Source organism: Dendrobates tinctorius, unplaced genomic scaffold (assembly GCF_039654945.1).
Source record: "Dendrobates tinctorius isolate UK_male_01 unplaced genomic scaffold, ASM3965494v1 ptg000164l, whole genome shotgun sequence".
NCBI lineage: Eukaryota > Metazoa > Chordata > Amphibia > Anura > Dendrobatidae > Dendrobates > Dendrobates tinctorius.
Window position 1 is genome coordinate 6,960,459 of NW_027361831.1, and position 72,089 is coordinate 7,032,547.

Sequence of the window (72,089 nt, forward strand, 5' to 3'; positions counted from 1 at the left end):
GCAGCTTTAGCACTACGACAATAACAACGCCGTGCTAATGAGACTCCTGAGGAAAAACACCATCGCCTTGAGAAGATTAAGGCTTATAAACGCCGTCGCCTCACACACGAATCCCCTAACTCTAAATCCATAAGATTGGCTGAAGAAGCCTCTGCACGCCGTCACCGCCGACAACAGACGGCCTCTTCCTCATCATTATTATTAGACTCACAACAGGATGCTTCCACATCAGCATGTGGAACAATTTACTGCTACACTTCATCCCATATGCCGTTCACTGACATAACTAATCAGCAATCTGTTTCTGCCCTATCAATACCACCATTCAATACCGATGCACAGTATGCCAATGCCAGTGAAAGGAAAGCAGCTTTAGCACTACGACAAAAACAACGCCGTGCTAATGAGACTCCTGAGGAAAAACAGCATCGACTTGACAAGATTAAGGCTTAAAAAACGCCGTCGTCTCACACACGAATCCCCTAACTCTAAATCTATTACATTGGCTGAAGAAGCCTCTACACGCCATCACCGCCAACAACAGACGGTTTCTTCCTCTTCATTATTAGTAGACTCACAACAGGATGCTTCCACATCAGCATGTGGAACAAGTTACTACCACACTTCATCCTATATGCCGTTCACTGACATAACTAATCAGCAATCTGTTTCTGCCCTATCAATACCACCATTCAATACCTACGCACAGTTTCTTCACATACAAGCTGCAGTTAGCCCGCAGAAAGTGCAACCAAGACAAATATACGTTGGTCTCAAAACTAGGCGCACCCCATCGGTTGGACATGCACTTCTACTACAACCTCACATTTTCACTAATGATGAAAATAGTATTACCGAACACAGCTGTGGTGACATGACCCATGTATGTGAGCATTGCGAAGCTTTGCATTTTGTAGCAGAGATACCTTCTGATAACAACTTTACGCTCTGCTGTCAGAAGGGTAAAGTCCATGTACCCATACTACAATATCCTGATGTCTTTACATGTTTGCTGAAAGGGCAAAGTGAATTTAGCAAAAATTTCATGGATAATATTCGAAGTATTAACAGTTCCTTTGCTTTTGCCTCCATGGGTGCAAATATTTCACCACCTCCTGGATATGGCCCATACTGTTTCCGCATACATGGCCAGATCTATCATAGAACTGGAACACTACATCCCTCAGATGACCAGCAACGCGCATTTGCCCAACTTTACATTCTCGATACCACTACCGCAAACGAACAACGCTTACGATGTAAAGAAAATCAAAAATGTCATCCTACATTGATGAACATTATTGCCCTTCAAATCCAAACTATTAATCCTTTTGTGGAAGCTTATCAAATGTTACGTGATGTGGAAGAACAAGAAAAAATTAAATCTCTACAAAACGGAACTGTCATGCCAAACATCACTATGGCAATTAAACAAGATCGTACTCAAGACCCTCGACGCTACAATAATCCCACTGTCAGTGAAGTAGCAGTCGTGTTTCAAAATGACCATGGTGAGCCACCTTTCAATAGAGACATATTAATTCATTTAAAACCTGATCCCCATAACCCTTTAGCTCCAAAAACACAACAAATTAGTATTCTCCATAGCAATTTGGATGCCCTCCTCTATTCAATATTTTTCCCTTATGGAGACCAAGGATGGCATGATGGACTCAAACAACAAGGCAAAAGTTCGAGGAGGATCACTCAACTCCAATACTATTGCTATATGTTATCTGTCAGAAATTACTTTAATCCACTCCTCAATGGTGGTAAGCTAACACAGCAATATTTAGTAGATGCTTATGTCAAAATCGAAGCTAATCGCCTACATTACATCCGCAAACACCAAAAAGATTTAAAAGTGGAGGATTACTGCCTCCTTCAAGAACATCTACTCAAAAAATCGGTTCAAAAGGGCATCCCTATTGGGAAAACCGTCATTTTACCATCTTCTTTTGAAGGCAGTCCAAGAAACATGCAGCAGCGCTACCAGGATGCTATGGCTATTGTTACAAAGTATGGTCGACCAGATCTATTTATCACCATGACATGTAATCCTAAGTGGAATGAGATTACTACACATTTAGAACCGTGGCAGCGTGTTGAACACAGACCAGACTTGGTTGCACGTGTCTTTAAAATTAAACTGGAATCCCTCTTAAAAGACATTAGCAGTGGATTATTTGGAAACGTCACTGCAATGGTCCATGTCATTGAATTTCAGAAGCGTGGTCTCCCACACGCTCATATTTTAATTATTCTCGACAGCCTGTCTAAATTACGGACTGAGGCGGACATAGACAATATAGTCTGGGCTGAAATACCTGATGAAACAATCTACCCTCAGCTCCATAACATTGTTCTTCAACAGATGATTCATGGTCCCTGTGGAGAACACAATCCTAATTCTCCCTGTATGGATCTTGGAAAGTGTAGCAAAGGTTTCCAAAAACAAAACCAACCATATACCATCAAAGAAAAGGATGGCTATCCCACTTACCGCAGACCCATTGGCAAAACATATGAACACCATTCTAAGACGATTGACAATTCATGGGTAGTTCCATATAACCCATTTTTACTCACCAAATACAAGTGCCATATTAATGTAGAAATATGTGCTTCCATTCAAAGTGTAAAATATTTATTTAAATACGTTTACAAAGGACATGACAAAGCCAACCTTGAAATTTCCCAAAATAACATCCAACATGATGAAACACACCAATTTACGGATACCAGATATGTTAGTGCACCTGAGGCTGCATGGCGGATATTTGCTTTTCCTATGCATAAACAATCTCATGCCATCATTCGCCTAGCCGTACATCTGCCTAATTCTCAACCACTCTATTTTCATGAGAATGACTCTGCAGACAACATCCATCAAAAGCTCAATTCCAATTCTACACTTATGGCGTATTTCAACCTTAATAAGATCGACCACAATGCACATAACTATTTCTACCGCGAAATTCCAGAACACTACGTTTGGAAACAAGGCACATGGGAACAAAGAAAACGAGGGGGTCTCACAGTTATTGGAAGAATGTATACTGTTAGTGTGAAAGACCAAGAACGCTATTATTTACGTTTGTTGTTACTGCATGTAAAAGCTGCTACCAGTTTTGACAGCATTAAAACCGTCAATGGAGTTATGCATGAAACCTTTAAGGATGCTGCGTTAGCACTTGGATTATTATTCGATGATAGCATCTGGAGACATACTTTAACAGATGCTTGCATTCTTAACATGCCTTCCCAACTTAGAGACATGTTTGCTTATATCTGTATTTTTGGCCCCCCCAGTAATCCACTTGAATTTTGGAATGAATTTAAGGACCATTTTTTACAAGACTATTGTCATACATACCACAGCAACACTGAAGAGTGTATCGATTGTGAAGGATATGCTATGAAAGATGTCCAAGATGTCCTCATAGTCCATGGAAAAACTTTTGCTGATTATAATTTACCACGCCCAGCAAAAAATATTAAACAACTCCTTAAACAATATGATAAGGATTATGAGTTAAAAAAAGCTGCAGAGATGAAAGAAACTCTTAATCAGGAGCAACTTTTTGCCTATGATGTCATTACTGAAGCTTTACAAAATAGCAGTTTAATACCAAAGTGCTTTTTTCTCGATGGACCTGGTGGCAGTGGAAAGACCTACCTATACCATCTACTTACACATCATTTAAGAGGACAAGGAGAAATTGTGTCACCTGCAGCAACTACAGGAATAGCATCTAACTTGATACAAGGAGGCCGAACAATCCACTCTCTATATGGCATACCTATTCCGATCAACGAAACATCTGTTTCCAGGATTAAAAACGATACAAATGCAGGAAAACATTTACAGAGTACAAAACTTTTTATTATTGATGAGTGCACTATGGTCCAAAAACATGCATTGAATGTGATAGATAGACTTCTACGTGACATCATGACAACAAATGTTGCTGAAAAAAATAAAACACCATTTGGAGGTAAAGTTATTGTTCTTGGAGGAGACTTCAGACAATGTCTTCCCGTCATCGCTCATGGAACAAGAATAGACATTGTAGATTCCTGCATTAAATATTCAGAACATTGGCAACATTTTACCAGACTACCGCTAATTAACAACATGCGCTCCACTGATCCTGAATACAGCACTTGGTTGCTTAAACTTGGAAATGGTGAGCTGTCTAATGAACATAACCTTGGAGAGAATGTCATTGAAATTCCTCCAGACATGCTTTGCACTGGCTCTATAGTAACCGAGATCTTTGGAGACCATATTTGCATTGATGTTAAAGACCAACAAAGCCTCGACACTGCTGCATCACATGCTATACTATGTCCGAAAAATGATGACGTCGATTTTCTGAACTGTAAAGTAATGGATCGCATTAGTGGTGATTATACTGTATATACAAGTGATGATTCTGTCGATGCTGATGAGGCAGAGGAATGTGAAAACTACCCAGTTGAATTTTTAAACTCTCTGACACCATCAGGAATGCCATCACATCTCTTAAAACTTAAAATTGGCACCATTGTGATGCTATTAAGAAACCTAAACACCAAGAAAGGTCTCTGCAATAGCACTCGCCTCATTGTCATTGCCTTACTCCGCAACATCATACAGGCTAAAGTGATTACTGGCTCAGCTGAAGGAGACATTGTGTTTATTCCACGCATCGATTTGTGTCCTTCAGAAACTGGGTTACCTTTTAAATTAAAACGTCGACAGTTTCCTCTAAAACCTGCTTTTGCTATGACCATTAACAAATCCCAAGGACAGACCCTCAATCGAGTTGGAATTTTTTTGCCCGAACCTGTATTTGCCCATGGACAATTGTATGTTGCATTCTCCCGAGTAAAGCAACGCAGCAACGTTAGGGTCAAAGTGGTGGATACACCACTTCAAGGACAATTGCTACCTAATAGCCCAAAAATCTTCACTAGAAATGTCGTTTACAAAAATGTCTTACTTTAAACTATTTAAGTTGGTCCTGGAATTGATAGATATATAGATATATAAATAATAGTTACATTCTAAATAGATATAGATAATAGACTTCTAAGACTTCTATACATAGCTTGATATATGTTATATATATAAATATTTTAAGCAGATAGATATATCTTACACTAATTATCTCTTTCACATATATGTCATAGACATATTTAAATCCATAAAAATATACATAGGTATAGGTATATATAGATTAAAAAAAAAAAGGCAAAAACAAAAAAAATTTAGGCAAACATACGTAGATTTCAACTACATAGCTAACACATACCTACATAACTTAGGTAATAATAATTAATTTTTTATTTATTAATAGAGTACTATTATTTCAATAGCACTTTACATACATCAGTAATACTGTCCTTCTTGAGGCTCACTATGTAAATATCTTATCCACATAAAAACATAGGTGTGATACATCTATCTACTATAATAAATGCGCTAAGCAGCTTCCGGGTTGTAACAACTTCCGTCCAGTTGTAACTGGTGATGTCACAGCACACCTCTTGCCATGTTAACCCTCAACACACCACTCCTCCTCAACACACACTCCTGTCACCTTTCACTATCTCCACTAACGTCCAGTCGCAGGATTTTAGAATACTCAAGATGGCGTGGCCGCAAGAACATGTCGCCGGCGTGGACAACGTCGGGATTTAGGATGGTGCCGGTGGAAGAAGATGTCGGGGATCGTGGAGCAGCGATGATGACGGTGTGAGTATGAGAGACGGAGTGAGAGAAAGGGTCGTATGTGGAGTGAAAGAGTGAGTGGAGATGGTGAAAGGTGAGAGGAGTGTGTGTTGAGGCGGTGTGGTGTGTTCAGGAGGAGTGTGTGTTGAGGGTTCACATGGCAAGAGATGTGTCACAATCCTCCCGATGCGATAGCATCGGGCCTTAATCTACTATAATAAATGCGCTAAGCAGCTTCCAGGTTGTAACAACTTCCGTCCAGTTGTAACTGGTGACGTCACAGCACACCTCTTGCCATGTTAACCCTCAACACACCACTCCTCAACACACACTCCTCTCACCTTTCACTATCTCCACTAATGTCCACTCGCAGGATTTGAGAATACTCAAGATGGCGTGGCCGCAAGAACATGTCGCCGGCGTGGACAACGTCGGGATCAAGGATGGCGCCGGTGGAAGAAGATGTCAGGGAACGTGGAGCAGCGATGATGACGGTGTGAGTATGAGAGACGGAGTGAGAGAAAGGGTCGTATGTGGAGTGAAAGAGTGAGTGGACGTGAGTGGAGATGGTGAAAGGTGAGAGGAGTGTGTGTTGAGGCGGTGTGGTGTGTTCAGGAGGAGTATGTATGAGGGTTCACATGGCAAGAGGTGTGTCACTATCCTCCCGATGCGATAGCATCGGGCCTTAATCTACTATAATAAATGCGCTAATCAGCTTCCAGGTTGTAACAACTTCCGTCCAGTTGTAACTGGTGACGTCACAGCACACCTGTTGCCATGTTAACCCTCAACACACCACTCCTCAACACACACTCCTCTCACCTTTCACTATCTCCACTAATGTCCACTCGCAGGATTTCAGAATACTCAAGATGGCATGGCCGCAAGAACATGTTGCCGGCGTGGACAATGTCGGGATCCAGGATGGTGCCGGCGGAAGAAGATGTCGGGGATCGTGGAGCAGCGACGATGACGTTGTGAGTATGAGAGACGGAATGAGAGAAAGGGTCGTATGTGGAGTGAAAGAGTAAGTGGACGTGAGTGGAGATGGTGAAAGGTGAGAGGAGTGTGTGTTGAGGTGGTGTGGTGTGTTGAGGAGGACTGTGTGTTGAGGGTTCACATGGCAAGAGGTGTGTCACTATCCTCCTGATGCGATAGCATCGGGCCTTAATCTACTATAATAAATGCGCTAAGCAGCTTCCGGGTTGTAACAACTTCCGTCCAGTTGTAACTGGTGACGTCACAGCACACCTCTTGCCATGTTAACCCTCAACACACCACTCCTGAACACACACTCCTCTCACCTTTCACTATCTCCACTAATGTCCACTCGCAGGATTTCAGAATACTCAAGATGGCATGGCCGCAAGAACATGTCGCCGGCGTGGACAACGTCGGGATCCAGGATGGCGCCGGCGGAAGATGTCGGGGATCATGGAGCAGCGACGATGACAGTGTGAGTATGAGAGACGGAGTGAGAGAAAGGGTCGTATGTGGAGTGAAAGAGTGAGTGGATGTGAGTGGAGATGGTGAAAGGTGAGAGGAGTGTATGTTGAGGAGGTGTGTGTGTATTGAGGGTTATCATGGCAAGAGGTGTGTCACTATCCTCTCGATGCGATAGCATCGGGCCTTAATCTAGTATGTATATATATATATATGTCACTGACATCTATGTATCCTGTGTGTATATATGTTCTAACGTGTCACGCTTTGATATTACTGTACGCGGCACATGAACTGCCAGCTTTTATTCTATTATATGTGTAATTTGACGACTATTTCCTTTGAAAACGATGTGTAAATGATACAGCTCTATGTAAAAGCTCATGTTGAGATTGCATTGCAATTGGATTGTACTCGCATTAAACTCGCGTGACTCGGCAGGGAGTCTCGGACCGATTTTTCATGTGTATAGTGTGATTCCAGCCTATGTAAGAAGTCGGGAGAGACTTCTACCAAGGTGCACAAAATCTGTAAGGTAGAGAGCGACAGACTCCCCGGGACTAAGCTCAGTAGTGATGTGTCGTTCATGAACGATCCGATTCAAAGAGCCGGCTCCCCGCTGAGAACGAAATGAGCCGGCTCTGCACTGTGTACGAGCCGGTTCTTTTTTTTTTTTTTTCTTTTTCTGGCGCCAGGCAGTGGCAGTGATTTATCTGGGAGGAGGCGGAGCTGTCAGGAGACAGAGAGAAATGTGTGCTGTCTGTGCTGGAGTGAGTGGAAATATTGAAAGTGATACACTCCTCCTAGCTTCAGACATGCATGCATGGCATACAGTATATGGCATGTGACTGTAGAGGGGTTAAACTCAAGTGACTCAGCAAATTGGTCTCATGTAGACTCTCACGTATACTATTAGTTAAAAGTCCCCCGACTCAGCAGTGCAGCACTGAGTGAGGCCGGTTTCACATTTGCGCTTTATGGTGCAGCGACGGCCTGCGCACGGCCGCCGCTAAGCCTCGCCCCCTGCCGGCTCCCTGCCCGCCCCTTCCGGTCATTGCCGCCTACTAGCACACATGGACGCTTGCGATCTGCACACCCTATCTTTAGCATAGGGTGCGCAGATCGCGCGCTAGCAGGATTTTGCCGTGCGCTGCGCACTCTTGAAGGTGCGCCGTGCGCCGAAATGCAACATGCTGCGTTCGGCGCACACGGGCACACCTTCAAAAGTGCGCAGCGCACGCCACAATCCTGCTAGCGCACGGCCAGCGCACGATCTGCGCACCCTATGCTAAATTTAGGGTGCGCAGATCGCAAGCGTCCATGTGCGCTAGTAGGCGGCAATGACCGGAAGGGGCGGGCAGGGAGCTGGCAGGGGGCGGGGCTTAGCGGCGGCCGTGCGCAGGCCGTCGCTGCGCCATAAAGCGCAAATGTGAAACCGGCCTGAGTGAGGAGGATTCAGGACAGTCACACAGGACAGGAACCCTAAAGGGAGAAGCGTCAGTTTTTGCTGAGGGTAAGGGTAAGCAATATAATAAAGTGATTTCAGGTAAGACTGTGCAGAGATTTAGGTCCAGCCCCAATAATTAGGCCATGTGCACACATAATTTTTGGTGCTGCGGATTTGGAAAAATCCGCAGGTAAAAAAGACCTGCGGATCAGCCTGCGGTTTAGCCCTGCGGTTTCACACCTCTACAATGGAGGTTTGAAACCGCAGCGGATTCCGCACAAAGAATTGACATGCTGTGGATTTGAACCTGCAGCAAATCCGCGCGGAAAAATCTGCAGCATGTGCACAGCGTTTTTCAGTTTACCATTGAAAACAATGGCTATGTACAACGCAGCTAAAGCTGCTGCAGAGCCTGAAACGCTGCAGATCCGTGCACATGGCCTTATAGGGTTAAGCTGGTTTCACACTTGCATATTTTGGCTGCACACGGATCCGTTTTCGTCTCCATTGACTTTCAGTGGTGACGGATGGGACTTGCGTGTGCATCCAGCTGTCACCGTTTCCCACGGATCGCTGTGTCTGCATATTTTATCAGATGCACAAAAATGCAACTTATTGCAGTTTTGTGTCATCTGAAAAACACGCAGGCACAGGGAGATGCACGGATCCGCGGCTACACGTCGGGAATTAACATGGAGCACGGATCCGGGACAACACGGGTCCATGTGCTTCCATGTGCAGGGATCCGTGTTGCGGCACTGATGCTCGGCATTGAGGGATGTGCTGTATGGGAAAGTGATGACACTGTATGGGACCAGACTGCAGACATAATATAGACTATGTCCGGATGCTGCTCTGTCATACAGGGATCTTTCCGCCTCACTAGAAGGGCTTGTGCCCTGTGTTACAGAGTGGTAAAGATAATAAAATGTATTGGGAGCATGTATATAACATGGGGGCTCCTGGTTAGGGGCTGCACGAGTGGGGCTGCGTTCAGACTAGCGTTGTGGTACGGTGCGTTGTGAAGTGTAGCAATCCTGATCCAGATTACATCACTATACTTAACATAGGGAGGCACGGAGCTGCGTTTGCATCAGGAGGCATCATGTGCACCGACACATATCACAGCACTTACTAATTCACAAAGGATATGAACAAAAAATGCCACAATACATGGTAAGACTACAACCGAGGAGGAGCCGGGGCCTGATCACAAGAGCTGATAATCTGAGGAAACAGCAATGCTGAATAGCAGTCTACACTGTGTCACTAGATCCTTATACAGGGGTATATTGAGGCCTCCCTGTACAGGAGAGACCGGAGCGAGGAGCAGAGGCCTGATCACAAGAGCTGACAATCTGAGGAAACAGCAATGCTGAATAACAGTCTACACTGCGTCACTAGATCCTTATACAGGTGTATAATGTGGCCTCACTGTACAGGAGAGACCGGAGCGAGGAGCAAGGGCCTGATCACTAGAGCTGACAATCTGAGGAAACAACAATGCTGAATTACAGTCTACACTGCGTCACTAGATCCTTATACAGGGGTATAATGTGGCCTCACTGTACAGGAGAGACCGGAGCGAGGAGCAGGGGCCTGATCACAAGAGCTGACAATCTGAGGAAACAGCAATGCTGAATAACAGTCTACACTGCGTCACTAGATCCTTATATAGGTGGAGAATGAGGCCTCACTGTACAGGAGAGACCGGAGCGAGGAGCAGGAGCCTGATCACAAGAGCTGACAATCTGAGGACACAGCAATGCTGAATAACAGTCTACACTGCGTCACTAGATCCTTATACAGGGATATAATGAGGCCTCACTGTACAGGAGAGACCGGAGCGAGGAGCAGGGGCCTGATCACAAGAGCTGACAATCTGAGGAAACAGCAATGCTGAATAACAGTCTACACTGCGTCACTAGATCCTTATACAGGGGTATAATGAGGCCCTCACTGTACAGGAGAGAGCGGAGCGAGGAGCAGGGGCCTGATCACAAGAGCTGACAATCTGAGGAAACAGCAATGCTGAATAACAGTCTACACTGCGTCACTAGATCCTTATACAGGGGTATAATGAGGCCCTCACTGTACAGGAGAGAGCGGAGCGAGGAGCAGGGGCCTGATCACAAGAGCTGACAATCTGAGGAAACAGCAATGCTGAATAACAGTCTACACTGCGTCACTAGATCCTTATACAGGGGTATAATGAGACCTCACTGTACAGGAGAGACCGGAGCGAGGAACAGGGGCCTGATCACAAGAGCTGACAATCTGAGGAAACAGCAATGCTGAATAACAGTCTACACTGCGTCACTAGATCCTTATACAGGGGTATAATGAGGCCTCACTGTACAGGAGAGAGCGGAGCGAGGAGCAGGGGCCTGATCACAAGAGCTGACAATCTGAGGACACAGCAATGCTGAATAACAGTCTACACTGCGTCACTAGATCCTTATACAGGGGTATAATGAGGCCTCACTGTACAGGAGAGACTGGAGCGAGGAACAGGGGCCTGATCACAAGAGCTGACAATCTGAGGAAACAGCAATGCTGAATAACAGTCTACACTGCGTCACTAGATCCTTATACAGTGGTATAATGAGGCCTCACTGTACAGGAGAGACCGGAGCGAGGAGCAGGGGCCTGATCACAAGAGCTCACAATCTGAGGAAACAGCAATGCTGAATAACAGTCTACACTGCGTCACTAGATCCTTATACAGGGGTATAATGAGACCTCACTGTACAGGAGAGACCGGAGCAAGGAGCAGGGGCCTGATCACAAGAGCTGACAATCTGAGGAAACAGCAATGCTGAATAACAGTCTACACTGCGTCACTAGATCCTTATACAGGGGTATAATGAGGCCCTCACTGTACAGGAGAGAGCGGAGCGAGGAGCAGGGGCCTGATCACAAGAGCTGACAATCTGAGGAAACAGCAATGCTGAATAACAGTCTACACTGCGTCACTAGATCCTTATACAGGGGTATAATGAGGCCCTCACTGTACAGGAGAGAGCGGAGCGAGGAGCAGGGGCCTGATCACAAGAGCTGACAATCTGAGGAAACAGCAATGCTGAATAACAGTCTACACTGCGTCACTAGATCCTTATACAGGGGTATAATGAGGCCCTCACTGTACAGGAGAGAGCGGAGCGAGGAGCAGGGGCCTGATCACAAGAGCTGACAATCTGAGGAAACAGCAATGCTGAATAACAGTCTACACTGCGTCACTAGATCCTTATACAGGGGTATAATGAGGCCTCACTGTACAGGAGAGACCGGAGCGAGGAACAGGGGCCTGATCACAAGAGCTGACAATCTGAGGAAACAGCAATGCTGAATAACAGTCTACACTGCGTCACTAGATCCTTATACAGGGGTATAATGAGGCCTCACTATACAGGAGAGACCGGAGCAAGGAACAGGGGCCTGATCACAAGAGCTGACAATCTGAGGAAACAGCAATGCTGAATAACAGTCTACACTGCGTCACTAGATCCTTATACAGGGGTATAATGAGGCCTCACTGTACAGGAGAGAGCGGAGCGAGGAGCAGGGGCCTGATCACAAGAGCTGACAATCTGAGGACACAGCAATGCTGAATAACAGTCTACACTGCGTCACTAGATCCTTATACAGTGGTATAATGAGGCCTCACTGTACAGGAGAGACCGGAGCGAGGAGCAGGGGCCTGATCACAAGAGCTCACAATCTGAGGAAACAGCAATGCTGAATAACAGTCTACACTGCGTCACTAGATCCTTATACAGGTGTATAATGAGACCTCACTGTACAGGAGAGACCGGAGCAAGGAGCAGGGGCCTGATCACAAGAGCTCACAATCTGAGGAAACAGCAATGCTGAATAACAGTCTACACTGCGTCACTAGATCCTTATACAGTGGTATAATGAGGCCTCACTGTACAGGAGAGACCGGAGCGAGGAGCAGGGGCCTGATCACAAGAGCTCACAATCTGAGGAAACAGCAATGCTGAATAACAGTCTACACTGCGTCACTAGATCCTTATACAGGTGTATAATGAGACCTCACTGTACAGGAGAGACCGGAGCAAGGAGCAGGGGCCTGATCACAAGAGCTCACAATCTGAGGAAACAGCAATGCTGAATAACAGTCTACACTGCGTCACTAGATCCTTATACAGGGGTATAATGAGGCCTCACTGTACAGGAGAGACCGGAGCGAGGAGCAGGGGCCTGATCACAAGAGCTCACAATCTGAGGAAACAGCAATGCTGAATAACAGTCTACACTGCGTCACTAGATCCTTATACAGGGTTATAATGAGGCCTCACTGTACAGGAGAGACCGGAGCAAGGAGCAGGGGCCTGATCACAAGAGCTCACAATCTGAGGAAACAGCAATGCTGAATAACAGTCTACACTGCGTCTCTAGATCCTTATACAGGGGTATAATGAGGCCTCACTGTACAGGAGAGACCGGAGCGAGGAGCAGAGGCCTGATCACAAGAGCTGACAATCTGAGGAAACAGCAATGCTGAATAACAGTCTACACTGCGTCACTAGATCCTTATATAGGTGGAGAATGAGGCCTCACTGTACAGGAGAGACCGGAGCGAGGAGCAGGAGCCTGATCACAAGAGCTGACAATCTGAGGAAGCAGCAATGCTGAATAACAGTCTACACTGTGTTACTAGATCCTTATACAGGGATATAATGAGGCCTCACTGTACAGGAGAGACCGGAGCGAGGAGCAGGGGCCTGATCACAAGAGCTGACAATCTGAGGAAGCAGCAATGCTGAATAACAGTCTACACTGCGTCACTAGATCCTTATACAGGTGTATACACACACGGCTCCGCTCCGTACACCTCGTACACACGCGGCTCTGCTCCGTACACCTCATACACACACGGCTCTGCTCCGTACACCTCGTACACACACGGCTCTGCTACATCCACCCTGTAAACCCCTCCTGACCCCACACAGAAACATCCCCTCATCCAGCACCATGACAACCAGCACAGCAGAGTCCTGCATACACTGAGGCCCCTGATCAGGTGACCCCTGACTCCTCCCCTCTTGTGACCTCATCACAGGTCCTGTGCGCACAGAACAACCCTTCTCTTCCTGCCTTTGCTGTCAGAATACGCCTCCTCTCGGTATGACACGCCCCCAGAAATGGCATCACACCTGGAAGGAGCCCATACAGTCTAGCATCTACCATGTGGAGTGCGGCTCTGCAGGTGGAGGTAGGTGCTGGAGATTCCCCATTACTGAGCACAGGGGGCAGTAACCCTTTCAGTGCTGACACTATTTTGGTGCTTTTTCTGTTGTACGAAGGTTACGAATAACAGAATATTATAGGTAGATGGTTGACCCAGCTTAGGGGAAGGAATTTTTTCCCTATGGAGAAAATTGGCTTCTACTCTGTGGGTTTTTTACCTTCCCCAGGATCAACAATGCAGAACAGCTGCACTAAAAATAGGCTGAACTAGATGGACATAAGGTCTTCCTTCAGCCTTCAAAACTATGTTACTATGTTACAGTATAATGTTCCCCCAGTACCACCATCCCCCCCACACAGTATAATGTTCCCCCAGTACCACCATCCCCCCACACACAGTATAATGTTCCCCCAGTACCGCCATCCCCCCACACACAGTATAATGTTCCCCCAGTACCGCAATCCCCCCACACACAGTATAATGTTCCCACAGTACCGCCATCCCCCTCACACAGTATAATGTTCCCACAGTACCGCCATCCCCCCACACACAGTATAATGTTCCCCCAGTACCGCCATCCCCCCACACACAGTATAATGTTCCCCTAGTACCACCATCCCCCCCACACAGTATAATGCTCCCACAGTACAACCATCCCCCTCACACAGTATAATGTTCCCACAGTACCACCATCCCCCTCACACACTGTAATGTTCCCCCAGTACCGCCATCCTCCCACACACACTGTAATGTTCCCCCAGTACCGCCATCCCCCGACACACAGTATAATGTTCCCCCATTACCGCCATCCCCCCGCACACAGTATAATGTTCCCCCATTACCGCCATCCCCCCGCACACAGTATAATGTTCCCACAGTACTGCCATCCCCCCGCACACAGTATAATGTTCCCCCAGTACCGCCATCCCCCCACACACAGTATAATGTTCCCACAGTACCGCCATCCCCCTCACACAGTATAATGTTCCCACAGTACTGCCATCCCCCCACACACAGTATAATGTTCCCCCAGTACCGCCATCCCCCCACACACAGTATAATGTTCCCCCAGTACCACCATCCCCCTCACACAGTATAATGTTCCCCCAGTACCACCATCCCCCTCACACAGTATAATGTTCCCACAGTACCACCATCCCCCTCACACAGTGTAATGTACCGCCATCCTCCCACACACAGTATAATGTTCCCCCAGTACCGACATCCCCCCGCACACAGTATTATGTTCCCACAGTACTGCCATCCCCCCACACACAGTATAATGTTCCCCCAGTACCGCCATCCCCCCACACACAGTATAATGTTCCCACAGTACCGCCATCCCCCACACACACACAGTATAATGTTCCCACAGTACCGCCATCCCCCCCACACACACAGTATAATGTTCCCCCAGTACCGCCATCCCCCACACACAGTATAATGTTCCCCCAGTACCGCCATCCCCCCACACAGTATAATGTTCCCCCAGTACCACCATCCCCCTCACACAGTATAATGTTCCCACAGTACCGCCATCCCCCCACACACAGTATGATGTTCCCCCAGTACCGCCATTCCCCACACACAGTATAATGTTCCCCCAGTACCTCCATTCCCCCACACAGTATAATGTTCCCCCAGTACCGCCATCCCCCACACACAGTATAATGTTCCCCCAGTACCGCCATCCCCCCACACACAGTATAATGTTCCCCCAGTACCGCCATCCCCCCACACACAGTATAATGTTCCCCCAGTACCACCATCCCCCTCACACAGTACAATGTTTCCATAGTGCCTCCATCCCCTCACACACAGTATAATGTTCCCACAGTACCGCCATCCCCCACACACATTATGATAGTACAAGTTGCCCCCCTCAACATGGCACCACTCACCTCCTAATAAATAAATCCTCCCTTCCCCCACACCTGGTGCAGATACAGATGACTTCGGGACACAGCACCGCCCTCCTGGATCAGGTTCCCAGGTCTGGAGATGTGGCCCCGGGCCGGTGCTATAGATGTATGAGGGGCTGTTATCTGAGGGGTGAGCTGTACATGTAATGGAGACATTCCGGGGACAGATTATTGTCCATAGAGGTAGATCTGTGTGCCATCAGCATAGAGGTGATACTGCAAGCCGTAAGAATCTATGAGCTGTCCCAGTCCGAAGGTGTAAATGAGGAAGAGCAGGGGCCCTAGGACTGAACCTTGTGGGACTCTGACAGATCGAGGGCAAGGTGAGGATGTGGTGTGTGGGTGGGAGACACTGAATGTTCGGTCTGTTAGGTATGAAGTGGTCCAAGATAGGACCAAGTCTGTGATGCCAAGAGATGAGAGGGTCTGTAGTAATAGGGAGTGGTCCACTGTGTCAAAGGCAGAGGACAGGTCCAGGAGAAAGAGGACAGAGTGGTGTCGCTTGGCTTTGGCAGTCATTGGTGACTTTAGTTAGGACAGTTTCAGTGGAGTGATGCTGTCAGAAGCCAGAATGTAAGCGGTTGAAGAGGGAGCAGAGGTGGGAGGACAGATCAAGTAGTTTTGAGGCACAGGGAAGAAGTGATATGGGGCAATAGCTAGATACAAAACTAATATTCCTCATACAAAATAAGTGATCCCTTCAAAACTACATATCATATACCTTTAGCGACATAGAAGAAGCAGCACGATCAGATATAGTAATATATAACATTACTTAAAATATTCCATTAATAAATGCTAATAATTATACAATAGAAAAGTGACTGGAGTAGTACACTCTGGAACATGAGAAAAGTGAAAAAGCCAGTAAATAGACCATTACAACCTAGAAAAATAATTGCTAAAATAGCAATATGAACATGAATGTCAGTATAAAGTAATAATAAATCTCCGAAAATGCTATGAATCTTATTGATAACTAGTGTGTATGTGACAATATTATTACTGATAAAAATTCTCATACAGTGGGTACGGAAAGTATTCAGACCCCTTTTTTCACTCAAATTCAAAAGCTATTTTTTTCTCATTAAAGGAAACCTGTCACGCCCCCCCGCCAAGGCTGCATTCTGTGAAGGTGGCTCTTGTGTTTCTGACCCCCGTTAATGCCAAAATATAGACTTTTATAAATTGTTCCTCATACCTGCATCCTGTCACAGAAGTATGGAGTGTCGCCGCCTCCCAGCTGTCCATCAACCCCCCTCTACAGCGTCCCCGCACCGCCTCCTTCTTTTGTATTTGCCGCCGTTACATGTTGTCGGGTGGGATCTGGGGACTTCATAACACACTGTGGGGCGGGATCTGGGGACTCAGAAACACACAGGCGCAATAGCCTGATTTCAGCTCCCGGGCAGCGCTGTCTCATACAGATTCAATCCGTTGGGGAAGAACCGTCCCAACCAGTCCAAATCTAAGGGATCCAGGTCCCACAGATCTTCAACCATATAACAATATTATTACCATGTCTCCAGCTGGTGCAGCACAGCAACAATAGAAGGAAAAAAGAGGGAGAGTGGCATTTCCATCCGTGTGTACGCTGAAGTCATGTGAGAAGGCCTCATGTTCCAATCTTTTTCCAAGCCAAATCACAATTAAGTTCTTGCTTTACCCCATATTGTATTTTTACTGAAATGTCAGTATCATCTGAAGGAATGAGTAGAGATGAGGAAACCTGAACTGTAAAGTTAGGGATTTGTACCATGACCGGTGTTGATGATCGGATTCTGAATAAATTATTGGCATAGCTGTAATTGGCCGACGCACCATGTGACCCGGCCTGTGGCACAGCCATTCTGCTCTAATTAGCATAGGGACAGGACACAACTCGACTGAGGGACAGTATTAAGTTCTGGGTGCTGACTCTGTCAAAAAGCTTGTGTGAGTGTACTCGTCAAAACAGCCTCTGGGGAGGGGGGGTACTCTGCGAAACAGCTTCTTGTGTTTTTTGGTGAGGCCCCAAAACATTGGGAATGCCAAATAAAATGAACAAACTGTGGTGGACTATAGCAATGTGTAGGTGCAGCCAGTATACTAGTCTACTTGCTCACGTTGGCTGTGGACAGGCGGTTGCGCCTTTCTGTGATCACACCTTTTGTCATGCGAAACACACGATCCGATGGCCAGAACCTCCAAAGCGTAAAGGGCAAGCTCAGGCTATGTGTCCAATTTGGAGCACAGAAGTTAAATGGGGCAGATTAATCACACAGTATGTGGAGACATGTGGACACATATTCTTTCACCTACTAATACGGAACGTGTCAGATGGTGGTGCTGGATGTTGTGGTGTGCTGAGTAAGGTTTTCCACGTTTGTCTAGGCTATCCCTCCATCCAAGGTGGTGCCAGTGCCCCAGTTATATTTGCAACTTTCTCCTCCTCGTCCTGTTCTTCCAATGAACTACCAGCGTGCACTTGTATTCCCCCATTGTCCAATCCCGCTTCAGTTACGGAAGTAAGGATGTTACGTTATCCTTGTAGCGGGGATCCAGTAGAGTAGCCACCAAGTAATTAGAACTGATAACAATCCAGGCAACTCTGTCATCGTTGCTTAGGCATAGCAGCATGTATTGGCTCGTGCGTGCCAGGTTACCCAGAGGCAAAAGCAAGCTGTCCTCTATGAGAGCCTGTGATGCCAGTGAGCTGCTTTCAGTGCCACCCTGTTGTGAACACAGTTCCTCCTCCTCCTCCTACAAAACTGCCCCCCTGGCTAGACAGTTGTAAACCTGGTCGCTGTTGGTACCGGACCCCACTCTCCGAGCCAATTGTGACGAATGACCTGATACTGGTGAGAATGGTCCCTGTTCCTCCTTTTCTTTCTCCTGTACCACCACCTTGTCCATGATCGCCTGCAGCAGTTTTTCAAGGAGGCATAGAAGTGGGACAGTCTCTCGAGAATTTGCAAGGTGGAGTTCCACCTTGTTGGTATGTTGCATATGAGGCTAAGAGCAGGTGGGCAGAAGTGGTGCTGCAGCGTAGACAGGCAAGCAGCAGGATGAAACCGCTGAATGTTCACACATACTGCACGTTCTGCAGCAGCTCTGACTTCTCGGGGCAATTTTTCAGGAAGCTCCAAAACACCAAATTCAGGGCAAGCACCAGGCAAGTGATGTGCGTCAAACTGGCTAGGACAAGTGCTGTTATGAGATTTTGCCCGTTACCGCACACCACCAAGCGGGCTTGAGGTTCAGCGGCAGAAACCACTCCTCAGTTTGTTGTTTGACCCCTGTCCACAGCTCCTTCACGGTGTGGGATTTTCCCCACAAACATGAATTTCATAACAGCCTGCTGTCATTTCCCCTTGCTGTGCTGAAGTTGGTGGTGCTGGTGTTACACTGACTGGATGACCGGTGGAGGAAGCAGAGTAGAAGGCAACATGGACAGAAAAACGTCCAGCAATCCTCGGTGGTGGTAGGATACACCAAAATGGTTTCTGCCTCATTCCCAGCTCCTCTACATTTGCCCAGTGGGCAGTTAGGGAGATAAAATGTCACTGCCCATACATATTAGTCCACATTTTGGGGGTTATGTGGATCGTGACAGTGATGGCGTTGCGCTTGTAACATGTTTGTGGAGTGCAGGGATGGCCTACCTGGAAAAATAGTGGCTGCTGGGAACCATGTACATTGGTTCCTGTGATTCCAACATATTGCAAACTCTTTATAAATCACTTGTGAGTGGGAGGAAGAAGCCAAGACCACAGCAGAAGAGGGAGCAGGAGGAGGCTCAGATCTTTCCTGTTTTTTAGAGGTATACTCCACTGCAGCCAGGTCCACCTACACCTTCACTTAGACCTCAGCTTCTGGTTCAAGATTTTTTTTTTATTCTATGTCATTTCCCTATTCACATTTGTTTGTAGATCATTTGTCCTTCTCTTACCCCCATTCGCTTCCTTTTACAGCCCTGTAGCCAGTTCCATGACCATTTTACAGCACCAAAATTTGGGTCCCCATTGATTTCTGTTGGGTTCAGTGCTACGTTCAGATGCCTGAACCGAATTTTGAATTACAGTTCAGCCCACCCGACCATCTACAGATATGCTCAACTTTGATATACATTGTATATAAGTGTATTTTGTCTCTACATTCTAGAGGGAGAAATTATTTTTTTCTTCCTATAAAAAAAATGAAAATCCCAATGTAATTTTTAATGTGCTTTATTAAATAATGAATATCACAAATCCTCAAATAACATATTTGACGTCCCTGCAGTCATATCGGTCAACGATCATAACGATCACAAAACAGTGATCAGATTATTTACTGGAGTCGCTATACAGCGTGATTGCTATTCTTTCTCTATTAAACCCATTAAAAAATTAATAAAAATATAACGCTGAAGCCATCTTCACACATACTGTACATGCTACGTTTTTTCACCTACGTTTTATTCTGCTAATTTTGTGAAGGTGTCTGCAGCACACAACACACTAACAATCTTCTGTGATTATTGTGTTTGCTGCGTTTCTTTTATGTGTGTTCCCCCTTTTTTATGCTGTGGAGACAAAGGGGGTCAAAGGGCGCCCTGGTCCACTAACAGAAACCATATGGACCAGGGATCATCCCACCGAATGCCTGCTTTCCTTTCCCCGTGGGCATACTACTACTCAGACAACACAGTGTGGCAATACTTTATCAAACCACAAAACAGGCAAATTACACGTAGAACAGTCCCAGCACAATACACAAGATGGTGCACATTACAGAGTCTCACCCTTCCGCTGACTCGGCAGAATAAGAGCAGCTGTGACTTCAGAGCTTCCAGGGCCGACTACTTCACCTGTGACAAGCTTGAGAAGATGACTGTCCATTGAGTTACAACACCAGTTGACTGGAAGGTCACAACCTGGGTTCCCTGAACATATACATGGGGCTCAGGTAACCGTTGGGTCCAAATCTTGACTACCCCAAACATATCCATGGTTCAGCGATGGTCAATGGAGCAGATCTGTATTCTTCCAGCCAGGACCGTGATCCCTTAAGTTGACATCCTGTAGAATGTTAAATCTGTGCCACTAATGATGGATGATGATGTCTTGGCTTTTTTTTTTTTGTAAAGAGTCTTCGGTTCCTTGGATCATTGGATCTCTTGACTGGATACATATCTGTATATATGTCTATGGAGGTATATATCCTTTTTATAGTTAATAACTGTCCTTCAGAGGTAAAGGGGACAATGGTGATGAGATCCCATCGTTTAATTGATTATGTAATCTATTTCCATATTTTTTCCTCCTCTGTTTTGCAGGTAAACAAACTGACTGGCCTGTACAATATGCACTAACATATCGGCAAACATCATTGTTCAATAACCCTGTATCACTAGTCATCCAGAATAACAGCACAATGTTACCTCAAATGTCAACTTACAAGTCAATATTACAGGCTTATATGAACAAAAGTCTATTTTTTTGACCAACCAGAAAGAAACACATAAATTCAAAAGTCAACATATAGATATCAGTCTGTTATGAATGAGTCACCGGAGGAGGTAAAAACAAAACTGTAAGCTAAGTCCAGAAAACCGGAGAGGTTGGTAGCTAGCGGATTGCAGACCCCTGATCCTATTCACAACAACTAACTAGCCGTGGAGCGTTCCTACGGTGGTCCTAGATGCCTCGTCACAGCCGGAGATAAATAAGCCTAAAGAAAGAAAGGGGAAATCTAAACTGCCCCAGAGCAGACCCCAAAGCAATAGACAGCCCCCAACATGTATTGTCGGTGAAAACAGATGAAAACACAAACACAGACAGAAAGACAGGCAGAGCAAACGATGGGGCCCAACTAACTAGATAGGACAGGACAGAAAAGATGCTGGCTGCAATCCGCAAAAACCCTACCAAAAATGTCCCAACACGTCTGATAGGAAAACGGCCCTGAAGTCACTAGACTTCAAAATCCCTATATCAGCACTCCGATATATTCTGAAGACAGAGCAAAAGAGATTAAACCGATCAGGGGTGCAAAATGGAAATTCAGCAAAGCCCCAGCCGGGGCTGGCTGAACACAAAACTAAGCAAATCAGACAAAATCTCATGGAACAATAACAGAGCAAAACTTAGCTTTAAAAGACAGGAACTGAACTGGAGGCCAGAGCTCAGAGCAGAGAAATCACCAGCAACCCTACAGGGCATCAGCTGCCTTATATCCACTCAGAGATTCCTGATGTCCAATCGCAATCCACCTGTTCAGGTGACAGGTCTCTCCCATCCAAATCAGTTTCACCACCTCCTTTCACCAGCAGAGGGAGTTCATCGGAAATCAAAGGTGAACGAGAAAATGAGCTCACAACATCAGTCTATTCCTCCTGGCTTACTGAAAATAGACGTCTAGTTAATTAAGATAAAATGCTGTGTCATCACATATGCATTTTTGGTACAAATGTGTTTTTTTCCAGGCTTCACGTAGAAATCTATGGAGGAAAAAAAACACCAAAACTGCAGAGTTCAGCAGTGTCTTTAGACGCACAGAGTTTGCAGTTTTCATGAAATAACATCCACTTTGTATAAACATTTAGGCCGTAATCACACATGGCGTAAACACTGCAATTTTTTTGCACAGAAATGTTGCTGTGTTTAACTGTTCAAGCAAAGTGGATGTAATTTCATGAAAACTACGCCCCCTGTGATCTAAAGATTCTGCTGCTTCATATCTGCACCAAAAACGCATCAAATACAGTAAGTGGTGAAACACAATAAAAAAAATGCAGCAATAATCAGAGAAAAATGTTGTTGTGTAGTTTGGTGCAGACACCGACGGAAGAGAAAAATCAGTATTTCTGCAACGTGAGCACGGCCTTACAGACACCGTAGAGCCAAATGTCATATAGTGAAGCTACAGAAAAGTTCTGTCTGCTACAACTATGAAGGAACAAAAATAATCCTCAGGTCCCAACTACAGATGAGCAGGACGCACAGAGGACTTTATCCCAGTTCTGGAGACTCAAAAGCCGCACCTGGAACGCCGGAAGGTTAGAGATTCATGGCCTCCTGACCAGCCACCAGGTATCACTGATCTGGATACTGGACCGGAGACCTTTGAATCCATTGGCTCATGTCTAGTCACGGATATGGGTCTACAGCCGGCAGTCTCAGCGACTGCTGAATGTCCCTCAGTATCTTCGCCTCTCTAACAACTCCTGCCAGGGGAGAAAGGAATGGGAAATGGGCTACAAAGAGGTGTGATCAGGGGTGGGCCATAATGGCGCACTGCTTAATTAGTCCCTCTTTCTTTTCTTAAAAAGTTGGCATGTATGACACCGTACACACACGGCTCCGCTCCGTACACCTCGTACACACACGGCTCCGCTCCGTACACCTCGTACACACACGGCTCCGCTCCGTACACCTCGTACACACGCGGCTCCGCTCCGTACACCTCGTACACACGCTGCTCCGCTTCGTACACCTCGTACACACGTGGCTCCGCTCCGTACACCTCGTACACATGCGGCTCCGCTCCGTACACCTCGTACACACGCGGCTCCGCTCCGTACACCTCGTACACACGCGGCTCCGCTCCGTACACCTCGTACACACGCGGCTCCGCTCCGTACACCTCGTACACACGCGGCTCCGCACACCTCGTACACACGCGGCTCCGCTCCGCACACCTCGTACACACGCGGCTCCGCACACCTCGTACACACGCGGCTCCGCACACCTCGTACACACGCGGCTCCGCTCCGTACACCTCGTACATACGCGGCTCCGCACACCTCGTACACACGCGGCTCCGCTCCGTACACCTCGTACACACGCTGCTCCGCTCCGTACACCTCGTACACACGCTGCTCCGCTCCGTACACCTCGTACACACGCGGCTCCGCTCCGTACACCACCTCGTACACACGCGGCTCCGCTCCGTACACCACCTCGTACACACGCGGCTCCGCTCCGTACACCACCTCGTACACACGCGGCTCCGCTCCGTACTCCACCTCGTACACACGCGGCTCCGCTCCGTACACCACCTCGTACACACGCGGCTCCGCTCCGTACACCACCTCGTACACACGCGGCTCCGCTCCGTACACCACCTCGTACACACGCGGCTCCGCTCCGTACACCACCTCGTACACGCGGCTCCGCTCCGTACACCACCTCGTACACACGCGGCTCCGCTCCGTACACCTCGTACACACGCGGCTCCGCTCCGTACACCTCGTACACACGCGGCTCCGCTCCGTACACCTCGTACACACGCGGCTCCGCTCCGTACACCTCGTACACACGCGGCTCCGCTCCGTACACCTCGTACACACGCGGCTCCGCTCCGTACACCTCGTACACACGCTGCTCCGCTCCGTACACCTCGTACACACGTGGCTCCGCTCCGTACACCTCGTACACACGCGGCTCCGCTCCGTACACCTCGTACACACGCGGCTCCGCTCCGTACACCTCGTACACACGCGGCTCCGCTCCGTACACCTCGTACACACGCGGCTCCGCACACCTCGTACACACGCGGCTCCGCACACCTCGTACACACGCGGCTCCGCTCCGCACACCTCGTACACACGCGGCTCCGCACACCTCGTACACACGCGGCTCCACACACCTCGTACACACGCGGCTCCGCTCCGTACACCTCGTACACACGCGGCTCCGCACACCTCGTACACACGCGGCTCCGCTCCGTACACCTCGTACACACGCTGCTCCGCTCCGTACACCTCGTACACACGCGGCTCCGCTCCGTACACCTCGTACACACGCGGCTCCGCTCCGTACACCACCTCGTACACACGCGGCTCCGCTCCGTACACCACCTCGTACACACGCGGCTCCGCTCCGTACTCCACCTCGTACACACGCGGCTCCGCTCCGTACACCACCTCGTACACACGCGGCTCCGCTCCGTACACCACCTCGTACACACGCGGCTCCGCTCCGTACACCACCTCGTACACACGCGGCTCCGCTCCGTACACCACCTCGTACACACGCGGCTCCGCTCCGTACACCACCTCGTACACACGCGGCTCCGCTCCGTACACCACCTCGTACACACGCGGCTCCGCTCCGTACACCACCTCGTACACACGCGGCTCCGCTCCGTACACCACCTCGTACACACGCGGCTCCGCTCCGTACTCCACCTCGTACACACGCGGCTCCGCTCCGTACACCACCTCGTACACACGCGGCTCCGCTCCGTACACCACCTCGTACACACGCGGCTCCGCTCCGTACACCACCTCGTACACACGCGGCTCCGCTCCGTACACCACCTCGTACACACGCGGCTCCGCTCCGTACACCACCTCGTACACACGCGGCTCCGCTCCGTACACCACCTCGTACACACGCGGCTCCGCTCCGTACACCACCTCGTACACACGCGGCTCCGCTCCGTACACCACCTCGTACACACGCGGCTCCGCTCCGTACACCACCTCGTACACACGCGGCTCCGCTCCGTACACCACCTCGTACACACGCGGCTCCGTACACCACCTCGTACACACGCGGCTCCGCTCCGTACACCACCTCGTACACACGCGGCTCCGCTCCGTACACCACCTCGTACACACGCGGCTCCGCTCCGTACACATGCGGCTCCGCTCCGTACACACGCGGCTCCGCTCCGTACACCTCGTACACACGCGGCTCCGCTCCGTACACCTCGTACACACGCGGCTCCGCTCCGTACACCTCGTACACACGCGGCTCCGCTCCGTACACCTCGTACACACGCGGCTCCGCTCCGTACACCTCGTACACACGCGGCTCCGCTCCGTACACCTCGTACACACGCGGCTCTGCTCCGTACACACACGGCTCCGCTCTGTACACCTCGTACACACGCGGCTCTGCTCCGTACACACGCGGCTCCGCTCCGTACACCTCGTACACACGCGACTCCGCTCCGTACACACGCGGCTCCGCTCCGTACACCTCGTACACACGCGGCTCCGCTCCGTACACCTCGTACACACGCGGCTCTGCTCCGTACACACACGGCTCTGCTCCGTACACCTCGTACACACGCGGCTCCGCTCCGTACACCTCGTACACACGCGGCTCCGCTCCGTACACCTCGTACACACACGGCTCTGCTCCGTACACACACGGCTCCGCTCCGTACACCTCGTACACACGCGGCTCCGCTCCGTACACCTCGTACACACGCGGCTCCGCTCCGTACACCTCGTACACACGCGGCTCCGCTCCGTACACCTCGTACACACGCGGCTCCGCTCCGTACACCTCGTACACACGCGGCTCTGCTACATCCACCCTGTAAACCCCTCCTGACCCCACACAGAAACTTCCCCTCATCCAGCACCATGACAACCAGCACAGCAGAGTCCTGCATACACTGAGGGCCCTGATCATGTGACCCCTGACTCCTCCCCTCCTGTGACCTCATCCCAGGTCCTGTGCGCACAGAGCAGCCATATATGTGGAGTGCGGCTCTGCAGGTGGAGGTAGGTGCTGGAGATTTCCCATTACTGGGCACGGGGGCAGTAACCCCTTCAGCGCTGAGACTTTTTTTTAGTGCTTTTGTGTTGACACTTTTTAAAAATCATGACATTTTTGTTCCTCTTTCTATGATACACAAGACCCAACTATGGAAAACAGAAAGTAAGGCAACATATTGCTCACACCATACTTTGCCCCTTTGTGGGAGCTTCCCAGACATGTTCCCCAGTACCGCCATCCCCCCCCACACAGTATAATGTTCCCCCAGTACCGCCATCCCCCCCACACACACAGTATAATGTTCCCCCTGTACCTCCATCCCCCCCACACACAGTATAATGTTCCCCCAGTACCACCATCCCCCCCCACACAGTATAATGTTCCCCCAGTACCGCCATCCCCCCACACACCGTATAATGTTCCCCCAGTACCGCCATCCCCCCACACACAGTATAATGTTCCCTCATTACCGCCATCCCCCCCACACAGTATAATGTTCCCTCATTACCGCCATCCCCCCACACACAGTATAATGTTCCCCCAGTACCGCCATCCCCCCACACACAGTATAATGTTCCCTCATTACCGCCATCCCCCCACACACACAGTATAATGTTCCCTCATTACCGCCATCCCCCCACACACAGTATAATGTTCCCCCAGTACCGCCATCCCCCCACACACAGTATAATGTTCCCTCATTACCGCCATCCCCCCACACACAGTATAATGTTCCCCCAGTACCGCCATCCCCCACACACAGTATAATTTTTCCCCCAGTACCACCATCCCCCCACACACAGTATAATGTTCCCCCAGTACCGCCATCCCCCCACACACAGTATAATATTCCCCCAGTAACACCATCCCCCCCACACAGTATAATGTTCCCCCAGTACCGCCATCCCCCACACACAGTATAATGTTCCCCCAGTACCGCCATCCCCCCACACACAGTATAATGTTCCCCCAGTACCGCCATCGCCCACACACAGTATAATGTTCCCACAGTACCACTATCCTCCACACACAGTATAATGTTCCCCCAGTACCGCCATCCCCCCACACACAGTATAATGTTCCCACAGTACCGGCATCCCCCCACACACAGTTTAATGTTCCCCCAGTACCGCCATCCCCCCCACACACATTATGATAGTACAAGTTGCCCCCCACAATATGTCCCCCCACCTCCTAATAAATAAATCCCCCCTTCCCCCACTCCTGGTGCAGATACAGATGACCCCGGGACACAGCACCGACCTCCTGGGTCAGGTTCCCAGGTCTGGAGATGTGGCCCCGGGCCGGTGCTATAGATGTATGAGGGGCTGTTATCTGTGGTGTGAGCTGTACATGGAATGGAGACATTCTGGGGACAGATTATCCCAGAAGTAGAACTTCTTATCTTTAGTGAATGGAGCTGGATTTTACCTTGTTGTTTTCTCTTTATAATTTAATGACCTCGTTCTCGGACCCCATTGTTAGGCCCCGGCTGTCATGGCGATATATTGGGAGGTGTCTATGGGGAACACAGGACTCCCCCTCTCTGTGCCCCAGATATAATGGAGGAGGCTCTCTGCCTCTGTCTTTCTGCCTCAGATACAATAATGGATGTCGTCTCTCTGTTACCTCAGATATATAGAAGATGTCTTCTCTCTGTCCTCATCAAGAATGGAGAATGTTCTCTTTCTCTTTCGCTAAAATTGTGACATTTATTTTTCTCTTAAAAAACTAAGATTTTCTCCACAACTCTCATTAGTGAGATCATACAACATACAAGCCTGTGATTGCTCCGGTGATGCCCTGAACTACTGTAGTGCGGGGTATTATCCCTGCCTGTCAGTGTGATACTAATGGCCCCATACACATGAGATAACTGTTGATCGGACAATCATTTGGCTGATGTCTATTTCTCCCGACTTCCCCCCACACACAACTGTTCTACTCGGCCGGGCTTTCCTGTGATCTCTATAACATGTCTACCATTTGGCATATAAGGTGCACCATGTGTCTCATGCTTCTTGTATGGTGTTTTACAAGCATTGTTGGTGCCAGTTGTATTTGTAACTTTTTAGCACCTGTTTATTTCTGGTGTTTTTAATGTAATTTAGGGGCCATTCCATCCAAACTGAACATTCCTGTATCACCTGTAAAAAAAAAAAACTGTAAAAAAATAATTATGAAATAATAATAAATATCTAATACTAAATGGAGGCCCAATGCTATCGCATCGGGAGAGCGGTGATGTCACGATTTGGGAAGGCTTTGCAGTGTTAAGAATCTCTCGCTCACCCACCTGTCCACTCTCTCTTTCCCCATGTGCTGACTTCTCCCATCTGTTATCTCTTCTTTGACCTGTCTGCCCCATGTGCTATCCCCCTTGACCGCTGTCTCTCCTTCCTGTGCTGTGTTCTCCCCTCATGTGCTGTCCCATTTGAGCTGTCTCCCCTATGCTCTGTCTCTCTCATCCCTGTGTCTGACCGTATACAGAACATACCACAGCTCCTGGGCAGGGGAGGAAGCAAAAGACTGCTGACATTACAGCAGAATATCGCAGAGGAAACATTTTGTGAGGTAAAATATTGTTTAAAAACAGTCAGTGAAATATTTTACCTCACAAAATGAATCCTCTGCGATATCCTGCTGTAATGTCAGCGTTGTCTTTTGCTTCTTCCCCTGCCCAGGAGATGTGGTATGCTCCGTACACGGTCAGACACAGACAATTTTTAAAATGAACTTTTGTTCGTGGGAATACCCCTTTGCAGGGGCGTAACTAGAACTGATTGGGCCCCATAGCAAACTTTTAAACGGGGCCCCCTTCAAGACGCACCCTCTTCAAGACGCACCCTCTTCAAGACGCACCCCCTTCAAGACGCACCGCCTTCAAGACTCACCTTCTTACCGATAATGCATACTAGAGTCACATTAGGATCGCGGCGGAGCTGCTTACCTGACCTCAGCCGCGAACCCTGGCCTGAATTCCGCTGTGTACAGAGTGGCGGGGCCCTTGAGAGGACACTGTAAATAACAAGAATACACTATGTAAGAGACAGCACTATACATAACAGCAGAGGAAGCTATATAATAAGGGACGGCACCATATATAACTAGAGAGGTTGGTACGTAATAAGGGATGGTGTTATACATAATAAAAGAGGAAACTATGTAACTAAGGATGGTGTTATACAGAATTAGTGAGTACACTATATACTAAGGGACTGTGTTAGACATAGAAAGCGATTAGAAAGAAAGAATGTCTTCCTCCACCTCCCCCTGTTCCTAAGGCCATTATAAGTCCCCCTTCCTCCAATCCCAATCCTCCACACCCCTCATTGTCCCCTCCCCTCGCATCCCATTATTGTCCTCTCCCCCACCCCATCATTGCCCTCATCACCACCTCCATCATTTCCTCCTCCACCACCACCATCATTGCATTCTCCCCCACCACCCCATCATCATTTCTTTTTCCCCACCACCCCATCATTGCCCTCTCCATCACCCCCATCATTGCCTTCTCCTTCACCCCATCACTGCCTTCTCCCCATCACTCCCATCATTGCCTGCTCCATCACCCCCTCATGGCCTTCTCCCATCACCCCCTCATGGCCTTCTCCCATCACCCCCTCATGGCCTTCTCCCATCACCCCCTCATGGCCTTCTCCCATTACCCCCTCATGGCCTTCTCCCATTACCCCCTCATGGCCTTCTCCCTTCACCCCAGGCATCATCATGGCCTTCTCTCCCCATCGCGGTCTTCTCCTCATGTCATGTCCCCATCTCCTCCAGGGCCAGGCTAACCTACACACACACACACACACACACACACATAGACACACACAGACATACACACACATAGACACATGCACACACAGACATACATACACATATACACCACCTCTCTCCTCTCACCTGTCTGCAGCATCGCCAGCGCTTCCTCGCTTACACAGCAGCAGCCGCTGAATGATGACGTCATTCAGCGGCGCTCCTGTGTCAGACAGGAAGCGCGGCCTCCGGGCAGGAAGCAGGACGGACCCTTGCAGCTCCGCTCCTGGCTCCTGCTATTCCCTCTTGGATCGCGGCACCGGTTGAACAGGCCGCAGCGGTATGTCCGCCCATTTGCACTACCGGGTAGCGCCGATCAGAGCCGGGGACCCGGGCCCCTTTATGGGCCGGGCCCCAAAGCAACCGCTTCGGCTGCTACCCCGGTAGTTAAGCCCCTGTGTTGTGAGTTCATTTTCCCCTTCATTACTGAGGCCCGAGGAACTCCCTCTTCTGGTAAAGAAAGGTAGTGAGCCTGATTGTCAAACACCTGAGGCTGATGATTGTGACTGGCTGAGTGGAGTTACGGACTGGATATAATGCTGCCGACGCCCTTCTGCCCTGCGGGTGATTTCTCTGTGGGATCCTTGGAGACCAGTCTGAATTCCTGCTCCTCCAAAGCTAAGTTTGCTGCTCGGCCTTCTGCTTTTGTGCTTTGACTTTGTTTTTGCTTTGTTTTTCTGGATTTCTGCCATTCCCTGCTGGGGTGTGCTGAAATCTTTTAGCTCTGTCTTCTGAAAATACCTGAGTGCTGATTCAGTTTTTGAAGCCTAGCTGCTTCAGGGCCTTTTTCATATCAGCTGGTTGGCTTATGTCTTTGATAGGGTTTTGGCAGATTGCAGACAGCAGCTTTCCTGTCCTTTCCTATCTAGGTAGTTTTGGGGCCCCATCTTTGCTCAGTCTATCTTTCTGTCTGTGTTGGTGTTTTCATCTTGCTTCACCGTCATTATATGTTGGGGGCTGCCTATTGCTTTGGGGTCTGCTCTGGGGCAGTTTAGATTTCCCCTTTCTTTCTTTAGGCCTATGTATTTCTCCGGCTGTGGTCGAGGGGTCTAGGGCATCGTAGGAACCCCCCACGGCTACTGCTAGTTGTGTTGATAGGTTCAGGGGTCTGCAATATGATAGTTGCCAACTTCTCTGGTTTTCTGGACTTAGCTTGTATTTCTGCTTTTGCCTCCTACGGTGACTCAATCATAACACCCCTGATGCTGTGATGTGACCGGCTTCCTCTGCCTGTAGACTCGTCGCGCATCTGCCACCGGGATCAGCTGAATGATTCACTGCGCCTGCGCGTAATTCATGCAGACGCAGTGCAATGGTGTTCCGCTGGTGGTACCGCGCAAGAGGCTGTGTGAGTACAGCGTATAGAGTATTTGTGTGTGGTGCGACAGCGTTCCGCTGGTGGTACCGCGCAATAGGTTGGTACCAGCAGCACTTTCCATATTGAGATACCCATCACTTAGGTGTCCCAATTACAAGGCAATTATATAAATAGATTATAACATGGGTTCTTAACTAGAGATGAGCGAATATGTTTGGCTCCCTCCTTACTCGGCAAGCTATAGCACTTACCGAAGAAGCTACAGTGGGAACCCGGATACCTGGAGTGCTCTCGATAATCAGCTGTGTAACAGTCACAACACACGGGCTCTCCATGCATGTGTTGTGACTGTCACACAGCCGCGACACATGCAGCTGCGGCGCCTGACACCTGATTATTGGGAGCGCTCCAGGTATCTGGGTTCCCGCTGTAGCTTCTTCAGTAAGCGCTATAGCTTGCCGAATAAGGAGGGAGCCGAAGATATTCACTCATCTCCAATCTTAACTACAATCAGTAAAAAACTTAAACATAATTATTGTCCGTTTCAAAGAAACTGTAATTTCACCACATAATTTGAAAATACATACTCAGACATATCTGTTTCTACCATAAAACAAATGTGATATATTTCCTTATAATTTATTTATATATTTTAAGCTGTGTGAATGTAACACCTGTAACTATGGAATGGCCCCTAGGGAAATCTAAGCTGCAAATACCGAAAAAAAGTCATATCCAGAATAAAAACAACCATATAACTACAATGTAGATTTTGGCATCAAATCCCTCCTGTCCGTAATGTTCTTATAAACAGCTTTTATAAATGACTAAAACTTTTCTGTGTGAATCAGACATGAGATCTAACAGGATAAAAGATTACAGTGCGGGAAAGATTGGAAACATTCATATAGACGGCCGGTGGTGATGGAGTCAGTGATGGACTCTGGCCAGATATGTTTCTAGAGCCGTAGTAGAAGATGAAGATGTCGTCCTCATCATGAAGTAGTTATTCCTCCTGTCACGTGTAATGAATATCTCCTGCAGTATTGCTAATGCCGATTCCAGGGTCGGTAAATGAGACGAGAATTAGCGTTATGGAAGATGAGTCTATGAGGAACGTATTCAGCTGCCGACTCCGAGGGAGAAACTGCTTGTTGTCTGTGACATAAAATATATAGGATTTATTAGGTGTTAAAAAATAAATACTTTTTAAAAATAGATTTCCCCTTATTATCTCCAGTAATTGTATTATTATTTTTTATTAGTCAGGATTCTTTATGGTATTAAATCGTCATATTCTCCCCATTAAGGTCCCTAGAATATCGGATCCTCTCAGTGAAGATCTTCTATATAAGAGGATTTTTCAGATTTACCCATCAAGGATGAATATGGACAGAGACAATATGGTGGAGAGGATATTACACCTCATCCTAGAGATCCTCTTCCGGCTTACTGGAGAGGTGAGAGATTCTGATTACGTCACATTACATCATTCTTATCTATGGGAGTAACTGATGGACAGAACTGGAGAGGTGAGGACTCTGGAAATGTCTGTAGTGAGATTTATTAATGTCTCTCCATAACCAGGATTACACGGTAGTGAAGAAGACCTCTAGTGAGCGCTGTCTGGACCCTGTGTCTGAGGGATTGGGAAGACCCCTAAGCGCAATCACGGGGCCTCCACCTCACCCCCTGATACATGAGAACATCAATGATCAGAAGATCCTAGAACTCACCTACAAGATGATTGAGCTGCTGACTGGAGAGGTGAGATGGGAATGTTGGGACATTATACAGTAATGCTATGAAGAGATTGGGGGGATGACGGTATCATTTTATGTGTCAGGTTCCTATAAGGTGTGAAAAATGAGGATGAATGAACTCATTGAGATCAACATCCAACACTGCGGAGACACCATCACATGTTTCTCAATGCAGTGATTCTAGAGCAATGCCCCCATCCCTTATGGGAAATATGTAAAAACATGCAAAACAAGCCGCGGAGACACCATCACGTTTCTTAACGCAAGCAATGACTAGCCAGGTCTTTCCCCGGGAAGGAACAACCACAGGAAGGGCAGTCTCCAATGAAGGAAACCACCTATGCCAAAACATGGTATCCATCCACAGACAGCTGTTTCGGAGTATTGCCCCTCATCAGTGTGGAGTAGGAAACTGGCCAGTAGGAGCAATGCCTACTAGAAGACTGTGAAAAATGAGGATGAGGATTGGTCTAGAATCACTGCGTTGAGAAACATGTGATGGTGTCTCCGCAGTGTTGGATGTTGATCTCCATGAGTTCATTCATCCTCATTTTTCACAGTCTTCTACTAGGCATTGCTCCAACTGGCCAGTTTCCTACTCCACACTGATGAGGGGCAATACCCCGAAACAGCTGTCTGTGGATGGATACCATGTTTTGGCATAGGTGGTTTCCTTCATTGGAGACTGCCCTTCCCGTGGTTGTTCCTTCCCGGGGAAAGACCTGGCTAGTCATTGCTTGCGTTGAGAAACATGTGATGGTGTCTCCGCGGCTTGTGTTTTGCATGTTTTTACATACATAAGGGATGGAGTCATTGCTCTAGAATCACTGCGTTGAGAAACATGTGATGGTGTCTCCGCAGTGTTGGATGTTGATTTCCATGAGTTCATTCATCCTCATTTTTCGCAGTCTTCTACTAGGCATTGCTCCTACTGGCCAGGTTCATACTCCACACTGATGAGGGGCAAATACCCTGAACACAGCTCTCTGTGGATGGATACCATGTTTTGGCATAGGTGGTTTCCTTCATTGGAGACTGCCCTTCCCGTGGTTGTTCCTTCCTGGGGAAAGACCTGGCTAGTTATTGCTTGCGTTGAGAAACGTGATGGTGTCTCCACGGCTTGTGTTTTGCAGGTTCCTATAAGGTGTCAGGATGTCACCGTCTATTTCTCCATGGAGGAGTGGGAGTATTTAGAAGGACACAAAGATGTGTACAAGGACGTCATGATGGAGGTTCCTCAACCCATCACATCACCAGGTAATAGACAGGACTAAATACACAGTTCCTATAATTATCTGTATGTAAAGAATGAATTCAGTCCCTGTATGTGTTTCCTCCAGATCTATCCAGTAAGAGGACAACACCAGAGAGATGTCCCCGTCATCTTCTTCCACAGGACTGTAAACAAGAAGATCCCAATGTTCCTCAGGATCATCAGGTAGATGGAGAGAAGGTGTCATGAGATCTCCCCTATGATGTGTAGACGGCTGTGAAGGTCTTGTGCTCAGTCTTGTTTTATCCACCAGTATTATATGTTTTATACTTGTGTAATGAGAACGGTGGAGATGGCAGGATTAGAGCTGGTCATAGATGTGACTTCTCCATCTGTCTGTGACTTTTTTACAATATTTGTTTCAGGGTGAAGATCTGACACATATTAATACTACAGAGACGTACGTGAGGGGTGCTGAGCGGTGTAAAGAGGAGATTCCTACATGTGACTACCCAGGTGAGTAGCAACCACTTATTGCAGAGAAGTCACAGATTCTTCTCAGGCACTGGCTGTCATGATAATGGTGGAGCACGAGCGAGGAGCAGCAAACAGTACTTCCAGTTCTTGTAATCCACGCTAGGAATCATAGGGAGAAAAGAGGAGTGGGAACCGTCTGGTTAAGGTCACGTTCACACTTTCAGTTTTTACATCAGTATTTGTAAGCCAAAACCAGAAGGGGGTGAAAAATTCAGAACTGGTGACTTGTTTCTGTTATACGTTTTCCTCTGATTGTTCTACTTCTGGTTTGCTCTTACAAATATTGATGTAAATACTGAACATGTGAACATGGACTAGGACAGCGTACATAGAATGTGCTGACAAATTAGAAAATTGCTTGTAGAAAAGTATTGAGATTGTTCTGTTAGAGAAAGAGGAGGGTAATGATTGCCTCAAAATCTAAATTTAAGACTCCTCAGCTCTGCACTATTTTAAAAAGTTTTCTTTAAATGTCTAATATTTCTTCAAAAACTCATCTAACAGAAAATATTGTCCCTTCCGATAGTTTAGATTAGCCGCATACTCTAACTACTCCAGAGAGTTTTCACCACTTGTTAGTTATTTTTTCTCCGATGAAGACTGTAGAGTTTGATCATGTCAGTAGATGTGTTATTGTATATAGTCACAGTTTGTCTACAGTAGTCGGTGACCCAAATACTCTGATTTATCCACTTTGTACAGGCAATTTTATGTTCAGAACAATGCCCCATTTTTCAAATCTGACATGTGTCACTTTTTGTGGTGATAATTTTGGTTGCTTCTTCTGATTCCAGTGATTCTATTTTCTAGTATAACTATATCTTACAAGTAATCATGGAGTATGTCCTTCAAAACAGAAGTTTTATATATGTCATGGAAGGAAAGGACTTCCTGACCAATGCAATAAGTATACTGTAAGGCAGCGGTAGCACTGTACGCAGTGAAGAGGCAGTGACCCTTCAAAATTCAAACACAAAAGTCTCTTTAATTGACACACAAAAGCCCAATCCACGCAAGTACATATAACTTCAGTGCATATAATTAGTATCCATTTCACCATTTGCAGAATATATATTATACGGCATCTTTCATTTTGCAGACACTAAACACCCCAGTCTTCCTCTGACTAGTTCCCGTGGCTGTCTATGCGCCGTATCCAAGACTCTAGTCACACAGAATTACATGTTGCAGGCACTACACACGACAGTCTTCCTCTGACTAGTTCCCGTGGGTGTCTTGCACTGCTACATTACAGTCTCTTTACTTACACAGTCGTACAAAGTCCAGGATATCCTCGGGATTGCAGCCGGGCACTATATCCACCTGTTTTGCAATATATACACAAACCAGTCTTCTTTCGGGCACATGACATCCACCTCCGGTTCACCTCCGGGCACAGGACTGTCCACATCCGAAACCAGTCACCGTGAACGACTTGCATCACTGCGGGTTGCCAGGCCTCACTCTGGCCCTGAGACTCACTAAGCACTCACTCAGCTCCTCACTAACCCTTTACTGCAGGGCTTTTATAACAGAAACCTGTAGCTTTTAGCCACATGGAAGATCTGGAATGGAACAGACTGCAACACTATCATACTGCAATCTGTTTCAAACACAACATCCAGAGCAGGTTTTCCCTACCTCTGTCTTGGACACTAACATGTCCAAGACTAACACTTACTTTTATTATCAGTCTGCATTGCAGTCACAGCTACACCTGTGGCTGCCATGCCCACCTATGACCTTCATACGCCTCCATGCACATCCTGGGGAGAACACAAGGTGACCACTACCTGTGACATCAGTCACTGCTTCCCCATTGCAATCCCAGCTACGCCTGTGACCGCAGTGCTTCCTCATAGCCTCAATACGCCTCCGTGTGTATCCTGGGGAGAACACACAGCGCCCCCCAGCTGTAACAGGGGTCACTGCCACACAATACATAATGCAATTCATGTGACCATCGTGACTAAATGCACGTTGATTGCATGTTTCTAATATAAAAAAACTGACCGTCACATACAAACATAAATTAGATCTGAACAGGTGCTTAATAAGAGTAGCCAACTCATATACAGGGTGGGCCATTTATATGGATACACCTAAATAAAATGGGAATGGTTGGTGACCCAGATCGGCACGCCGAATTTGCAGAATGGGCATAACAAAAATTGGAACAGGACCCTCAGTTTACACAGAACGATATGTTCAGTGATGAGGCAAACTTTTTTGGGTGGGCCATTTATATGGATACACCTAAATAAAATGGGAATGGTGACAGTTTTCTTGCGTAGGGTGTCTTGCATTGAAATCTGCTGCAATGACCCGGGTACTGCGTTCATCAGACATCAACACAATTTCTATCCGTCCTCATGTGTTAACCTCTGCGACATGTCAATGGCTGTAAACAAAGAGAAACTTGTAAATAACTCATGAAAGAATAAAGTTACGTTAAAACCAAGCACACCATTGTTTTTCTTGTGAAATTCTCAATGAGTTTGATGTGTCACATGACCCTCTTCCCATTGAAAAAAATAAAGTTGGATCCAAATTGTACAACTTCAAAATGACCACCATGGTCACCACCCATCTTGAAAAGTGTCCCCCTCCCTTATACTAATGTGCCACAAACAGGAAGTTGATATCACCAACCATTCCCATTTTATTTATCCAAATAAATGGCCCACCCTGTATAGTCAAACAAACAAGACAGCACTCTGTAGCGCTATAGCATGCAAACATGAACTTTGAAAATTGAATTGCATTACTACACTAGAAATATGAAAACTTAAGAATGCTTAGTACATAAATTGGCCAATTCATGTGTACCTGGCAGCACTGATAAGGCGATTCTCGTTGCCAGGACCTAATGCCAATCCTCTCTTAAACAGTCTACATCTCTAATGGGAACCTAATGTGAATCCTCTCTTAGACTAAAGTCTACATCTCTATGGAGGGGTAGTGATCCTGCTGTAATTAAAAGCACATGAGGCTAAGGGGCGGTGTTCTTAGAAGGCTAATGCATACAATATCAAAAAACTGACCGTCACATCCAAACATAAATTAAGTCTGAGCAGGTGCTTACCTAGAGTCGCCAACTCATATATAATCACACACATAAAGCAGCACTCTGTAGCCTATAGCATGCAAATATGAAAATTGAATTGCATTGCTGCACTAGAAATATGAAAAATTGAGAATGCTTAGCGCATAAGTTGGCCAATTCATGTGTACCTGACAGCCACGATAAGGCCTTATAGGAAACAATCACATGACTGGGATAGGATGTGGTATATAAGGTTGTTTTTTTTTGTTCAGGATGGTATGCAAGGATTAAGAACCGTCGTCTGTCCATAGAACTCTTCTCACATTGTGGGCGTCTGACTTTTATGCTGAATGGATTACTTATTTTAAAGAGTTTTCCTAATAAAATTTGAAACCTTTTAGCAGACTGCCTGAGCTGGATTACCTATTGAATTAAGTAAAATTTGGTATTCACACTTGAAAAAATGTTCCGCTTGTCCAAAATACGGTATTCAGCTGAGGAGACATAAGCCTCCTGATAGTGAGTGAGAGGATGCCACTTTTGTTTATTTTTCCTATTCCTCCTCCTCCTCTTCATCAAGTGGTACCGACCTGCCACGCAGACGCCCCACGACAGAAAATGAGCCAGCGTCCTCTGTTAGTAAGCCCCTGTGACCCTCACCTCCTTGACCCTACTGGCCTCAGAGAAATTGACTTTTCCAAAATCTTTTTCACTGAGGATTTTGTAAATCTCATGATGTCCCAGACAAATTTGTATTCCCATCAATTTTTATCCCAAAATCCCACTTCATCATTTGCCAACTGGACCCCTGTAGACACCGTAGCAATTATGAGGTTGTGGAGCCTTGTTTTTCGCATGGGGATAGTGAAGAAGCCAAAATTTTGGCAATATTGAGTTGGTATTTCATATAACACTCCACTGTTTCGCATGGCTATGCCACGGACACACTTTTGAGGCCATGCAGAAATTTTTATATTGCAACGATAATGCACAATGTCCTCCCCAAGATGACCCCACCTCTGACTGTCTTTTCAAATTTCGGCCGGTTAGGCTACTTTCACACATCCGGTGTGTGGGGTCCGGCGGCGTGCGGCGAAAAGCCGGGCCGCCGGATCCGGCCTGCAGCCGTGACACCGGATGTGTGTGCGGCGTCTGATACGGCTCGGACGTGATTTAAAGGAGCCGCAGCAGGAGGTGGACAGAGACAGCCACTGAGAGAGACAGCTGCTGAAAGGGAGGTGAGGGGAGGGTAGGAGAGGAGAGGGGAGGGGAGAGGAGAGGGGAGGGGAGAGGAGAGGGGGTTGGAGAGAGAGAGAGACATGTGGGGTTAACACTCAGTGTCCGGGCGAGAGAATCTCTCTCTCTTGCCGGGCACTTGTGGGGTTAACCCCACAGAGAGATCTCTCTCTCTCACCCAGACACTGTGAGTGTTAACCCCACAAGTGCCCGGCGAGAGAGATCTCTCACAAGTGTCTGGGTGAATCCAAGGGGAGTTTGTAGCTATATTCCGCGCTGCCGCTTTAGACAAATTCCAGGAGAATGCTGTATGATTGCAGTGGTTTTATTCTACGCGTTTCAGGGGTCTCATGCCCCCTTCATCAGGAAATACCACCAAGGTATTTCCTGATGAAGGGGGCATGAGACCCCTGAAACGCGTAGAATAAAACCACTGCAATCATACAGCATTCTCCTGGAATTTGTCTAAAGCGGCAGCGCGGAATATAGCTACAAACTCCCCTTGGATTCATCATTTCTTTGGTCACTGAAGACCTGTGGATCTGCAGCAGCCGCTACCTACACGCTCTTATCTCATCCTAACCAGGTGAGCATATTTCATGATATACTGTCTTTTGTAACGTGGATAAGACCCTATTGCGCTTTTTTGTCTCCCCCTTTTTTTGCAATAAGTGTCTGGGTGACAGAGATCTCTCTCTCTCTCACCGGGCACTTGTGGGGTTAACATTCACAGAGTCCGGGCATGCGCTGTGGAAAAAGCCGGTCCGGCGCTGAGAAAAAACGTTGCAGAGAACGTTTTTTCCAGACGCCGGACCGGCTGTTTTTGCCTGATCTGGCAAAAACCGGATACGCCGCATAGGCATCAGGCGCGATGCGGCGATAATGAAACTCTATGGGGAAAAAAACGGATCCGGTGGCAACAGGCGCCGGATCCGGTTTTTACACTTTTCGCCGCATCGCGCCTGATGCACAAAAACTGATGTGTGAAAGTAGCCTAATTGATCACTTCATAAACAAGTATGCTGGGGTGTACATTCCCCAATGGAACACCTGCGTAGATGAGTCCCTAATACATTTCAAGGGGAGGCTCAAATTCCTGCATTACCTGCAAAGTAAAAGTTTGAAGTACATAATTAAAGTCTACAAGCTGAGTGAGAGTACCTCAGGGTACACTCAAGGGTTTATGGAGGGAAGGACACCAAGATTCAACCCCCTCCCATCCTGGGAGTGAGTGCGAAAATGGTGTGGGAATTAGTGCACCTACTGCTGGATCAAGCTTATCACCTCTATGTATAACTTTTATACCAGCATCCCACTCATCTGAGACCCTCTCTGCCAGAGATATCGCAGCATCCAATACTATGTGCAAAAATCAGAGAGGACTCCCTAGGATGCTAATTGGGCAGCTGCTCAGAAAGGCTTGGAGCAGAGCCCAATGCAGTGACAATATGCTGGTGGTCAAAAACAAGGACAAGAGGGATATCTTTTTCTTGACCATTATAAATGGTGACGGCAACACCCCACCGCTGTACGAGGTTTCTCTACACTGGTCCCCAAACTAGACTGTGTCTGGCGAACAACAAGAACATGGGGGGAGTTGAACTCTCTAATCAAGTCTTCCCACAGTGCCATGCAGATAGCTAAGGTGTGGTTCAAGAAGCTGGCCGTGCACATCGTAGCGATGGCATTGTAAAACACTTTTATTATATCATGATTTTCAGGCCAAACTGGTACGTACCTTCAGTTTCAGGAGGTTGTGATCAAGGCCCTAATATTTGGAAATCAGGAAGGATGGGGCACAGTATGTCTGGAACTGAAGGTGCCAGTATTGTACCAGGGCAACATTTCCCTGGTGAGGTCCCTCAAACTGCAAAGAGACGAAGGTCGCAAAAAAGGTGCAAAGTGTGTTACAGAAGGGGATATGAAAGGCCTCAATTTGTTAGCGTGATACCTGCCCCAAGAAACTTCTGTGTATGAAATGCTTTCAGAGTCGACCACTCATCCATGTACTACTAAATTTATTTCTGATTTGCACAACTTACGTATGCCAACCTGATGCACTCTACACTACTAGGACAACCTTATGTGTACTGTACATCAATCACGTACAGTGAAGGAAATAAGTATTTGATCCCTTGCTGATTTTGTAAGTTTGCCCTCTGACAAAGACATGAACAGTCTATAATTTTAAGAGTTGGTTAATTTTTAACATTGAGAGATAGAATATCAAAAATAAAATCCAGAAAATCACATTATATAAATTTGATATAAATTTATTTGCATTTTGCAGTGAGTAATAAGTATTTGATCCCCTACCAACCATTAAGCGTTATGGCTCCTACAGACCAGTTAGACGCTCCTAATCAACTTGTTACCTGCATTAAAGGCAGCTGTCTTACTTAGTCATCTTTATAAAAGACTCCTGTCCACTGACTTAATCAGTCAGACTCTAACCTCTACAACATGGGCAAGACCAAAGAGCTTTATAAGGATGTCAGGGACAAGATCATAGAGCTTCTGTCAGAAAAATATGAAGTATTTCCTGTTGCCCTAAGGTACACATACTGAGCTCCTGCTGCCCCACACCCATTTGGTTTGTGCAGTGTAACACTGAGTTTCTCATGCTGCATTCCTCCCTCGCAGTGCAGTCCTCCCTCTGCCTCTGAGAAATACTATCCACTCCCCCCCCCTTCACCAAAATTTAGATTTCCTTTGTCTATTCCAGGTCGAATTTAGGGTTTTGCCACCAAGCTCTGAGTTGCCAAGCGACAGCCTCAAAATCTTAATGATTTAGAGATGATCTGCAATGAGGAGTGGACAAAAATTCCTCCTGACATGTGGGCAAACCTCATCATCAACTACAAAAAGCGTCTGACTGCTGTGCTTGCCATCAAGGGTTTTGCCACCAGGTATTAAAGGGAATCTGTCACCCCTTTTTTCGACTATGAGCTGCTGGCATCGCCATCAGGGGCTTATCTACAGCATCAACAGGGCAGAGCAGTGCACCTGCGCAGGAGCCACGACAGGAAGGAAAAAAGAGGACGGCATCGTATGAAGATGGGAGGCGCCAGACCGCGACACCCATCGGACCGGACGCCGGGGTGAGTATAATCTCTTTTTTTCTTATCTTTCAGGTTACATCAGGGGCTTATCTACAGCATTACAGAATGCTGTAGATAAGCCCTTGATGGCGGTGCCGGCAGCTCATATTCGAAAAAAGGGGTGACCGATTCCCTTTAAGTCTTGTTTGCCAGAGGGATCAAATACGTATTACGTATTTCTCACTGCATAATGCAAATAAATTTATGCAATTTATACAATGTGATTTTCTGGATTTTTGATATTCTAGCTCACAATGTTAAAAATAACCTACCCTTAAAACTATAGACTGTACATGTCTTTGTCAGTGGGCAAACTTACAAAATCAGCAAGCGATCAAGTAATTATTTCCTTCACTGTATGTCAACCTGATGCACTCTACACTACTCACATATACCAACCTGATGGGCTCTGCACAGCACAACTCACGTGTGGCAACCTGATGCACTCGACACAACTTACGTATGCCACCACATTATTTAACTTGCATACCAGGAAAACAATAGCTCAATTTCAATGTCACTTGTGGGGAAGTTCCACTGTTTAGGCACACCAGGGGCTCACCAAAGGTAAAATGATGCCCCAGACCATTCTAAACTACACTCCTTCATTTCTGAGCCCTACCCTGCGCCCAAACTGTAGTTTCCTCCCACATATGGGATTTCAGCATACTCAGGAGAAATTGCGCAACAATCTCTGACGTCCATTTTCTTCTGTTACCTTTGTGAAACTGCAAAAATTGGTGGAAAAAAATTGAAATGTTCATTTTTACCTTTCACATTGCTTTAATTCCTGTAAAGCACATGAAGGGTCAATACACTTCTTGAATGTGGTTTTGAGCAATTTGAGAGGTGCAGTTTTTAGAATAGTGTCACTTTTGGTTATTTTCTGTCACATAGGCCCCTCAAAGTCACTTCAAATATGATGTGGTCCCTAAAAAAATGGTTTTGTAATTTTTTTGGGGGAAAATGAGAAATTGCTGATCAAATATGATCCCCTCTTACTTCCTTACAAAAAAAAAGTTAAGTTTCAAAAATTGTGCTAATGAAAAGTAGACATCGGAAATGTTATTTAATAACTATTCTGTGTGACATATCTCTCGGGTTTAAGGGCATAAAAATGAAATGTTTGAAAAATGCAAAATTGTAGTCAAATTTACTATATTTTGACAAAAGCAAGTCACATCGAACAAATCTTACCACTGTCTTGAAGCACAACATGTCAATAAAAACATTCTCATGATCAGTAGGATCTGTTGAAGCGTTCCAGGGTTATTACCACATATAGAGGCACTGGTCAGAATTGTAAAATTTGGCCTGGCCATGAAGATGAAAACGGGCTCAGGGGTGAAGGTGTTAATATATTTTGCATTTATTTTTTAAAATACCGTATATACTCAAGTATAAGCTGAGGCCCCTAATTTTGCCACAAAAAAACTGGGAAAACTTAATGACTCGAGTATAAGCCGAGGGTGGTGCTGCACAAGGTTTAATGGTGGTCCAAAAAGATGCTCCATAGATAAATACCCCCCATAAAATGCTGCACAAGGGTTAATGATGGCCCAAGAAGATGCTCCATGGATAAATACCCCCCATAAAATGCTGCACAAGGGTTAATGATGGCCCAAGAAGATGCTCCATGGCTAAATACCCTCCATAAAATGCTGCACAAGGGTTAATGGTGGCCCAAGAAGATGCTCCATAGATAAATAACCCCATAAAAGGCTGCACAAGGGTTAATGGTGGCCCAAGAAGATGCTCCATAGATAAATACCCCCCATATATTGCCGCTGCTGCAATTAAAAAAAAAAAAGACATACTCTCCTCTCATCGCTGGAGGCCAGGTGCCGGCATCCTGACCTGAACGTCACAGTCAGAGGACTCGGAGGACAGAGCGGCGCAAGGCGGTGGAACAGGGACAGGTGAATATGCCCCCCCCCCCCCCCCCGTCAAACTCACCCACCCCTGGAGCACGGTCTCTGCAGCCCCTCTTCTCCCATGGTCTTGGCGCTGCAGCTCTTCCTGGTTTAGCGGTTACGTGGTACCGCTCATTAAAATCATGAATATGTGCATATTCATGACTTTAATGAACGGTACCACGTGACCACTGAAAGCAGGAAGAGCTGGGGCGCCGAGACCATGGAGAAAAGGGGCTGCAGAGACCGTGCGCCAGGAGTGGGTGAGTATTATCTCTGACACCACCGCTCCCCCGCTGACACCCTTATATGACTCGAGTATAAGCCAAGAGGGGGAACTTTCAGCCCAAAAAAATAGATTGAAAATCTCGGCTTATACTCGAGTATATACGGTATCTGAAAATTGCAAATTAATTTAGAAAGATTTGTCATTTTCAAACTTTAAATTTGTATACTTCTTAATCAGATAGTGATACCACACAAAATAGTTAATAAATAATATTTAGTGTTTCTACTTTAGGTCGGCAGCATTTTTTACAACATGCTGGTTTATTTTTTCACATTCTTTTTTGGATGATAGAAGTCTTACAAGTTTAGCAACAAGTCTTTGAAATTAGTTTAGGGGGCCTAGATTTTAGAACCAGGATTGCAGAGAAAATACAAAATCAGAAGACACGAGTAGTCGGTAAACAGGCCAGAATCCCAACAGGGTCAAATGCAGAAGCTGGGAGCTGAGCACACAGAATTGAACCTGAGGAGAACAAGGCTGTATCTGGTGGCATCTTCCAACAATGTGCTTGGAGCTTTAGTAAAGTGTGTTGCTTGACAATTTGGCTGAAGTGGAGAGTTTATTACTCCACCTGAACTTGCCCATACACCCATAGTCCAGACTGGATGGTTCTACTGGTCCCGGCCATCTATTTCTTAGGGGTTGAAAAGAGCTGCCCTTCTCAGAGCTTCTGGTTCCAGTGTCACCTCCATCACAAGCGCCGGCAGAATGAATGATAGCAGTCACTGGTGATAGCGGACAACACAGGAGCAGATCCCAGAGGAGATGTGACACACCATTTGCAGAAGCCCTGTTACAGAATAGCAGGAAACCACAACAGTAGAAAACCCCATAAAGTTACTCCATTTTGTAAATTATAACCATCAGCAATTTAATCTATAGGAGTAGTGACTATTTTGACACCTGAGTGGTGGCTTGTGTTTTTCAGAACGAGTAAAACATTTTATAAGTATTATTTTCACCTACCTAACTTTTTTGGTGGCTTTTTATTCCAATATTTGGGAGGCAGAATGAACAAACAGTTGAATACCATGTTCCACTGGCTCATGCTATGAGGTCTTCTATTAGACTGTTATTTTTAGACACCTTTTTATGGATGTTTTGAGTAGAAATATTCAAAATTATGAATTTCAAGTATATTTTATGAAAAAATAATAATTGATTGTATTCTTGGCAGATGACTGTACCAGGAGATCAGAGGAACAAATGACCTCTTCAGTTTTTAAATCAGATGAACTTGAGATCATACAGGATACAACTGAAGTGAATGCCATTACTCCAGATACACCATCATCCCTTCACATCAAAGATCTGTTGTCTGAGCCTTTGAAAAAAGTCCTATCTTCTGATTCATTACAGACTACTAAGAAAAATAAATGTCAGAAAAGAGGCATTAAAAAGAGAACTGCTATTAAATCAAATAAGACAATTTCAAATTCAGAATATGGAAATAGTTTTCCCCTCGAAACATCTTTGGTTAATCATCAAAAAATTCACACAGAGAAGAGATTTTCCTGTTCCACATGTGGGAGAAATTTTAAACAGAAATCAGATCTTGTTATTCATGAGAGAATTCATACTGGGGAGAAGCCATATTCATGTTCAGAATGTGATCAATGTTTTAAAGTGAAATCAAAACTTATTAGACATCAGAAAACTCACACAGGGGAGAAGCCACATCTATGTTCAGAATGTGGGAAATGTTTTACCCATAAATCTTATCTTGTTATTCACCAGAGAACTCACACAGGGGAGAAGCCATATTTATGTTCAGAATGTGGGAATTGTTATGCACACAGATCACATCTTGTTACACACCAGAAAACTCACACAGGGGAAAAGCCTTTTTCATGTTCAGAATGTGGGAAATGTTTTGTAGATAATCCACACCTAGTTAGACATCAAAGAACTCACACAGGGGTGAAGCCTTTTTCATGTTCCGAATGTGGGAAATGTTTTAGTCAGAAATATTGTCTTGTTTTTCACCAGAAAACTCACACCGGAAAGATGACACATTCATGTTCAGAATGTGGGAAATGTTTTGGACAGAGATCATATCTTGTTACACACCAGAGAACTCACACAGGAGAGAAGCCTTATTCATGTTTAGAATGTGGGAAATGTTTTAGACTGAAATCTTGGCTTGTTAGTCATCATAGAACTCACACGGGGGAGAAGCCTTTTTCGTGTTCAGAATGTGGTAAATGTTATAGACACAGATCATATCTTGTTAGTCACCAGAGAACTCACAAAGAGGGAAAGCCTTTTTCATGTTCAGACTGTGGGAAATGTTTTGTATTGAAATCACATTTTGTTAGACACCAGAAGACTCACACTGGGGAGAAGCCTTTTTCATGTTCAGAATGTTGGAAATGTTTTACTAGTAAATCATTTCTTGTTGCACATCAAAGAATTCACACAGGGGAGAAACCATATTCATGTTCAGAATGTGGGAAATGTTTTTTATTTAAATCATATCTTGTTAGACATCAGAAAACTCACACAGGGGAGAAGCCTTTTTCCTGTTCTGAATGTGGAAAATGTTTTTTGCTTAAATTATATCTTGTTAGACACCAGAGAACTCACACAGGGGAGAAGCCTTTTTTCTGTTCAGAATGTGGGAAATGTTTTACTCAAAAATGGCACCTTCTTGAACATCTAAAATCCCACACGGCAGAATCCGATATCATACCTAGAATGTGAAAAATGAATTGGTGGAAATTATATTTTGTTGACCATCAAAAATAATAACCACAGGGAGAAACTATATGTGTTATTGACAAATTGTACAAAAAAACATTGTAGCAATGCTGCTCACCTGGGATATAACAGGAACCGGTTTTATTTAAAGTCTGGCTGGTTTATTTCCGTCCTCATAAACCGCACCACAGGAAACTCAAAGCCTTTTTCCAGCATACAATAAAACATAATGCAACAAGTCCATACAGTAGTGCTGGTTACTCCACTTAACTTTTTGGTCCTTTTGCAAAAGCACTCAATCCAGGAGATCTACACACTTCCATATACACGACCCATCTGTGAGACAAAACAGGTCTCATTTTACCCAGTGAACCACACGCAGGGGTGGAGATGTGGTGAGCAGCTGCTCATATTCATCCTGTCGTGTCGTTTATTCCGGACACTAAAAACCGGACTCCTTCCCAGAAATCGCGCGTTTTTTCCCGCACGATTTCACCGCGATTATGATCGCGATTTTGCCGGGATTTTCGCGTGCGATATTCAAGCACTTTCAAAGCGATTTGAAGCATCGCTTGGAAACTGATTGACAGGTTGGTCACACTCGTCAAACATAGTGTTTAACAAGTGTGACCAGGTTTTTACTATTGAGGCCGCCTATGCGGCATCAGTAGTAAAAGATAGAATGTTAAAATGCTAAAAAAAATAAAAAAATCGGGGTATATTTACCTTCCGGCGTCCCGCGCTGCATTCCCGGGCCTCAGCGTTCCCAGTAATGCCTTGCGAGACCTGTGATGACGTAGTCTCGCGTTGCTATAGCAATCTCGCGAGACTACGTCATCACAGGGCCTTGCCGCAAGGCATTACTGGGAACGCTTAGGCCGGGAATGCAACGCGGGATGCCGGAAGGTAAATATACCCCGATTTTTTTTATTTTTTTTACAGGGGTATGGTACCCAGGGCCTGGAGGACAGTCTCCTCTCCTCCACACCGTGAGTACCAACCGCACATGAGACGCTTAACTTCCCACATGGTGGGCATAGCCACATGCGGGAAGTAAGCGATTCTCATGCATTCCTATGGGTGCGAAATCGCGGCAATTCTTTGCGATTCCGCACAAAAGAATGAGCATGCTGTGATTTTTTTCCGCGATGCGATTCCGCCGCGGAAAAAAACGCAGCATTAGCACAGCATGTGCGGAATGCCATAGGAATGCATGGGGGGCGTTCTGTACACGATTTTTAAACGTTTTCGCGCGAAAATCGCGGCAAAAATACTTAAAAATTGCTACGCGGGCACATAGCCTTACAGCCACCTTACACCAAATAACAGACAGTCGTATAATTAAATGAGAAGGGAATTTACTTTAGAACTTACTGTATTTCTATGGACTATTAGATGCACTTTTAACATGAAAAGTCTTGATAACAATTGAATGTCTCTTACAGTCTGGAGGCAGCTTCCAGTAATGGAGAACACTGAGACAGTTTAAATGTCCATATGTAGCAGAGCTGTGTTTATGTAAATGTGCAGATGTAGCAGAGCTGTGTGTATGTAAATATTCAGATGCAGCAGAGCTGAATGTGCATGCACTGTCCAACAGTGTTGTGTGTATACATGTGAACTGCAAAGTGCTTTATTAATGTTGGTGCTGTGACACTATTAGTAAATATAACACATGGTGCAGAGAAAGACTAACAGTAGGTTTATTACTTCACTATTCCATTCTAGTGGGTAACAAGGGGGTTCGGGGTGGTAGTCATGGCCGAGTCCAGCAAACAACAGTCAGTGAACACCCCGGCCACTTAAACACAAACAGACAAGTGAAGTCCCAGTCCTGCGGTACAGTCAGTCACCTTCATATCACACTCACTTCAGCCGCTGGGGATGAGCACTCAGGAAAACACCACAGGTCACAGTTCTGTTCCAACGGGAAAACTTTATCGTAAACATAATGCTTCTTGCTCTGTCCCTGCAACTTCCTGAGACTGCACAGCTACAATAGCTCCCTTCCAGGTTTGGAAGTCACAAAAGTCCTTCTGGGGACAGTTTCACAACACCAGGGCCCGTCTACACTGCCCAACAGACCATGGCAGCTTGTAATCCCTGACTGGGGTAATTTCTGTTCATGGCTGTGTAGAGCGTCCTGCTTTCAGCAAGCCTGCCCGGGCTCTGCTGCAGGAACAGGAAATCCCTTCCCTGTTGGACTGGCCCCTTTTTAACTCCTTCTATCCCTGAACTAACTATATACACGTGCAGTTACATGGCATGCACAGCACACTACACTTTAGACGTTATACATTACACAAAAACATGAGGGAACCATTGGGGTGCCGCATGGGCTCAGTGTGCAGGAGAGGAGGCAATTGGGGGTCTCCGTCACCTCTTTACACTCCTCCCTCCTAAAATATGGTTGTCCCTGACCATGATGGCATCTGTAAACATAACAGTAATAATAATAATACATTTTATTTCTATAGCGCCGACATATTCTGCAGCACTTTACATTTCAGAGGGGACTTGTACAGACGATAGACATTACAGCATAATAATAATCACATAGATCATAACAAATACCAAGAGGAATGAGGGCCCTGCTCACAAGCTTACAATCTATGAGGAAAAGGGGAGACACGAAAGGTGGGTGGTAACAATTACCCTGATTGTCTGTACTGTTACACACTTAACATTATGACTGGTCCAAACACAGAGGGCTAATAGATGCATAAAGCATGTGGAACCATGATGCGTGGAACCTGGTTATTAAACATACACAGTCTTTGATGCCACTGATGGGTCAAACGTGACCTCTGCTAAGTTGAAACCCTAGAAACAAAAGAGTTCCAGTTCCTCTTAAAGCTGGTCCGACTGACCCCGGTTGCTTGGCTCCTGGGACCCATTCAAACATACTGGCCCAATGGCCACATAACACAAGTCCACATAGTCCTGACCTGGCTCGTTCTTCGGGTACTCCTGCACAGCTTCTCACCCTCCCTCTTTTTTCTAGATTACTGGTCCATTAACACATTGGTGTGCTGCTTTTTACGGGGGGACAGTACAGGGTTAAAATGGCTAAAGTTCAAGGTTAAAATACAGTGGTTATGGAAATTATTCAGACCTCATTAAATTTTTCACTCTTTGTTTCACTGCAGCCATTTAGTAAATTAAAAAAAAGTTCATTTTTTTTCTCATCAATGGTGACTGCTCTGCAAACCCTGTCTTATGAGGAATGGTTGCAGGATTTGGGAATGTTTAGCTTGCAAAAGAGAAGACTGAGAGGAGACTTAATAGCTATCCTTGTACAAATATCTCAAGGGCTGTCACATTGTAGAAGGATCATCTTTATTCTCATTTGCACAAGGAAAGACTAGAAGCAATGGGATGAAACTGAATGGGAGGAGACACAGATTAGATATTAGAAAAAACTTTTAGACAGTTAGTGATCAATGAGTGGAACAGGCTGCCACGGGAGGTGGTGAGCTCTCCTTCAATAGAAGTCTTCAAACAGAGGCTGGACAGACATCTGTCTGGGATGATTTAGTGAATCCTGCTTTGAGCAGGGGGTTGGACCAGATGGCCCTGGAGGTCCCTTGCATCTCTAGGATTCTATGATTCCTTTGTTATTTTAGCTGTGTGCTTAGAGTCATTTACTTGTTGGAAGGTAAACCTTCGGCCAGGTCTGAGGTCCAGAGCACTCTGGAAGAGGTTTTCATCCAGGATATCTCTGTACTTGGCCGCATTCATGTTTCCTTCAATTGCAACCAGTCGTCCTGTCACTGCAGCTGAAAAACACCCCCATAGCATGGTGCTGCCACCCCCATGTTTCACTGTTGGGATTGTATTGGGCAGGTGATAAGCAGTGTCTGGATTTCTCCTCACATATTATCACCAAAAAGTTCTATCTTCGTCTCAACAGACCACCGAATCTTTTTTCTCATAGTCTGGGAGTCTTTCATGTGTTATTTTAGCAAACTCTATGTGGGCTTTCATATGTCTTGCACTGAGGAGACGCTTCTGTCGGGCCACTCTGCCATAAAGGCCCAACTGGTGGAGGGCTGCAGTGATAGTTGACTTTGTGGAACTTTCTCCCATCTCCCTACTGCATCTGTGGAGCACAGCCACATTGATCTTGGGGTTCTTTACCTCTCTCACCAAGGCTCTTCCATGATTTCTCAGTTTGGTTGGATGGCCAGGTCTAGGAAGACTTCTGGTGGTCCCAAACGTCTTCCATTTAAGGATTATGGAGGCCACTGTGCTCTTAGGAACCTTGAGTACTGCAGAAATTCTTTTGTAACCTTGGCCAAATCTGTGCTGTGCCAAAATTCTGTATCTGAGCTCCTTGGCCAGTTCCCTTGACTTCATGATTCTCATTTGATCTGACATGCACTGTGAGCTGTGAGGTCTTATATAGACAGGTGTGTTCCCTTACAAATCAAGTCCTATCAGTTTAACTAAACACAGCTGGACTCAAATGAAGAATGACCTTAGAAGAATGACCCAAGCGTAGAACTTGCTTCTTGTCTCTTTCAGTTACAAGAGTCTTACCGGGAGGGATCTGCGACTGCCTGACTGGAGCCACCGTGATCATCTTGGACGGTTCAGTGATATGCTGAGGCTCCTCTTCAAGGTCTTTTGACAAGAAGGACCTGGAAAATGCATCGGCTTTGATATTCTTCTCTGCAGGACGGAAATGGAGAGAGAAATTGAACCAAGCAAAAAATAAAGACAAATGAGTTTGGCAAGGGTTGAGTCTTTTAGCTGACTGGAGGTAGGACAGGTTCTTATGATCTGTGTAAATGACTGGATGAACTGCACCTTCAACCAAATATCGCCATTCCTCTAAGGCTAACTTAATTGCCAGTAACTCTCTATCCCCAATTGAGTAGTTACGCTCGCAGGGTGAGAATGCCTTGGAAAAGAAACCACAGGTCACCATCTTACCGGTAGACAGTTTCTGTGTGAGGACTGCGCTGGCTTCGGATGATGAAGTGTCCACTTCAAGGAAAAACTGCTTGTTGATCATTGGTCTGTGAAGAGCAGGGGCGGTAGAGAAGGCTTGTTTAAGGGAGGTAAAAGCTGACTCGGCCTCAGGAGTACAATCCTTTGGTTTGGCACCTTTACAAGTCAAGGCGGTGAGTGGTGTTACCATGGAGGAGACGTGAGGATTGAATTGCCGATAGTAGTTGGCGAATCCCAGGAACCGCTGTATGGCCTTGATTCCCTCAGGCCGGGGCCACTTAAGCACGGTGGAGACCTTCTCTGGATCCATCTTGAGACCTGTATCAGAAATTATAAAGCCAAGAAAGGGTAAAGATCTCTGTTCAAACAGACATTTCTCAAACATCGCGTAGAGACGATTCTCAGTTGTTGAAGGACGAGACGAAAATTCCTCCTGTGAGTTGGTAAGTCGGGAGAAAATACCAGAATGTCGTCCAGATGCACAAACATAGAGCAGGTCACGGAATACGTCATTGACAAACTCCTGGAATACGGCGGGCGCATTGCTTAACCCAAAGGGCATCACCCGATATTCATAGTGACCATCTCGCGTGTTGAAGGTGGTTTTCCACTCATCCCCAGATCGTATCCTGATGAGGTTATAAGCCCCACAGAGTTCCAATTTGTTAAAAATCATGGAACCTCTGTTCTTTACAGTTATAAGATTGAGACCACGGTAGTCTATACACGGACGAAGAGACCCATCTTCTTGACGAAGAAGAACCCAGCTCCAGCCGGAGAGGAGGACCTCTGGATAAACCCTCGAGCCCAATTCTCCTTGATGTAAACAGACATGGCTTGAGTCTCAGTGGGAGAAGGAGGGTAGATCCTACCTCGAGGCGGAGTAGATCCAGGGATTAGGTCGATGGGACAATTTTAAGGCCTGTGAGGGGGAAGAGTTTCGGCCTCTTTCTTGTCGAATACATCTGCGAAGGACCAGTAGGCAGCGGGTAACCTGGGTAAGGCTGCAGGAGGACACAAGGTTGAACCAGGCCGTATGGGTATGAGGCAGTGATGGTGACAGGACTTACCCCATCGAAGGACATCTCCAGACTGCCAATCCAGGACAGGTTCATGGTGGCACAGCCACGGAATACCTAGTAGAAACAGTGGAGAAAGATTCTGTTACACAAAGAAGGCAATTCTCTCCTTGTGGAGTGCTCAGATTTGAAGCTCCACCTCTTCGGTGATACAAAGAATGGGATATTTCAGGGGTCTTCCATCTACAGAGATAATGCAGCGGGACTGCTGCAGAGGAGTGATAGGGATCACGAACCGCCTGGCCACTGCTGGCTGGATGAAGTGGCGAAAGTTTCTCCAGCCTCTCCGTTCCACTGCATAGACTGGTAGCAGAGTGTCTGCCATAACGATGTGGATTCCTAGCAGACATTTTCTCCTGCCTATTCCTCTTCCCCTTAACGCTATCAAGCTCCATGGGATCATTCCGCTCCATTAGGGGGCTGAACGAGGTTAAAGCCTCTCCCTCCAGATGAGAGGCAAGAAAAGCCACCTTGGCCATGTCAGTCGGATAATGCTGAGGCAAAAAACTAAAATGCAACAAGTATTGGTTGAGAAATCCTCTGCACAACTTGGGGTCATCATCGTAACGAGGAGTCTTGCAGAGACGAGGACTGGGTCCTGTAGTGGGCACAACCATCGGATGCAGTACTGGAGGCTGAAGGACTGGGGAAGCAGCAACCAGCAGTACTTTAGTTAACTGGTCCTCCACGGAGGTCATGTAGTCCAACAGGTGGGTCTGCATCTCTAGTTGGTGATTGAGTTCCAGATGGAGGTCTGCTAGCTGGGTCGCGTTGGTGGGCTCGGCAGCCTGTAGACAGGTGGGTATCCAAGGTTTGCATAAAGGCCACTAGCTGATCCTGACTGTCGAAACGCAGCCAGCTCTCTCTGGGCACAGTATCGGGTATCAGCAGAGTCCATGGCCTTAGCAAACTGTTACGCCCACAGGGCGTGAAGATGTATAGTGGACTCACTAGACCACTGATGGTGCATTGGTAGCTGTATACCCGATACACAAGAGAGGAGAATGAGGTTCAAAAAGCCAAGGATGTTTATTAAAGGAAGCAAACAAACGGAAAAGGTGCCTGAAGGAAGAACCATCTGGACCTCGACACAGAACCACATAGTGGAGCACCAGGCAAGGTGTACCCCTATACAGGGATTCCCCCCGTCGCAATACCAGGTGACCTTAATGCCGCGATACCCGGACCAGAGGGACGACCCATGTAGACCGTATAGAGGAGGTGGCTAGAATCCCGGAAGTTCTATGTAATCTCAGAAAGGCTGATCTAGCTGGCAGTGATATCTTGATGGTTTCGAGAGGAGAGCCTTGGTCAGTCTGGGGTAGAAACCGGAGTGTCCAGAAGGATCCAGGAAAGGTAACTGCCAGCAGAGGATTCTGAGGAGACAGAGGTATTAGAATAATGCAAACAGCCTTCAGAACGCAGAGCACAGCAGACTGTGACCGGAGTGTGAGGCAGAGATCCCACACAATGAACACGTTCAGGCACCTCCCTCAAGGGGAGGATGCCTTTTATGCACAGGACATCACCGCACAGAGAGCCCTAATAAAGAACAGGTGGCCTGCTGTTTTAACCCTCCGTCAGGCGCAATATAGATTCTCCTCAGTTCATGCGCAATGTGCCTGACAAGCACAGGTCAGAAAACCACCTATAGTAGCTACATATTTCAATTTCAGGACTATAGAAGTAGTCAGTGACCTTCATAGGAATGTATTAAAAGAGATTACACCAAATCAGATGCAAAAAAAAACATTTTTTAACCATAAACTTATTAAAACTAAAAGTACCACTTTTCGGTAGTACCGCCAAATAGGCTCCAGTTATCTTTACTTAACTATTGCTTAAATATAAAATTATGGAAAAAAACTTAAAGGATATTGCACTTAGATGTTACTTAATTATTTTCTACTCATCTTCAGTGGTTTCAATTGCAGCAGAAGCAGCACAGGTACACTTAGAAAAGCAAGGCTGGCAGACGAAAGTTGCATGGGAAAGGCAGATTGATTCTTTACATATTTTGCAGTCATATTTAGAAAGCCTTCTGAAACCAGATACAAATGAGCAGGTAGTACAACTGCGTCTTTTAGAAGGTGGTAGAGTCGGTGTTTGTTCTGGAACGTCCTTGGGACGTCCTTTGTATTTTTATCTTTGCCCAAATAATAAGCTAGATCTGTGTCTGTTTCCTCTGTATCAGTGTCATCACCATCCTGCTCTGTTCCAGAATCAGTGTTACATTCTGCTACCTCATCTTCAGATGAAATGTCACTAGATTCCTCTAAATCCTCAGTTACTGCTGGTTCTTCCTCATCTTCTAACAAAAAAATCTTCATTTCTTCTAAATGAAGGGGTTTAGATGAATCATACTGTTTTCTGGCCATTGCAGCAGAAAATCTGAAGCAAGAGAGAAAGAGTATGTGTTAGGGCGCAATGTGCCTTAGAAGCCACCCTCCTTTTGTCTAAGAATACAGTACTTATGTACACTAACTTAGCATTAATCCTTCATAAAACAAGCTAAATACACAATCGTGATGAATAAAAAAAGAAAATACTAACCTTTCAATTTGTGTTGAAATCAGGCGCAATGTGCCTGAGAAGCCAAAGTGTTGATATCTGCTCACTAGAAGGTCTGCTGAGTCACTGTGATATCAGGTTTCACAGAGCCTGTAGAGTCAGGAGATAACTAGGAGTGGTGGGGTTTTCTGATAAGTGGGCAAGGAGAGAGAAGTGAAACTAATTACTGTGTGCCTGTCAGATCTATTGCGCCTGACGGAGGGTTGTTAAGTATGTGCAGGAAGCGGGGCGAACCTCCTAAGAGCATTACCAGGAGACCTGCCAAGAGGATGCAGATTCTTAGCAGAGAAAGGAGCCGCTGATCGTCTGGTGCCACGGACAGGGTGAGTAGTACCAGTGGAGCTGCAAGATAGGCGCCGGTCTCCCTGTGCAGCGGAGACCGGACCTGCGGCTGAGGGCATGGCACACGCACATTTCATAGCAACTAACCCTCGTAGGGTTTCAGCCGCGTAATCCAGCAGGGGATGCGCAACCGTGCGCAAGCGCAAAGAAACTTGGAGGAGGGGGAAAACAGTCTTTCAACTGTGACCAAGATGGTCAACACTGACGCCTAGTCCTGGTGCCGTACAGGGCTCCTTGTCCTTGAGAGACGCTGAACAGTCTGTTCATTCACATGCTTTTACCTCAGTGCATCCGGCACAACTTTTCTTAAAGGGACCGCATCAGTCAATACACGGCCGTTGATTAGAATAGTGAGCCACATTTGGACCCTGTACAACAATGTATGTATGGGTCGAGGATCCACTGGAGGAGTCTCCGCTATTTCTTCTGCTCCGCACCCCCTCCAGCGGTGGCCCCATAGCTGCCTGCTCCAGTGAATCACGTGCCGCCGCCACACTCTGTGCAGATGCCGCTTCCTCCTGCCTGGCTGCAGGAGCTGTGACGTTTTCTGTTGGCCGCTCACAACACTGGGCCTCTCGCAGTTGTCTTTCCTCCTGACTGGAGTCTATCTTTACAGCCACCGCACATGACCCTCGTAGCTCCTGCTCCTTCACAAAGGTGACACAGTCCCATATCTGAAGGGGACTTTTAAAAGCAATGGATCTGGCGTTCACATAGACTTTATCTCCAGTGCTGGTCTCCAGAATAAATTTGTAACCCCTCGTGGAGTCAAGGTGCCGGATAACGCTGCTGCTCACCCGTCCAGCAATAGCTCCGCCGCCGGGGCACTGCAACTCTTTCACAATGCAGCGTTTTAGCCGCTTCTTTTCAATGATTAGTCTTCGAATCCACCGGGCCTCCTCGGGAGAGCGCACCCTGGGTTCCCCTTAGACATGCGCCGAAAGAGGCAGCGAGAGTCGTTGACGATGGGACCAAAGGGGGTGAGGGAGTAGGAGCTGATGCAGCCGTCTGGTCGGACGCGGGTTCCCTACTCACCACGGCTCTACCCGATGACTATCTTCTTGAGCGGCCACTGGAGCCGGTAACCACGGTCACGACGACCCCTCTCAGAACAGCCTCCAAGGTCTTCCTGGCCTTTTACGGTCCCGGTTCGGGCTCCGCCAGTCCCTCGATCTCTTCATCCTCCAAAGCCTGCTTTTCTGGCTTTTGGAAAGAGCGCCACTCCTCCCACTTGTCCGTCCAGCAAACAACAGTCAGTGAACACCCTGGGCCCTTGCGCACAAACAGACAAGTGAAGGCCCAGTCCTGCGGTACAGTCAGTTACCTTCATATCACGCTCACTTCAGCCACTGGGGATGAGCACTCAGGAAAACACCACAGGCCACAGTTCTGTTCCAACTGGAAAACTTTGCTGCAACCACACAATGCTTCCTGCTCTGTCCCTGCAACTTCCTGAGACTGCACAGCTACAATAGCTTCCTTTCAGGTTTGGAAGCCATAAAAGTCCTTCTGGGGACAGTCCCACAACACTTGGGCCCGTCCACACTGCCCAAAATCCCTTCCCTGTCAGTCTGTTGGACCGGCCCCCTTTTTAACTCATTCTATCCCTGAACTAATTATATACACATGCAGTTACATGGCTTACACAGCAAATTACACTTTAGACATAATGATACATTACACAATAACATGAGGGAATCATTGGGATGCCGCATGGGCTCAGTGTGTAGGAGAGAGGAGGCAACTGAGGGTACCTGCCACCTCCTTTCAAGTTCATTACAATTAAGGTCCCGTTACATTTAGCGATGCACCAGCGATCCCGACAGTGATACGACCCGGTCAGGATCGCTGGTGCATCGCTAAATGGTCGCTAGTGAGCTGCCAAACAGGCAGATCTCACCAGCGATGCAGCAGCGGTCGGTGGTCGTCACTTACCTGTCACACGCAGCGAGGGTGGCGACTTCTGCCCTCGTCCATGGAGTCGCTCGTCGGTGCCAGCAGGAAGCCGACGACGAGAAATGGACCATCCGGTTCTCGAGCAATCAGCGATATCCAGCGGGGAGCCGGGTTGGAGGTAAGTGTCACATGTAGCGAGATCGCTACCGATATCGCTGTTGCATCACAAAATCGGTGACGCTTTAGCGATATCGCTAGCTATCTCGCTGTGTGAAGGGGGCTTTAGTCATATTGACCACTCTACTTTACACCACCTGGGAAGATTTAATTAGTGTAAAATAGGAAAAACATTTTTTTTACTGTCTAAACCTGGGTGTGTGTTATGGTAAAGTGCATCTATAGCATCTGTAATGCAGGTGCGTGTGGACACGCTGCTCCAACAGGCCAGGCTTAGAATCGAGGGGCATGACTAAATGTCTAATGGGACTTCATAGAACCTCTATTGTTGAGCATTGCTTGGGCTGCCGGTAGACACCAGGTACCACTCCAGGGCAGTTCCTTGGACTACACAGCTGACCAAAGGATCAGAAGCACAGGTATGAGGTACAGGAAGGCAAGACAGAAGCATAGTCAGACAGTCTGAGGTCAGGGCAGGCATCATGGGTGTATTGCCAACTGTTTAGCAATAAGGTTCGGATACGTCTTTAAAGAAGGCACCACTTGGATATAACACAATTTTATTATACAATGATCAATCCAAGTGACAAAAACACCAAATCAATGGAATGTATGACAATGATATCGAAATAGAAAATAGTATGATATTGCGTATACTTATATATTCAAATTACAAAGGTTTTGGTACATATACTTACATCAGAAAGAAGAAAAGAATCTTCACTAGGGGCATTACGTCTGTCCGGAAAATACTGCAGCTGGAGGAGTGGTCAGCGAACACAGAAATGCGCCCTAGGACCCACACTGTGGAGAGCGTCCTCTCACACAGGTCCACAAGCTCCTGTCTCTTCTGGCTGCCTCCCAGCTTTTATATGCTTTAAACAAAGGCTTACTCAATATAATATTGGGTAAACATGAAAATACACAAGTTAGTTGTTTGATGTTCCAATCACATGACAGTGGCCACCTATCATGAATAAATAACATCAAACAAGACTTGCCTCTTCGGACTATTTACTCTTGCCCTGATATTTACATATGATAAGAACAAAGTTTCCAACAACTTTCTATGACTAGAGCCCTAGCACAAAATATATATATTTCAGACTACGGTTAAAGAGATCTCTAAGATTGAATTTACTATAATGATTTCAGATCGCCAACTATGTTTCTGGTTTTACATCAGGCTTCCCCAACTATATTTCCATAGCTTTATGTAAAAGAATCTGCAATTGTCTATATGCCTAGTCCACTTTTAACCCCCATATGACACAAATATCAGGTAATACTTTGTCAATATACTCGCACCATTCACTACTCTTGAAATTCAAGTAAGTCAACAGCGTACACAAAGGTTAATCCTTTCCAGTAATCCAGATTAAACATACTGTTTCAACAAGCATTGTCTTTCAGTATACTCAACACACAGGCTGCATTTCAATAGCCATTGCAGGTCTGACCTCATGAACTCTGGTACTGGATATGGGGCCTTCTAATGCTGACATTACAGGTTAATTTCAATATGGACTAATCAATATATTACAATATGTAGGCTATAAGATATCCATATTTTTATTAGCACCACAATGGGTCACAGTACAAAGCTGAAGTAAGGGATGGAGACGTCAAACAGAGAGGGTAAAAGGCCGGATCGATAACCGGAGACAGAATAAGGAGATGTGACGTGACAAAAGGAGAAGCCACGCGGTGACCATGTTGAGTAGGACAGCGGAATTATTCAGTTAGTAATATATTTAATCTAATAAGCAAATAAAATGCAATCTTTTATGTGCATTGATTATTTTACACATTTTTATCTTTATTTACAGTATTGTGAAAGTGTTTGCCCCCTTCCTGATTTCCTATTCTTTTGCATGTTTGTCACTTAAATGTTTCAGATAACAAAACAAAGTTAAATATTAGACAAAGATACCACACGCAAACACAAAATCCTGTTTTTAAATTAAGGTTATTATTATTATTATTATTAGAGCAAAAATCCAAACCTACAGGGCCTTGTGTGAAAAAGTGATTGCTCCCTAAACCTAATCACTGGTTAGGCCACCCTTAGCAGCAACAACTGCAAGTAAGCATTTGTGATAACTGGTTTTCAGTCTTTTACAACGCTCTGGAGGAAATTTGGCCCTATCATTTTGCAAAATTGTTGTAATTCAGCCACATTGGAGGGTTTCCGAGCATGAATCACCTTTTTAAGGTCATGCCACAGCATCTCAATCGGATTAAGGTCAGGACTTTGACTAGGCCATTCCAAAATCTTAATTTTGTTTTTCTTAACCCATTCAGAGGTGGACTTAGGCCTCTTTCACACTTCAGTTTTTTACAATCAGTCACAATCCGCCAGGTTTTGAAAAAAAACGGATCCGCAATTTTCTTTTGAGGATCCGTTTTTTTCCCCCATTGACTTCCATTATTGGCGGATTGTGACGGATTGCCGTCCGTTGCATCCGTTTTTTTTGCGGATCCGCCGAAAGTTCCTGTGCGTCACCATCCTCAAAGATTTCAAAACGGAGCTTGCAACGTTTTTTTCTGTGGCGGATCCTCCAGACACTCATTTAACCCGAAATTCTTTCTGGGTGCCGGCCAAAAAAAATTATCTCTCTCTCTCTCTCCCCTTTTCCAGGCTGCGATTCCTTTAAAATTCTTCATTTGTCGGATCCGTCAAAAAAACGGACGGGTGCCATCCGTTGTCATCAGTACTAAAACGGATCCGCCATCCATCCTTTTGGCGGATCTTGACTGATGCAAAAAACTGAAGTGTGAAAGAGGCCTTACTGGTGGGTTTTGGTTCATTGTCCTGCTGCATAACCTATGTGCGCTTCATCTTGAGATCACAAAAAGATGGCGGGACATTCTCCTTCAGGATTGTTGGTAGACTGCAGAATTCATAATTCTATTTACCAAAGCATGCCTTCCAGGTCCTGAAACCAGCCCCAGACTATCTCTTTATTACGGTGGAGTCATGAACACTCACCTTAACTGAGGCCTACAGTTCTTTGGATGTTGTTGTGGAGTCTTTTTTGACCTCTTGGATGAGTCATCACTGTGCCTTTGGGTAATTTTGGTCGGCTAGCCACTCTTGGGAAGGTTCACCACTCTTCCATCTTTTCTCCATTTGTCGATAATTGCTCTGACTGTGGTTCGCTGGAGTCCCAAAGCTTTAAAAATGGCTGTATAAGGTGGGTTCCCCTTCCTTGGGTACACTCTGCACTCAGTCTTTTTGGTTAATTTGGGTGTTAAGGTTTGCTTTCGTGGAGGGACCTTTGCCCATTAGTCCTTTTTTTACTATTTCTAATTTTTGGCCTCCATGTGGGCTAGGCTAACATGGCTACCTTCGATGATATAGCTTCTCATATTAATATAGACTCTCTCAAACTTTTATCCTGGAATGTGGCTGGTCTGAATTCACCAGTAAAGCGCAGAAAGGTATTAGACCATATTACCCGCTTTCGCCCGCATAAATTTAATCTCCATTAAAGTTCACGCTGGGAATTATTCTTTGAGTTTTATATACAAGACACTGAAACCTTCCATACAGTGGTCAGACTCATCAACGGGCCCGAGGAGATGGATATCTCAACTAACCGACTGTCAGGTAAAAGACCCCTTGAAAGCCACATTACGTATTAACTCTGTTACCATATGATAGTTACACAACCATGACTTTCATATATTCCATAGAGCATATATCTCCCCAGGGGTTTAATCTAAAATGTTCCACTCAGGTGATTTTCCCTGCCCTAAATACTTACATTCTCCAGCTGATATTTTTCATGGTCTCTGGGACTGTCCAAAAATACAGGAAGTTTGGGATACACTCTTGCAACATCTCACAATACCTTTAGTGTATCTATTTCTCTTTCTCCAGAGTGGGTCATATTCAGCATTCTCCTACAAGATCAGTTGGTGAGGCTTTCTGTTCAGCAGCGCCGCATTTTATTCATCTGGGCGGCAGCCACATGCAAAAGTATTCTTCATCTTTGGGCACAGGATAATACTCACTCTTTGAGCTTAATTACTATGAAGGCAGCCTATCTCTTCAAGATGGACTGGATAGAGTCCATATTGAATAATGAAAAGTACACTCAACATTGTCTTCTTTTATTAATGCCCATACATTAGCTATACGCCAGGCAATACCTGGTTGCTTCCAATTTACAGACTGGTACGTGAGAGAGCAAATTGACGGCAGAATTCCTGTTGGGCTTGATTGACATGCTATGAAGGCGTGGACGTGTGCCCGGAGGGGGGGGAGTGGGTTATAATACACTGTCTAATGTTCAAAGTACTGTAAAACTGCATTTGTCAGATCTTCTCTAATACTTCTGAGCAATTTATGTACGCTTTGTTTATTGTTCAATAAAGACGGTTTTATTTAAAAAAAATGGCTGTATAACTTTTTCCAGAGTGAAGGATTTAACCCCTTTCTGACATCTGACTTACTATCCCGTCCATGGGACCCGGGACCCTATGCCCATGGACGGGATAGCACGGTGAGCGCCGCTGATCGCGGCCGGGTGTCAGCTGATTATCACAGCTGACACCTGGCACAATGTGTCAGGGGCGGTCACGGACCGCCCTCGACACGTTAACCCCTTGCACACCGTGATCAAACATGATCGCGGTGTACCGGGGGTTAAAGAGAAGCATCGGCAGGGAGGTGGCTCCCTCCGTGCTTCCCTGAGCCCCCCACGGCAGCGCAATGTGCAGCGCTGCTGTGGGGGGCTCTTTCCCTGCAGGCCCCCAGATCCAAGATGGCGACGGGGGCCTGCAGGGAGCTGACTTCCTCAGTGCCTGCAAAGCGCAGGCATGAGGAAGTCTGCAGCAGTGCCTGTGACAGATCGCTCATCTGTCACAGTGATCTGTGATGTGACAGATCAGCGATCTGTCACAGGACAGTGATGTCCCACCTGGGACTATGTAATAAAGTTAAAAAAAAAAAAAAGTGTTAAAATAATTTTTAAAAAATCACCAAATAAATTAGGAAAAAAAAAAAATATTCCCCCAATAAATCCATTTTTTGGAAATAAAAAAACCCAAAACAATAATAGTACACATATTAGGTATCGCCGCGTCCGTAATGACCCGCCCTATAAAACTGTCCCATTAGTTAACCCCTTTAGAGAACCCCTTAAAAAATAAAAATAAAAAACGAAGCAAAAAATAATAATTTATCATCACACCGCCAAACAAAAAGTGCAATAACGCGCGATCAAAAAGACGCATATAAATATCCATGGTACCGCTGAATACGTCATCTTGTCCCACAAAAAACGAGCCACCATACAGCATCATCAGCGAAAAAATAAAAAGTTATAGCTCGCAGAATAAAGCGATGCAAAAATAATTATTTTTTATATAAAATAGTTTTCATTGAGTAAAAGCGCCAAAACATAAAAAAATGACCTAAATGAGGTATCGCTGTAACCGTACTGACCCGAAGAATAAAACTGTCTTATCAATTTTACCGCACGCGGAACGGTGTAGACGCACCCCCCCAAAAGAAATTCATGAAACGCTGGTTTTTGTTCATTCTGCGTCCCAAAAATTGGAATAAAAAGCGATCAAAAAATGTCACGTGCCCGAAAATGGTACCAATAAAAATGTCAACTCGTCCCGCAAAAAATAAGACCCCACATGACTTGGTGGGTCAAAATATGGAAAAATTATAGCTCTCAATATGTGGTGATGCAAAAACTATTTTTACAATAAAATGCGTCTTTTAGCGTATGACAGCTGCCAAATATAAAAACCGCCATAAATAGTAAATCAAACCCCCCTTTATCATCCCCTTAGTTAGGGAAAAATAATAAAATTAAAAGAAAATGTATTTATTTCCATTTTCCAATTAGGGCCAGGGTTAGGGCTAGGGTTAGGGTTAGGGCTAGGATTAGGGCTGAGATTAGGGTTAGGGGTGTGTTGGGGTTCGGGTTGGAGTTAGAATTGGGGGTTTCCACTGTTTGGGCACATCAGGTGCTCTCCAATCGCAACATGGCGTCTGATCTCAATTCCAGCCAATTCTGAGTTGAAAAAGTCAAATGGTGCTCCTTCCCTTCCAAGCTCTGCCATGCGCCCAAACAGTGTTCTACCCCCACATATTGAGTATCAGCCTACTCAGGACAAATTGCAAAACAACTTTTAGGGTCCAATTTCTCCTGTTACCCTTAGGAAAATAAAAAATTGGGGCAAAAATATCATTTTTGTGGAAAAAAATGATTTTTTTATTTTCACGTCCGAGCGTTATAAACTTCTGTGAAGCACTTGGGGGTTCAAAGTGCTCACCACACATCTAGATAAGTTCCGTGGGGGGGTCTAGTGTCCAAAATGGGGTCACTTGTGGGGAGTTTCAATAGTTTAGGTACATCAGGGGCTCCCTAAACGCACATGACACCCGCAGACCATTCCATCAAAGTCTGCATTCCAAAACGTCACTACTTCCCTTCTGAGCCCTGTCGTGTGCCCATACAGTAGTTTTCTCCCACATATGGGGTGTCAGCGTACTCAGGACAAATTGGACAACAACTTTTGGGGTTCAATTTCTCCTGTTACCCTTGGGAAAATAAAAAAAATTGGGGACTAATTGATCATGTTTGTGGAAAAAATACGATTTTTTTATTTTCATGCCCGGGCATTATAAACTTCTGTGAAGCCCTTAGGGGTTTAAAGTGCTCACCACACATCTAGATAAGTTCCTTGGGGGGGTCTAGTTTCCAAAATGGTGTCATTTGTGGGGGGTTTCCACTGTTTTGGTACATCAGGGGTTTTCCAATCGCGACATGGTGTCCGATCTCAATTCCAGCCAAAAACGTCAAATGGCGCTGCTTCCCTTCCGAGCTCTGCCATGCGCCCAAATAGTGGTTTACCCCCACATGTGGGGTATCAGCGTACTCAGGACAAATTGACAATAACTTTTAGGGTCCTGTTACCCTTGGGAAAATAAAATTTGGGGGTGAAAAGATTTTTGTGGAAAAAATATGATTTTTTAATTGTACCGCTGTACATTATAAACTTCTGTGAATCCCTTGTGGGTTCAAAGTTCTCACCACACATCTAGGTAAGTTCCTTGGGGGGTTTAGTTTCCAAAATGAGGTCACTTGTAGGGGGTTTCCACTGTTTAGGTACATCAGGGGCTCTCCAAACGTGACATGGCGTCCGATCTGAATTCCAGCCAATTTTGCATTGAAAAAGTCAAACGGCGCTCCTTCCCTTGTGAGCTCTGCCATGCGCCGAAACAGTGGTTCCCCCCACATATCAGGCATCAGCGTACTCAGGACAAGTTGCACAATAACTTTTGCAGTCCAATTTCTCCTGTTACCCTTGGTAAAATAAAAAAAATTGAACCTGAAGTATTTTTTTTGTGAAAAAAAAGTTAGATGTTCATTTTTTTTTTAAATATTCAAAAAATTCCTGTGACGCACCTAAAGGGTTAATAAACTTCTTGAATGTGGTTTTGAGCACCTTAAGGGGTACAGTTTTTAGAATGGTGTCACTTTTGGGTATTTCCTATCATATAGACCCCTCAAAGTGGCTTCAAATGTGATGTGGTCCGTAAAAATAAAATGGTGTTGCAAAAATGAGAAATCGCTGGCAATGTTTAACCCTTATAACTTCCTAACAAAAAAAATGTTGGTTCCAAAATTGTGCTGATGTAAAGTAAACATGTGGGAAATGTTAGTTATCAAGTTTTTTCTGTGCCGTATCTCTGTGATTTAAGGGCATAAAAATTCAAAGTTGGAAAATTGCGAAATTTTCAAAATTTTCGCCAAATTTCCATTTTTTTCACAAATAAACGCAAGTTATTTGAATGAAATTTTACCACTATCATGAAGTACAATATGTCACGAGAAAATCAGAATCACCGGGATCCATGGAAGCGTTCCAGAATTATGGCCTCATAAAGGGACAGTGGTCAGAATTGTAAAAATTGGGCCGGTCATGAACGTGCAAACCACCCTTGGGGGTGAAGGGGTTAAATTACTTTGTTTCTCATTTGTTCCTGAATTTCTTTGGAAGGCAGCATGATGTCTAGCTTTTGATGAATTTTTGGTCTACTTCTCATTGTCAGGCAGGTACTATGTAAGTGATTTCTTGATTGAAGACAGGGGTGTCAGTAATCAGGCCTGGGTGTGGGTAGGGAAATTGAGTTCAGCTTACCAAAGATGTGATAAACCACAGTTATTGTATGTTTTAAAGGGGGAAGCAATCATTTTTTCACACAGAGTCTTGGTTTGGATTTCTTTTTCCCATAATAAAGACATCATTTAAAAACTGCATTTTGTGTTTAGTTGTTTATCTTTGTCTAATATTTAAATTAGTTTTGTGATCTGAAACATTTAAGTGTGACAAACATGTAAAAGAATAAAAAATCAGGAAGGGGCAAACACTTTTTCACATAACTATATATACCTTATACAGACAAATATTGAAGCCCTCTCCCCCACTCTCCACAAAATATCCAAAATGTCCTCCTCTCTGTGCTGTTTATTGCAGTTACTTTCAGAGCACAGTCTCCATGTCCGAACAAAGTCTGTAAATTCGCTACACTACAGTAATAAACATGTTCATATCACACATTATTAATTACAACTATGAATCTGTTCCTTCTTTGTAGGAACAAATTTAAATCCCATTCTGTGCAAAGTATAGTAGCTTATTAACCATCATTGGGAACTGATTCCCTTCAAAACAAGTCATGGAACCTGATAAGGTACCTATTTTCTATTTTGTACAAACCTGCTGATACTGAAATTTTCAAGCTCCCAAAGCCATGAAATGTACAAGGAAATTCGGAGTTGCCAATCTTCCCTCTTTTCTTGACTTTTGGAGATATTTTCAGGCTCGGCTCTTTACCTCCACACAAGGTCTATAAATTAAATTTTTATGATATTGCATGCTTTTTCTTTTGTCTCAAAATTGCAATATTTGAGATATGTGATATTTTTTATAGGGGAAATTACAATAAGATGTCTACAATCTCCATTTTTTTTTCTCCCAGTCCCCTGTTCAGAAATATTAGGGCTACAGCAACATCATATGTTATACAGAGGTATAGCGCTATCTCCATAGTTCTTTATACAAGGACAAGATCTTTATTGAGTTTCAAATATAGGCTATACCTATGGCCAGGTTTACCAATATATTGGTATTGGTCGACTGTATGTGTGATCAAACTGGACATTGTAATCCGTATCTTATATTCGCAGTGATTAGCAGATCCTGCTGTAATAATATGTGAAGATTTGGGATATTTTACCTGTATTAAACATTATGAGCGGTGTCTACATATAGGCTGCTTATTGTGAAAATTAATTTGATCTTTTTATGATTTATTTTATTTTTTTATAAAATGTTTTAACACTTTAAAAGTGAGAAGGAAAAAGGAAGGACCAGGGAGTGATCATTAAGGCTAGGTTCACATTAGCGTTTCTGTGCGCAGCGTATCACCCGCATGTGCAAACGCATGCTTACGCAGCGTTTTTTATCCGCTTCAGCTTACGCATGCGCTCGAAATTTCCATGAATTTTGGTATGCGGCCAATGCTTTTCCAGGAGAATTTCTTTGACACAAGCCACACACAATGGGCGTGTCTCATGGGATTTCTGTTTATAGACCCTTGCACAGATAAAATTCTCATCTTTTGCTGCTGCATCCAGGTGCAAGATGGATCCTGGCATGGAGAGCTTCTATCGTAATCTTGATTTGGCTTTGAAATTGGCTTTTGCCTTTGCTGTGGCTTGTGATGAAGAAGAAAAAGATGGAGAAGATGTCGTAGTCACTACTGGCAACACCCCATTGATGAAGTCCGAGAAAGCCCTAGAGCCTACTACTCATTGTACACTGAGCTGCGGGAAAACCCTGAGAAGTTTTTCGACTACACGAGGATGTCGGAACAGAGACTCAATGACTTGCTACAACGTGTCCGAGGATCCATCACCAGGCAGGACATACAACTACGTCGAGCAATTCCTGCCAAGGAACGTCTGTTGGTGACCCTGAGGTACATAATTTTGAAAAAGAAACACGTCATTAGTATTATTGTCATAAAAGCCATGTACTTATTTGTTTTCCATTTTCTGTTCGGCAGATTCCTGGCTACCGGAGAGACTTTATCATCTTTACATTTTCAATTCTGGATTGGAGTGTCCACCCTTTCTGGGATTATTGGAGACACCTGGGGTGCTTTATGCGACCTTCTGCGTGAAGAATTCCTCCCCCAACCCACAACTGAACTGTGCCTGGAAAATGCTGCAAAAATCCAGTACATTTGCAATTTTCCAAACTGTTTGGGGGCTATGGACGCACAAACACATTCGGATTATGAAACCTCCTGGAAGTGGACCCGAGTATTTCAATTACAAAAAGTACTTTTCAATTGTTCTCATGGCGATTGCAGATGCTGATTGTCGATTTGTCGCCGTTGACGTTGGCTCATTTGGACGAGCAAATGACTCTCAGACTTTCAAAAACTCTGACATGGGCCAATGTTTGTATGGTAATAATTTCAATTTTCCGCAGCCACAACATCTTCCAAACACTGAAGGACCGCCAATGCTGTTTGTTGTGGTTGGGGATGAGGCGTTTCAAATGTGTGCCAACCTCAAAAAAACCATACTCGAGTCGGGCCTTGAATCACACCAAAAGGATTTACAACTATCGACTGACAAGGGCACAAAGAACTATGGAGTGTGCCTTTGGATTGTTGGCATTTAAGTGGCACAGTTTGGGAACAGACATCAATCTAAAAGCTGAGAAAATTGATGAGGTTGTCAAAGTGTGTGTTGTTATGCACAACTACATCCTGGCAAAAGAGTGACAACACTTAGAACTTGACAAACCTGTTGCTAGCACATTGCAGGATTACCGAGATCACCCTCTGAGGACTACAGTGGAAGTTGCCAAAATGAGGGATAAGTTTGTTGCTTACTTTGTTTCTGATATTGGATGTGTGGCATGGCAAGACAAAATGGTTTAATCCACTTGTAAGTAAATGTACCTGTAATGTTTGCTGACTTTAATAACAATAATAAAACACCTCCAGTGAAACACCCGTTACTTCACTCAACAATACAATACACACGTGTGTGCTTTCTTATAAAGAGACAAAGAAAACACAGGGATTGTGTAAACAAAAGTCAATTTTTATTTACCAACAATAAACAATTGTTTATTTTCCATTAACCAACAATTGGGTTTATGTTCGAGGTCTGTCCGATGGTGAGATATTGTGGCCCTTGGGGTGTCGAGCTGGGATGATTGGGTATGAGTCGGTGACGAAGGGGTTACAGTGGAAGGAGCAATAAAATGCAGGATTGGCTCACAGATGGTGTGGTCTACGATGTCATGGATGGAACTAAAATGGGAAGATGACACATTGGGAGTAGACGACACGTTAGGAGTTGAATCGTGGGAAGGGATAGACACATTGGAAGGGAGAGACCCAAGGAAAGGTAGAGACAGATTTGACAACAGAGACACATTTGGAGGTGAGGGTGGAGGTGGTGGGTCCTTTTTTGGGTGACTTTTTTGCTCCGGGTCTTCATTTTCCAGTGCTGAGCATCGTTGGTGGATGATTGTGAGTGTTCAGTGGCTGGTCGATGAGGGGCCGCTCCAACTGAGGTTCTGTGTGGAAAATAAATGAAAAACATTACTAAAAAAATTTTTTTTTTAAAAAGCGCCAACATATTCTGCAGAACTGAACAATTCACATTTTGTACCATGGAATACAACACAAAGATACTCACGTTCGATGAGCAACCGTAGGCCTCAGGAAAGACAACATGCAATGGTATTTGTATTTCGTGAACTTTGGACCAGTACCACTTCGAATATGAATCTCCTCTCTCATATCTTTATTAAATCAATCCTTCATCGAACACACGCCAACGGACTTTTATTCTCTTCACTGTGAAGGGGGAAAAAGAATAAAAAAGAAATTGTAAAACTATGTACCTACATTTACAGGTTCACTACTGCGTCAGACCACGTTGCAATACTTACGAAAATACTTTCTGACTTGTGGCATGGCATGGTTCCAATCAGCCAACAGCGATCTGGCCTCTTCTTCCCAGAGTCATCGAATCACTACTAAGTCACAATGCTGACGATCACAGGTGTCCCACAACGCTACTCGCTCTTGCACAAGAAGAGGAATCAGTTGGTCATGGTCAATGATGGGGTTGGCTTCCTCACGTTGTGGAACCTAGACATCAAATAAATACAAAAAAAACAGCAAAAATAAATTATAAGTCATATAGTTTTAAAGATAACATACTTAAGCCAAAAACAATCAAGACTGCTTACACACCGTCTTTCCACCTCAGGAAGTTGGGCCCGACAACCCTGGGAAGAATCATTTCCACTCAACTGCTCCTGCTCTTCAGTACTGGAATTGTCCTGTAAAGAGAATACATGATTTACCACATTTGTTGTATTGACAGTCAATACTATAAGAATTTTCTCAAAAAAGACTAAGAATATCTATTATACCATATAACCCAAACAAAAGACATTCAAAGTACTAATAGTAAAATTAGATTTATTGTATCACAGAAAAGACAATGAAAATTCTTATTATGTTTTCCACTGGCACTTGTATCCTTATTTACTTTTTGACACCGCAAATTAATCATCTAACTGCTTATAGGTATTTTGTGACAATACCCTTTTTTGCCCTTAACATGCATATTATTCCTCTACACTTTTCCCTTCTCCAAGATGGCTGCGGGATTGCTGTGCGCAACACCGCGCATGCGCCCACCCCACCCCGTGATTGGATCCTCGGACTCTGCACAGCTGAATGTGACAGCGTCACACTCGGCTATGTACTTCCGGGCCTCCGACCCGGGATGACGGCGTCCACGTGTGTGCGGTGTCGGCACCATGTAACCATGGCGATCTACCATATTGGACTTGGCTTATTTTATGAGAAAATCCGACACCATTATTGTGACTAAGGCTACTTTCACACTAGCGTCGGCCGACGTACGTCGCAATGCGTCGTTTTGGAGAAAAAACGCATCCTGCAAAGTTGCCCGCAGGATGCGTTTTTTCTCCATAGACTTGTGTTAGCGACGCATTGCGACGTATGGGCACACGTCGCATCCGTCGTGCGACGGATGCGTCGTGTTTTGGCGGCCGCGACGCACACAAAAACGTTGTGTAACTTGTTTTGTGCGTTGTCTCCGCCATTTTCAACCACGCATGCGCAGCTGAAACTCCGCCCCCTCCTCCCCAGACATTACAATGGGGAAGCAGATGCGATGAAAAACTGCATCCGCTGCCCCCGTTGTGCACAACTTTCACAGCGTGCGACGGTACGTTGCCCAGACGCAGGGCGACGGCGGTCGCACGACGCTAGTGTGAAAGTAGCCTAATATAGCGGCTGCGGAATTGGTGGGAAATGGTGGAGGAGGAGACAACAACAAGGCCCTCACCCTTCATGGGCGTTATAACATGGTCTTGGCGCCAATGTTCACTTGTCAATATCTCCTGGTCCGCCCCTGGTGGGTGCAGATGAAGAGAAGACCCTGTCTCCCCGTAAAGAGTATCAGCAAATGGGAGTTGTCGGAAGTGACCCCACCTGGAAACGGGTCAGGCCTAGAAGGAAGAACCCGGCCCGCCCGGAGAGTTCTTCAGAGCAAAGTCAGCAGCCAGCAGAGTCCACATCGTCCCGCAGGCAAGAGACATCGTGAGTGCAGCAGTCCTCTTCACATTCACTGGAGCCGGAACATCTTGTGGAACAAGTAGCACGGCACCAGGCAGATGAACCTTGTCGTCCGGAACCTTGGTTGTTAGCTCAGTGAAGACCGGAACTGGCATCCACCCCAGAGGAACCGCTACCGGAAATCGAGAATGAGCCAGAGCTCCATCTACCAGTAGACTGCGC

The 72,089-nt window shown here is 45.8% G+C and overlaps 1 protein-coding gene and 1 pseudogene across 4 annotated transcripts; one reads left to right on the forward strand and one right to left on the reverse strand.

Moving 5' to 3' along the window:
- The first annotated feature begins 13,786 nt into the window (after positions 1-13,786).
- LOC141052934 (uncharacterized) lies at positions 13,787-47,408 on the forward strand. 4 transcript variants are annotated; one of them, XM_073550263.1, is made up of 7 exons: positions 13,807-13,848; positions 32,678-32,827; positions 32,955-33,134; positions 34,264-34,387; positions 34,471-34,568; positions 34,769-34,859; positions 45,643-47,408. In XM_073550263.1, the coding sequence occupies exons 1-7, from the start codon at positions 13,822-13,824 to the stop codon at positions 47,166-47,168; spliced, it is 2,196 nt and encodes a 731-aa protein (XP_073406364.1). In that variant the 5' UTR covers positions 13,807-13,821; the 3' UTR covers positions 47,169-47,408. The 4 variants fall into 4 exon arrangements, with proteins under 4 accessions (XP_073406366.1, XP_073406364.1, XP_073406365.1 ...); XM_073550262.1 differs by lacking the exon at positions 13,807-13,848 and adding an exon at positions 26,132-26,232; XM_073550265.1 differs by lacking the exon at positions 32,678-32,827 and having other exon boundaries at positions 13,787-13,848.
- Positions 47,409-70,274: 22,866 nt separating this feature from the next.
- LOC141052999 (uncharacterized) overlaps positions 70,275-72,089 on the reverse strand; it is a 19,794-nt pseudogene continuing 17,979 nt past the window's right edge.

Bases quoted from the DNA above. Each gene is read 5' to 3' on its own strand.
- LOC141052934 (XM_073550263.1), top strand. From the start codon at position 13,822: ATGTGGAGTGCGGCTCTGCAGGTGGAG. The intron at 33,135-34,263 runs GTGAGATGGGAA...TGTGTTTTGCAG, and splicing joins TTGAGCTGCTGACTGGAGAG to GTTCCTATAAGGTGTCAGGA. The intron at 34,569-34,768 runs GTAGATGGAGAG...TATTTGTTTCAG, and splicing joins ATGTTCCTCAGGATCATCAG to GGTGAAGATCTGACACATAT.